A 72,089-nucleotide genomic window follows, 5' to 3' on the forward strand; every position below is an offset into this window, starting at 1 on the left:
CAAACACTCATAAAACAAGCAATAAAAATTAAATTTCGTGTAAGTTGGGGAGGGTGGAGCACTTTCTGTCTCTCTTGACTCGTTCGAAGGTCTGTTGATGTCACTTTGTGGAGCTATAGTCCATTTCTGTTCAGCTTTCATGGACATTCTAATGCGCCCTGGGATAATAGAATATTTTAAATGTCTGGCACCATGGTTTCAATTTTATTAAGCTCACACCCATGAGCAATTCTCCCTCATATCCTGAGCAACAGTGGGCACTGCCACTTAAAATTGTGATCAGGTCTTGAGGAGGGTGCAGTAGGCAGTCCACTTACATAGGTTAATTGGGGAAGTCTGACTGTGTATCCCTGGCTGCCCCAGAACTCACCATGCTCAGAGGTCTGCTTACCTCCACCCTCGAGCGCTAAGGTAAAAAGGTGTGCGTGTGCCACCATGCCCAGCTCTAGAACCCTTTTGTGTTTACAGCTGTCCACTTACCTTTTCTCTTAGGTGAAGTGATCTTTACTGATACAATTCACTAACATGACTATTCATGTCCACTGGACGGCTTCGGTGCGCCCAGGACAGACAAACACTGAACCCGGCAGCTACCACTTCCCCAGGCCCACCCACAGCTTACCCACTCCATCTGTGCAGACTCATCGTACAGACTAACACGGGTGGACTCCTGTGACTGCTGTCTGTCTCTCAGCACACTTTCAAGACTCAGCCCAGTCTTTCCCATGTTACTTGGTTTCTTAACGCGAATAGACTACTTCATACATCCAGACCACACTTTAACACACTCTCACCCACGGTTAGGACGCTGGACCTTTGGATCCAATGAAAAATGAAACCTTTGGTGTCTGTGTGGTCATTTGGTTGTTATTTTTCTCTCTCTTAGATGTATAGCCAGGGTAGGAAGCACAGGTTTTTACTGTTTGAGGGCTGGTGTGTGAGTGCCCTCTCTCTACTCCTTGCCAATCCTCACCAGACTCTAACCATCCCCCATGGTGAGGCGGTTCCTGTAGCTCTCTCTTCCTTCCTCCCTCAGCTCTGGCCCTTCTCCCTGGCCCATCACCCAATTACTTTGGAAAGATATATGTTCAGGTCTTTTGACACAGGGTCTCACTACATAGACCAGGCTAGCCTCCTCCGTACTGGGATCAAAGGTGAGTGCTACCCCACTAGGCTATTTTTTTAAATTATGTACTGTGTGTGTGCAGATCCAAGGCGTCTGTTTTGACATTCGTTATCTGTACAAGGTCTACAGGTAAATGTTAGAGTAAATGTATACAAAAGTCATAATGCAAGAAATGCAAGGTACCCCAAATCTAGAAACTACATGATTTTATTTATAAAATTCAGCATAGTGCTCAAAGTTGTCCATGCCCATTTAAACGGTACTCAGCTACAGACCGTCATGTTTCAAGTATCACTAAATACTTCAGCACACTGCTCCCCGGGTTCTGGTGTTGAGTACTACAGGAAACAGCAGGGTAAGGGCGAGCTCTCCGTACTGGCTTCGCCCCACTGTCCTCTCACGGAGCCTTTACCCGGGAGATGATTTCATTTACAAAGCTGTTGTTCTTCGCCAGCACCTCAGCTTTCAGTTGCTTCAGCTTCACTGAGATACTCTCCTCCGACAAGTCAGTGAAGGGCACTTGCTTGACCTTGGACAGGAACTCCAGAATAATCTTCTCACCTTGCTGAAAAACACATGTTCCAAAGTCATTACAGTGTATTCATGTGTGTGTGTGTGTGTGTGACACGAGTCCATGGGGGCCTTGGATGCCAGGGTTGGATCTCCTGGCGCTGGATTTACAGATGATCATAGCCCCCTGACGTGGGTGGCTGGGAACCAAACCCCGGGCTTCTGGGAAAGCGGTAAGTGCTCTTTCCCACTGGGCCACCTCTCCAGCGCAAGCAATGAGCTATTTCTCTAATTTTAATCTAAACGTGCTTTAGATGTTTAACAAACATTTTTATCACGGGCAAGCAATTTTGAGAATCTCAAAGTCCTTGGTTGCTATGAACTTTTCCAGAGCAAGCTATTAATAAGACATTTCTATTGTAATTTCAGATGACAAGGGATTGAGTAGCTCTTAAGTGATTTACTGACACAGAATTTAATCTTGGGGAAAAAATTTTAGGGAAGAAACAGTGACATTCTCTTCCATGCACACAAATGGCATATGCGCATGGAACGGTCCCATTTTTATTTCCTGCTCAATGCTGTACCAAGGAACACGGTTACAACTTTTGGGGAAGATTCCTAACTCACAGTCTTCATCTAAAAATGAGGATACCAATATTAGCAGCTTCACACACTTGTTGCAGGGATTCAAAGACTTAGAGCATGTCTAAGCACACGTCAGGACTATGTAGTTTATTACAGCACGTGAAGAACTAAATGGCCCATTTCACACAGGAGAACCACCTGGCACCCACATGTCGTGTAGACAACAGGCAGGAAGCACATAAGATCCAACAGGAAAAGCAAATACTTCTCCACTTAAAATCACATGAGCTGGCAAGACGACTCGGCATGTGAAGGCAAGCCTAGCCACCTAAATCTGATCCCCGAGACCTACATGGTGGACAGCAACAGAGAACTGACCCCTGAAAACTGTCCTCTGACATGTGCTTCTAGGCAAGCAAACAAACCAAGGAAACACAAACCTTCTCTTCCCTCACCCGTCACTCAGGGAAAGTCAAGCTCCAGCACTGTAAGGATAAAAATGTACTGTCTGAAAGACAGAAGACCAGAAGCCTATACTAGTGACAGTAAGAGTGCATGGTCTCCTTTAGCGAACTTTTCACACATGTCTTATACTAACACAAGTGTACAGTTTCCGTTTTCTTGGAAACCAGGACTCCCGTAACACAGTCCTGCTGAATTCCAGTCATCAGGACCTGTGAGTTTGACATATGAAGGGAAGTAAGGATACAAAACCATTCTATGCCCAGGAGGGCAACCTTCCACATCTAAAATTATGAGCAAGTTAGGATAGTTTTCCTTTTTGTATAACAACTATCTGTCCTTTCAGAAAGAAAAAAAAAGCCCACTGAGTAAAAGCTACAAACATGCCAAGTAAAAGTCTGTCACAATGTGTGCCCACTGTAAGGCCTGTCACAATGTATGCCCCTGTAAGGTCTGTCACAATGTGTGCCTCTGTAAGGTCTGTCACAGTGTGTGCCCCTGTATGGTCTGTCACAGTGTATGCCCCTGTAAGGTCTGTCACAATGTGTGCCCCTGTAAGGTCTGTCACAATGTGTGCCCCTGTAAGGTCTGTCACAATGTATGCCCCTGTAAGGTCTGTCACAATGTGTGCCCCTGTAAGGTCTGTCACAATGTATGCCCCTGTAAGGTCTGTCACAATGTGTGCCCCTGTAAGGTCTGTCACCATGTGTGCCCACTGTAAGGTCTGTCACAATGTGTGCCCCTGTATGGTCTGTCACAATGTGTGCCCCTGTAAGGTCTGTCACAGTGTGTGCCCCTGTATGGTCTGTCACAATGTATGCCCACTGTAAGGCCTGTCACAGTGTATGCCCCTGTATGGTCTGTCACAATGTATGCCCTGGTAAGGTCTGTCACAATGTATGCCCCTGTAAGGTCTGTCACAGTGTGTGCCCCTGTAAGGTCTGTCACAATGTATGCCCTGGTAAGGTCTGTCACAATGTATGGCACTGTGAAGCTGCCAGGACCAGGCAGCAGTGAAGTCTTTATTACTGTGCAAGCCTGTGTTGTTAAAAAGAAACAAGTTAGAGGTACGCTGCAGCACTGTGTGAACATCTAAACTGACCCCTTACCTACAGAGAAGGCTCAACAGAAGATCCAGTTCTGGTAACAAACACTGCCCACCCACGATCAGCTCTCCTCAGAAAGACACACACTGCTCACACATTCTAAATAGCATGGAGCTCGAACCGTGTTTGCTGCTGGTGTCATACTTATCAAATGACATCTATAGCTTTAAGAATTAAATCTAGATGCACACTTGTTTACATTATTCACTCTTTACTCCCATTACCATATCTAGAACTTTCGGTGGTGTTCTGGGAGTGTGTGTGTGTGTGTGTGTGTGTGTGTGTGTGTGTGTGTGTGTATGTGTGTGACAGAAACTAGACCCGCAGATCCCTGCATGCTAAGCAGGTGCTCTACACAGGAATATACTCCAGCTCCAACCTTCCTTCATAGGAAGAATGGTACAGATATGGAAAAGGGAGAAGGAGAGGGAGGGACATAGGAAGGGAGGGAAAGGAAGAGGTTTGGTGGTTTCCATGTTTAATCCCAGCATTCTGGAGGCAAAGGCAGGCAGATTTCTACAAGTTCAGGGTCATCGAGGTCTCAACAGTGAGTTGTAGATCAGCCAGAGCTATATGGTGAGACCTTACCTCAAACAACAACCACCCAGGGATGGAGTTTTGGTTATGCTGAGAAACACAGAGGCAGTAAGAATGACCGGAAAGTGAATACTGCAGTCCTACGGGGAAAGTGTGACCCGCGAGGACACAGAGGTCCTGTGACTCACGGCCCCACCCACCTCTCTTTCCAGGCAGCGCCTCTTTGCAGCAGGCTGGGTTTCATCGCGTCCCTGGGAGGTCCCAATGCTCTGAAACTCCTCAAGCTCCAGAGCCTTCTGCTTGGCGCACTCTATCACATGCCTAGGGAAATTAGCGAGCTCAGCCACATGAATCCCGAAACTCTGATCACAGACACCTACAGAGACAGGGGTGCAGTGGGGGGAGGAGGAAAGAAACAGCACTTATGTAAATAGAATATCCTGCTTATCGCCTCATTGGAAAATGTAATAACTTTATATCTCAAATACGTTAGCCAAACGGTTCAGAGCACCTCAGATAAACCTTTTAACCAACCACCAACAATGAGACTCACACCCTCACCTGTTCTGCCTTACTGCAAACCAGCAGTGGGGAAAGGACCTGAGTAACACCTGCACCTCGGCTGTGCCCCAACTGTTTAGAGCAAACTAGTTCACTTGCTCACCCCATGCTTTCCATCAGAGCCGGAATTTGGAGCAAACAAGAGTAAACCACGGTCAACCCACGTCAAGTCCCACAGTGGGCGGGCCGGTGAACGTACTCTTTTCTATCCAGGCCAGACTCACGTAGCCCATAAGTATTCGGAAACCACTTCTGTAGTACACAACACACAAATAACATACAGGCAGAACAGTGTCAGGCTGAAGGCCAGATCTACTACAGTATCAATAATGCGGACATAGTGACTCTAACTCCCGCTGAGGCAACAGTAAGGACAGCATCAAGACATGTGGACAGTAATAAAACAGAAGCACTGTCATGGGACTCAAGATAGACACGTGAAAACCCCTATCTGAACCAAGCATCCCCGATACAGAAACTCCTGATGGAGGGTAGCACCCCTGATTCAGTAATCTGAGCGGTGTTAGACCCATGGTCACCAGCCTTTCTGAAAGGACGCCACACCAGAGGATGGCAGACTCCAGAGCCACTGGACTCATCAGGTCTAAAGGCCACAAAAGGCCAGAAAGATGGCTGCCTCAGGTTAAATCGTAGAGTCGTCTAGGACACTGGTTCAGTTCTCAGCACCTGGACTGGGTGGTCACAACTCCAGTTTGAGGAGGGTCCATACCCTCTTCTAGACTCCGTGTACGTGTGCACCGACCTCCACACAAGGCACAATACACTAATTAAAAAGAAAATAGACCCTTTGAAAGATTATGCCAGTATAGTCCCCTACAATCAGAGCTATAATAAACCAAGCTCCCTGTACCCCCTTTATTATTTTGATAAAGATAATGTATATTGCTTGTCTCTAGACTTGAAAGCCAGAGGTGAACTATGTTCTTAAAAACCTAAGACCATAAAGACGATTAATGCCACCAGAGAGTAAAGGATGCACCAACACTGTTTCAGACCCACGTCCCACGCCGAGCTGAGCAGCCCACCTGTTTTCACTTGGTAAAGCATAGTCAGGGTCTCTTCGGTAGTCAGCGCTGTGACGTGAAGATTGTTAACGGTTGGTATCTGACTGGCCAAAGCGGTAAGTTCATGAAAATGGGTGGCAAACATGCAAAAGGCACCAATCTTCGTTGCGATGTACTCCGATATGGCCCATGCTAACCCAAAGCCGTCGTACGTAGAGGTTCCTCTTCCCAGCTCATCAATGATTATTAAGGAATCTTTGGTTGCCGACCTGAAATGCATAATCACATGACAGAGAGTGTAGTCCAGGGGTCACCATGGCAGAGGGGACAGAGACGAAAAGAGCCAGAGGTTGTAGATATCTGTAGCACAGTACTATTTGTTAAACTCAAAGCAGTAGAACATACAAATCACACTAGTGGGTTTGGTAGCCTTTCATGTGTGAAGCACCCCCCTGTTCCTCCCTCTCCCTCCCCCCCTCTTTGAGATAGGGTCTGTCTTTGTGGTCCTAGCTATCCTAGAGGTTCATTACACAGACCAGGCTGGCCTCGAACTCACAAATATTCACCTTCATCTGCCTCTGCTTCTGCCTCTGCCTCCCAGGTGCTGAGATTAAAGGCAAGCAACCATCCCCCCCGGGTGGGTTCCAATCAGCTTTTTAAGATAAGACAGAATACGTCAGTTCACAGGCAAACAAACACTGAACTAAGAACGCCTGTGCTTATTACAGACAAATCTGCAAATGTGTTTCATACAAAACAGGGCCACACTTCCAGGGGACTAGGACACATACCTGAGGATAGAAGCAGTTTCCAGCATTTCAGCCATGAACGTGGAGACGCCTTTCAGTTGACTGTCACCAGCCCCGACTCGAGCCAAGATGCAGTCCACAATGGACACCTCTGCTGACTCACACGGCACAAAACACCCAATTTGGGCCATGAGCACAATCACCCCCGTCTGACGGATGTATGTTGACTTTCCTCCCATATTGGGACCTAGAATGGTGTATATGCAAGGTCACTGATTTCTTCTACTAACAATTAAGCTACTACTAGTCCAAAACTACAACTGACAATTACTTAAGTCGTAATGATATACAAATCAGAACCCACACACAGGCCATCAAAAAACATGCATGAACACTGTCCACACAGCACCAAATGCAGTTTTCTTACCATCTCATCAGACAAGCCCACACAGAGCCCTCTAACAGGACAGTAGTCATAAAGCACACAGCTGAGTTCAGCTTCGCCGTGGGCTACCACAGACATATGGTCCCTGGCTCACAGGCACCTACAGGCTCATTGAATGATGTTGAGCAGACCCAACTGACCACTCAGCGACTGTACTCATCAATAAATGGCTAGTTATCAGTAACCGGTCTGGGCAAACTCCTCTAATCACTTAAAAACTCATGCTACACGACCCTTCTTTTGGCAAATGTACAATTTACTCATGTGGGTTGGGTTAACATTTAAATACCCACTTAGGAAAATGACAGGATGCGACCGTAATTCCCACAATGTGACTCCCTATTGTTTTCTGGTCTCTGGTCCTAAGCCACCGTTCAAGAGGAAGAACACGTGCCTGTCTTACATGCTGGCCCACTTAAGCTTTCCCACAAAACCAATCCTACCATACCTCCAAGGACTGGCTCTGGAGAGCCAGTGCCTGAGTTCTATATCCATACAATATTATCTCCTAAACTTTAGCCACCCCCAAAAGTCTGCCTTCCAATCAGGATCTGAATGTATGACCACCCAGAGCAATACATTTTTTTTTTTTTTTTTTTTTTTTTTTGAGCTGGGGGCCGAACCCAGGGCCTTGTGCTTCCTAGGCAAGCGCTCTACCACTGAGCTAAATCCCCAACCCCAGCAATACATTCTTTAATGCCAGAGAGAGAGACTTTCCACATCAACTTAAAGCATACTTCCACTCCATCATTAGGAAGAGAAAAAAAAAAATTTTTTTTTTACCAGTAATGATGTGGAACATCTGTTTATCTTTTTCAAAGTGCACATCGTTTGGAATAAATGCAACGTCATCTTGAACTTCAACACAAGCATGCCTGGAGGCTTTCAATATAATTCTTCCTTTTCCTTTCTCCAAGATGACCGGTCGCACGTAGGGGACAGGAGCTGCGTTTGACACGTGAGCAAAGCTAACAACGGCATCTAAGTGAGCTAGCACGTCATTGAGCGTCTGCATTGGCTCCACGTAGCCTGAAGAAACACAACACAGTAAAATAGACCCTTATAATAGACCAGCTCAAGGCCATTTAAAAAACTAACAAGTTTGCTATAACAATCTGAAAAGCCCTGAAACTCAACATCACCGGTGTTAAATGTTTCACTATATCCGTCCAAGCTTGGTAAACAGACAGCAAGGTCTTTCCTTACAGAAATCCCAATTAACTAGTGCAAAGCACGTTCCCTAAAGTTGGGAAGGTTAGGAAAGCATGACAACACAGTTAAGATCACAGGAGAGCTGTGGTGGCCATGTTACCTTCAATCCCAGCACTCAGGAGGCAGAGGCAGGTGGATCTTGAAGTTCAAGGCCAGCCTGGTCTACAGAGTAAGTTCCAAGACAGTCAAGGAACCAAGGGTGTACAGAGAAACCATGTCTTGAAAATCCACAAAACCATTAAAAAAAAAAACTATCATAAGCAACAGGCAAGCACAGATTCCAAGAATATAGGCAGTTTCACTGTCGGGTCAGCATGCACAGCAGGATTTCAGTGAGGGGATCCCTGTGCCCACTCAGCACATTCAAGACTCCACTGTGTCACAGCGTTGGAGCCAAAGCTACCACACAAACCTACCTGATTCTAAGGCTGCATAAACCGTGTGACGGCAACAAGGGTCAGAGTCAAAGAACGGTCTCTGTGCTAATGGAGTGCAGTGCTGCCCGCCTGCCTCCTATTTCTGGATTACCCATGGCTTTGTGTTTAAACGGCTGGAATCTTGACTTTGCAGTTTTGTCTTTTTAGACACAGTGGGTGACTGTGTCAGAGAGGTCTCCTGCTGCTGCCTCCCGAGTGATGAGATTAAGGGTGTGTGTACCATGCCCACACTACTTATTGTTCATTCCCTTTCCACATAAAAGTAATGTCCTGTTGATAACAACTAACTTTTAAATGCCCACATAAAATAATCATCTCATCATATTATAAAACCATGTTTTGTCCTGTTTTGTGACCTAACAGCGATCCACCTGTCTCTGCCTCCACAGTGCTGGGATCAGAGCGTGCGCTGCTAGGATTTGCGGTGGACACGTTCTTTACAGCTGGGCTGTCCTCCCACTCCTTATTACAACTTTTACACTTGTTAAGATCCCAACCACACCAGGGCTGCAGAGACGGCTCAGTGGTTAAAAAGACTGGCTGTCCCTGCGGAAGACCTGAGCTCAGTTCCTGGCAGCCACACCAGGTAGCGCACGATTGCCTGCATCTCCAATGCCCTCTTCTGGCCTCTGCAGACACTTGCACGTATGTGGTGCGTACGACTGCAGTCTCAACACTTAGGAGTTGGAAGCACGAGGGTTATGAACTCAAAGCTAGCCTGCAATGTTTAAGGCTGTCTCAAACAAAACAGAAATGAAACAAAATAAAATTTTTAAAATTAAAAAAATTAGGCATTTAGGTATTGTGACGTGGGCTCACCTTTAGGGGCAGTCGGATCTTTCCTTCCACCATGCGGGGGCTGGGATGAAACCCCAGGTCACACAGTCTAAAGCAACCACCTCTACCCACTATGCCATTTCATAAGCCCTAGAATATTTTTAAAGCATATTTTTTTCAACTTTGAGACTAGCCTGGGCCAAAATCTGAGCCCATGGAGAGGGACAGAAGGAGAAAAGAAGGAAAATCTAATTTTATAAGAAGTTTGCATAAAAATCAGTTGATCTCAAGTATAAAGCTCTTGATTCAAAGGTTAAAACCCAGAGCCTTAACTACCCGGTGATGAACAGTTTTTGTTTTGTTTTTCTGAGGAAGACTCATCATTGAAACAAACAGTATTTTATTAGCAGGGCTCTTTAAAATGCAAATTAGATTCAAGTGCACAAATCAACTCAATTATTGTGCTTCAGTTACTTGCATCCCAGAGCGGAAGCTCAGCCCTCACAGAGCGCCCATTCATCTCCGCATCTACACACACGGGTGTTAAAACGGAACCTAAGTTCTGTCCTTCGGACTTAGCAGAACTAAAGCGTGCACACAGCTTTCTAAAGGATCCACCGCGCCCAGACAACAGTTCACAGACCACAGAGAAGCCGCCTCCCGCCTTTTCCTAGGACATGATGGGGTGTCACAGCCCCATTCTCAGCCACTCCTCTGCCTTGGAGTCAGTCAGTGGCTAGGCCTTTGACTTGGTTGTTTGTCCCTGTGAGTCTTCCTTAATCTTGGACAGAGGCTGTCCTTTATGCTTCTTGAAAGGAACATTTGTAAAGAGTCCATGCATGAAGAAGAACACCCCTCAGTCCATATTTGTCTAATGCTTTCCTGTTCTCACGGCAGGTTAATGTTTGGGGCTGGAACACTCCAGCATGCTGTGGCTGAGTCACCTGGGCGCGTGGCATCTGTCCCAGTCACTGCTGTAGCTTCCGTCTGGATGTAAGGTCATGTCTAGGTCCCCAGCCTAACACACTACTACCTACCCCGAGCTAAACATATTCACCCATTCTACAGGCAAGTAATGCACACCGCCAAGTCACACGCTTGCCCTTGAAGCACAAAAACAGCACCTCCAGGGCTGGGCCGAGAACAGACTGAAAGCCTGTAAAGCAGACACAGATCACCGTCAGCTTTACACACAGATCATCATCAGCTTTGCACACAGATCACCATCAGCTTTGCACACAGACACCATCAGCTTTGCACACAGATCACCGTCAGCTTTGCACACAGATCACCGTCAGCTTTGCACACAGATCACCGTCAGCTTTGCACACAGATCACCGTCAGCTTTGCACACAGATCACCATCAGCTTTGCACACAGACACCATCAGCTTTGCACACAGATCACCGTCAGCTTTGCACACAGATCACCATCAGCTTTGCACACAGATCACCATCAGCTTTGCACACAGATCACCATCAGCTTTGCACACAGATCACCATCAGCTTTGCACACAGATCACCATCAGCTCTGCGTGTGTGCTCCGCACCTGCTTTACAGCGACACTTACTTCCAAACCCTACAGTGTGACCCAGGCAATGACCTAAAACAAACACTGAACGGTGGCTCACACCTTCAGTCTCCGTACTTGAGAGGATGAAAAGCAAGGGAGGACTTCGGGTAAGAATTAGAGACTATGTTGGGGATTTAGCTCAGTGGTAGAGCGCTTGCCTAGGAAGCAAAGGCCCTGGGTTGGGTCCCCAGCTCAAAAAAAAAAAAAAAAAAAAAAAAAAAAAAAAAGAATTAGAGACTAGGGCTGGAGAGATGGCTCAGCGGTTAAGAGCACCCAACTACTCTTCCAGAGGTCCTGAGTTCAATTCCCAGCAACCACATGGTGGCTCACAACCATCTGTAAAGAGATCCGATGCCCTCTTCTGGTGTATCTGAAGACAGCTACAGTGTACTTATATAATAAATGAATAAATCTTAAAAAAAAAAAAAAAAAAAAGAATTAGAGACTAGCTACAGAACAGAAAGGGCCTTCCTTTAAAAAAAAAAAAAAAGATGGGCTGGAGAGACGGTTAGAGTCAGCGGTTAGGAGCACTGACTGCTCTTCCAGGGTTCCGAGTTCAATTTCCAGCAACCACATGGTGGCTCACAACCATCTGTGATGAGGTCCAGTGCCTCTCCTGGTGTCTGAGGAGAGCGACAGTGTACTCACATACATGAAATAAATAACTCTTAAAAAAGAAAGATAAGAAAAAGCCCTAAAAGCCAGTGAGATGGCCGAGCAGACAGGCCTGCCACTTGAGTACTTCAGTTCACTCCCAGGACCCACGAGGGATGTGAAGAGAGAACCCAGGTTAAACAGAAGAAAACTATCCTCACACATGCGACGCTTTTCCATTAGGAAAACCAGGACACAGTCAAACATTGTATGCACTACCAAGTTTACCTGAGGAAATATTGACGATTTCTTTAACAATGGCATCCTGGGCCTCCTCATACTCTCCTTTGTTCTTAGTGTATTCTTCATTTAAAGAGGACAATTCACTGCAAGCAAATCAAATCATTATTAAAAGTATCAAAGTGCCTGCCAGAAGTCACATGCATTACATAAATATATCCAGATTTGTCTTATAAAGCATAGGAACAATGAAAATTACAGGTTAAAATAAAAAGTGCTTTAGAAAACTGAAAGCAGACTTAGCAAAAAATGCTGACATCAAAGAAAAGGGATGACCATGGCTTGTGAGGCTCACGCCAAGTTCAATCTCAGGGCACACAGGACAGGAGAAGACGGCCATCCTCTGGCCTCCACATGCACAGTGCATGTGTCCCCCTACACACACTCACACAACATAACTAAATGTAGACCTTTTCAAAGAGAAAAGTAACTAAGAGGAAAACATGGGACTCAGGGAAGTAGACCAAACTAGCTGGTCAAGGCGACAATTTTGAACCTGGCCATGGGCCTAAAACAGCACAGAAAGATTGCTATGAAATACGCAAATAAAGGAATTGAAGAAACGGCATGAGCATGTCACAGACCGAGACTCCTGCAGAAGAGGCAGGCCAGGTCACATGCGCTCCTTCAGAGAGATCCTACCCCAAGCAACAGACACAGAGACTGTCTTCCCCGGCTGGGCCGTCTCCTTTAAATAACGTGAAATAGATCAAAATAATGACCATCTCTGTCCGTTAGAGGCACTTCCCCCTGGGTTCTGCTTTAATTATTTTTTTGTCTGTTTATTTTTCTTAAAAGATTTATTTCTATTATTTTAAACTGTTTAAAAAGTATTTGTGTCTGCAGAAGAGTGTGTAAATAAGTGTGCAGATGTTTGCAGAGGCCAGAGACCGTGGATCTCCTGGAGCTGGGGTTAGAGGTGGCCATGAGCTGCCTGATGTAGGTGCTGGGACTTGAACTCTGGACCTGGTAGAGCAGTTAGCATTCTTAAATGCTGAGCCATCTCTCCGGCCCCTCCTTCCTATTTCTAGGAAAATTTTGGTACCATCTATCACGTAGAAAGAAAGCCCTGCTGTTTGAATTAAGCGTATGGTAGGTCAGTTTAAGGAGATATTTCACAGCCTTCCTGAGGCCGTTACTGTGCTGCAGCTACTTCATGTTCGTACTGAAAACCTTTTCCTGGGTCAGGGGTCAACTGAGGCCAGGAGGTTTTTGACAGAACTTATTCATAGGAAGGAAAGGTTATTTCTAAAAGTCCCACGGGAAGAGCCTTACCTTCCTTCTGTACTGTTCTGGGACCTGTGGCCTCCTCGCTTTAACTCTTTAGTATTCCCATACAGAAAACACATATATGGGGTCCACTCTTAGCTGTGTACTTTTTTTGAGTGTATGGGTGTTTTGTCGTGTGTGTGTGTGTGTGTGTGTGTGTGTATGCATGCGTGCTCTGTGTGTGCCTGTTGCCCTTGGCAGCCAGAGTGCCTGTCAGACCCACTGGGACTGGAGTTAGCAGACAATTGTGGGATAGCACGTGGGTGAACCTGGTCTTCTAGAGCAGCTCTTAGCACTGAGCCGTCTGTCTCTCCAGCTTCTGGCAGTGCTCGAAGTCACTGAAATCCTCCAGCCTCCTTGGAACTGGGCCCACAGGAACAAGTACCCGTCCTGGCTAACAGTGCTGAAAAATCTACTAGCTTCTTGGAAGAAAGCAAAACATGGCTCTCGGTTGATGCTTTTCAAACAGTGAACAATAAAATAAAGTAAAACCTCTTTGTCAATTAAAGCCATGAAGCTTAAGAGAATAGCAGGCTCCGGACCTGTTGGTGAATTTAACGCCATTCTTCTGGATATCCACGGTGCTGAAGTTCTTGTTGTTGCGGAGGACTTTCTCTTCCTTGCAGGTTACACGAAAGTAATACCCAAACTGTGCACTGGAGTCCAATTTAATCTGTTTGCCAGGGTCCAATCCTTTATGATAAAAAGAAAAAACTTAGGTAATAAATACATGAAGCCACTTTTCAGTGTAAATGATCAAAAACCATCTAATTAGTACAACATACTTCTTACAAGACAACATACTAGAAATTAGGATTAGCTCACTGGGAAAGGTTCAAATCCCACGTCACTGGGAAACTGTATATATTCCTATGGAAACCTTAACCTCTCATATACATGCTGGCTCCTGACAGGGGAGAAGCTGCTTTTCATATGCGTGAACCCACCCAAGATGGCGGTGGTGGGGAGCGCCGGTGGTGGGGAGCGCATGCTGTTTCAGATGCTGGAGGTCTATGAAAATGGGTATAGAAGGCCCTTGCTTATGGAGTTTTGCCTAAGATTTCTGATCTATTTTTCCTCACTTTATCCTATTTGTGTATGGAGTGTGTGGAATCGTGTGCCATGACTCAGTGGCTCAACATGGAGCTCAGAGGAGAAATTATGTGAGCCAGGTCCCTTTCCCCCAAGCGATTCCCCATTCAGGAGTTGGGCTGCTCACCACCCAGGCCAAACTCCTCTTTTTAACCAAAGCATGTCTGAAACCTAGGGTAAAACTAAAAGCGGACAAACGCAGTTTCTAAACCAAAATCTGACTCTGACAAGAATTTCACAGAGAGAGTAATGATTTGCTAGCTAAACTTTCTATACCTAAGATCTGTCAAACTTTCTATCACAGCCTCTGCTCATAATTTTACTCAAAGTAATTATTACACCACACTAAAAAAAAAAAAAAAATACTAGATACAGGACTAGTCTGAGCAAAGCTCGTGCCCTCTCGGGGTGAAAAGAGAAAGAACTGGGGGACATGGGGACAGAAGCACAGTCTCACCAAGACCCCGCGCTGCACTTATTAAGGTGGACTGCATCTTCTTCTCCAGACCGTCCATGACTTCTCTTAGCTCACTCAGGTTAGGATCAAATGAAGGTTTTACAAGGAACTCGTGGTTCTCCACCTACAAGAGGAACAAACAAACGGTTGAAGATAGACCTCACGAAGCTATTTCTTCTACTTGTGTCCATCTGGCTAACGCTGGCAGGAACGACCTCCCTAACACATTCAGCCAACACTGAGGAGCCTTCTACGTGGTGACAGATTTCAATAGGAACTAAGAGATACACAGGACTTGCCCATAGGAAGCAGACCCACAGACCATGACGCGGCTGTCCAGTTACCTTGTTTACAGTTCCTCAGGTAGTGCTAAAGAAAGGCCAGTAGTCAGAGCCATCTCCACACTGTGCTTTCTCCAAACCAAAGATCTGCCTGAAGAGCCTCAAAAGCCCCAACTCAGCACAGCACTCCACGCCCAGCACCTCCTCCAAAACACCTCTTAGAAATCTGTATCTAGGGGGCTGGAGAGATGGCTCAGCGGTTAAGAGCACTGACTACTCTTCCTGAGGTCCTGAGTTCAATTCCCAGCAACCACATGGTGGCTCACACCTATCTGTAATGAGATCTGATGCCCTCTTCTGGTGTGTCTGAAGACAGCTACATGTACTCACATACATAAAAATCAATAAATCTGTATCTAGCTAGTGCAGGCAAGGTGGCTCATGGGTAAAAGAACTCATGACTGCCAAGTGTGGCGATCTGAGTCCCATCCCTGGAGCCCATGAGGTACAGGGTGAAAAATGACGCACCAGAGTTGTCCTCCATCTCCGTAGCTGTGCCATGAATGGCACGAATGGTATACTTGCCCCACCCTTCCACAAATAAACACGTGTGTGTACACACACACACACACACACACACACACACACCATTCAAAATCTGTGGTGGCATTTGTCCTTAATCCTAACACTTAGAAGGCAGAGGCACGAGAATCTCTCTGTGATTCAAAGTCAGCCTAGTCTACTCAGTAGGTTCCAGACCAGCCAAGGTTACATAGGAACACGATAACTAAACATGAACGAATGAACGAACCAACGACCTGAAAATTTTTCTTCAAACTGAAGTTCATCTGAGGCCCCAGTTTACAAGATAGATAACTTGTGAGCACTTTCTAAGCCCAAAGCCGCAGTGACCAAATAAAAACCAGACATGGCTTTGCGCTCCTGTAACTCCCAGAAGCAGGAGGACAGATAGATCCCTAGAGCTCATACATATATACCACACCCACACAGCAAAATCAGTAAACACAATTCAGCTGGGCATGGCAGTGCACACCTTCATCTCACCGCCTGGGAGGGAGAGGCAGGGAGAACCGGAGTTCTGGGTCATCCAGGACTGTATACAAAGTTGGAGCACAGTTGTGTGTACATGAGACCCTGTCTCAAACCCCTAAAGCTCATCAACATTTCATGACTTGTTTGTTTGTTTGTTTTTGAGACAGGATTTTTTCTGTGTAGCCCAGGCTGTCCTGAAACTCATTTTTTCGACCAGGCTGGCTTCGAACTCACAGAGACCTGCCTGCCTCCACCTCTCCAGTGCACATCAACATCCAGCTCAGAATGTCATGACTTAATGACACATTTTAGAGGAGAGTGAATGCTAGGGTCAGCCATGACACTCTTAGACGCTGTCTCTGTAAGCTGCTCCAACGCTACTACTGCTGTGGGGACAGCGCTCACAGTCTGGTTGCAGACGGGCACTGAACCTGGAACTGCTGAGCTCTGCTGCCGGAATACTTGGGAGTCGAGGTGTGTGGCACCATGCCTGCCTATTTTATTATTAACCAGCAAGAGAGTGTAATGAAAACTGGATCTCATTTTTAAAAGCACATACATGGAATTTAAGTCTTTATTATGCAGACTTTTAAAAAGACAACTGATTTGAGCATTAAGGGAATTGGTCCCTAGTCAAGGAGCAAACCATGGAGACAGAGAGACTCAAATGTTCATGGCTCTTCAAGCCTAGTGACTGCTCTTTTATTTTTTTTTAAAGCAAATGACTAAAATTTAAACAAATAAAGTTACAAAAGAACATTTTAAAAAGAAGTCTATCTGTACCAGGCATTAAAAGTTATTAAATAGACAATTATACATAAAAGCTTAATATGAGAGTGAGTCAGTTTTCTAAAACAGGATGACAGAAACACATTCACTAAATAAGGCTGAGATAAACTGCTCCTAATTATCATCCACTTAATCAGAGCACATCTTCACATTCCCAAAGTGAACTACACAGGAGAAAAAAATCAAATTACAGAAAGCTAGCGGAAAGTGAGTCAAATATTTAAAATAAAGCATGTTCCAGATATATGAAATATTAAAAGCTAAAATTCTGAATAGATGTTTTTAAAGATGAAAGGTATTCCATAGCTTAACCAAAAATATAAACACATAAAAGCTTTTTGTCGGGGCACTTCTCTGCATATCAGGAAAGTATTAGGGTCATCAGAGAGCAGGCATAAGCACCTAAAATGAGCAGTAGAGGAACAGAGGAAAATGCTGTAATAAAGGACATGAATATTTAAACAGCCTTGAGCTCTCCCCATGCAGGCAGCCATTCCAGCAGCTTTTCTCCTGCTTCCTGCCCCCGCCAAGAAAAGAAACTGCAGACACTAGGGAGGCTTCCTGAACTACATAGGCACAGCCACGCGTGCGGAGAGTGAAGTCGGTAGATGCTTAAAAAGAGCGGTGGCTAGACACAGCGACACACCTCACTAATATCGACACACACCTCACTAATATCGACACACGCCTCACTAATATCGACACACGCCTCACTAATATCGACACACACCTCACTAATATCGACACACGCCTCACTAATCCCACTCTTCAGAGGACAGGGACAGGCAGGTCTCTGGGCTCACGGCCAGCCTTGTCTACAGGGAGAGTTCCAAGGCAGCCAAAGCTACCGACAAACCCTGTCTTGAAACACAAAACACACAAAAAAGGTAGGGGCAGGGCAAAATGCAATGAGACTTGGATGTGTTTACTCTGACACAGCTCTTCTACCAGAAATTTATGGAAACGATGAAACAGAAGCAAAATAAACATACAGTTTCCTGATAAAGCCTCCAGACAGTTCTCTTTACATAACTCATCGATAGAACAGAGTACTAATACTCGGTTAAACATATAATGAAGATTATCCAGAAATAAGGATCAAGACTTACAACAATTGCAGGGGAGAAGAAATCCCAGTGCTGTCAAGAAAGACTGGAAGTGTGCTATATTATGTAAGTTGCTTTTCCCAGGGCAGAGGCAAAGCAGGGGCCAGGCCAAGTTCCCCTCCTCAACCCCACCGTATAGAAAAGTGATGCTGAGGCAAAGCCTCGCATCCTTCTCCAGATGAGAAAAGGCCGTCCAAAGGCTACTGGAAGACTGGAGACGGAGCTGGGCAGCTAACAGCCCTCACGGAGGACCCAAGTTCAGCTCCTGCGCTCACGGCACCCACACGGAGGATCACATGGGGCTCAGACCACCTGTAACTATAGTTCTAGAGGACGCCATGTTTCTTCTGACCTTCTCTGGCCCCTGCACCTGCATGCTGTACATACGCACTGAGGCGCACATAAATAAAGTATGTAGAATACATGTTTAAAACAAAAATAGAGGAAGAGCTGCAGGGGGAAATGACCTGGCCTTTCATGTGGCTGAAGTAAATGTGGCTAAAGGATCCCATAGGCATCCTCGGCGAGCAGCCTGCCACTCGCCCACATGGGCTCGGAACTTTAGTCACTGTTTTTCAAACAGTGCCACCTACCTTGGCACTAAAACGAGCCGCTGGATCAGCAAAGGTGGCAGGCAGGCAGGCAGGCAGGCAGACAGACAGACAGACAGACAGACAGACAAGCAAGGAGCTCATAGTGGGATAAAAAGACTGAGAAAGGTAAGGCTGGACCTTAGCCAAGTCACTAAAGGACTCACCAATACACCAGAGACGGTCTGAAATCACATTACCAATTCTGAAAGAGTAGAAAACCTTTATAGAGGACGCACAGCAAAAGATGGAGAAATTACAAACAAATAAATATAAAAGATACTAAGACTTTCTAGGTTTTATATGTTTTCACATTTTATGATGTGAGTGATCTGCCTGGTGGTACCTACCGTGTGTGCTCTGGTGACCTTGGAGGCCAGAAGAGTACATGGGGTCCCCTGGGACTGGATATGAGCTGCCATGCCTTGTGGGTGCCGGAGACCAAAGCTGGGTCCTTACAAGCACAAGTACACGATCTGCTGAGCCAACTCTCTAGCCCAGGGTATTTTTTAGATAATTACGTTATAAAAGCCCCACTACCCCAGAAGTATTAGATAAAATATTATAAGCAAGCTTTTCCAAACGTCAGTTGGACAAAAATTCCATCTAACGAACGCCAAGTGAAGACTTTCCAACATAAAACCAGGGAGACTATTTCAATGTCTACTTCATGCCAGACATGGTTCCCAAGCCTGTAATCCCAGCACTCTGGAGGCCAAGGCAGTAACTCTCTGTGCATGAGGCCAAACTTGCCTCTCTATACATAGCCAGTTCCATACATAATAGGTCTGGTGAGACCTATTAATTAGCGATTGATGAGGGAGGGCCCAGTCCATTGTGGGCAGTGCCATCCCTAGGCTGGTGGTCCTGTGTTCTATAAAAAAGCAGGCTGAGCAAGCCATGACTGGCCAGCTAGTAAGGCCTCTATGGCCTCTGCATCCGCTCCTCCTCCAGGTTCCTGCCCTGTTTGAGTTCCTGCTCTGACTTCCCTCAAAGATGTGAAGTGTAAGCCACATGAGCCTGTCGCTCCCAAGTGTTCTGGTCCCGGTGCCTTGTACAGCAACAGTAACTCTCACTGTGCCTCAGCAACAAGGAGGCCTTGCATCTATCTGTCCCCCCCTGGAGGAGGAGGAGGAGGAGGAGCAGCGAAGGCAGAACGCCCTCCACCCTGACCAGGGAGTCTGGATGCTAGGCGCTGGCTTTTTATGGCCCTTGTTTCTACTGTGATCAAAACTATTGAGTTTCTTTTTGTTTTGTTTTGTTTTTAGCAAAGCAACCTTTCCTAGCTTCCCTCAGAACCAGACATGGGGTTCTAAATTAATCCAAGCCAAGAGAATGGGAACAAAAGTTATGTGTACCACTTCCAAAATAAATGACACATTTCAGCTGGCTGGAAAGAGTCACCTTCATCTGAAGATGAAAATGGGACAGTGGTGAAGCAGCCCAGAGCCACATCCCCGCCACAGGAGCTGCTCGCCCGTCCTACTCCTGGTACTGACCCCCAGGCTGTCGTGGTGAAAACTTCTAATCTCAGTAAAAACAACCACAGGACACTTCCATTCTTGTCTGCTTTTCTTCTTTAAGCCACCAGCATTCACTTGTGCATCTTGTTTTAAGTTCATTCATCCCGATAGATCTGGAAAGCCCCAGGCTGAGCTGAGAAGGAGTCCAGAAAGCTTCCCTGCAGCTGGAGGGGTGCACACGCCTTTAATCCCAACACTAAGTGGGCCGGTGACTCTGGGAGCTAAGCTGGTCAAGGACGAGGAAGAAGCACACGATTCACACAAAGTTCAGCTAAGTGAGAACTGACTATCCACACATGTAAAGTGCACAAGGAAACAAGCCACCAGACATACATGCACATGCATGTACAAATACAAAGGTTCAACAAGACACAGTGCACAACCAAGGACCCAAGAGAAAACGTGAGGCCAAGCCCAGAGGCAGAGCATACAGACCACACCATGCACAACAGAGGCAGAGCCCAGAGGCAGAGCATACAGACCACCATGCACAGCGGCTGAGGTTCCTTCCCCAGCACCAAACAAACTTCAATTAATTAACTTTAGATATGGAAATTTAAATATTTAAGACATTTAGGGAAATATTAAAAAATACCTACTACTTAAGATAGTAGGAAGCTAAAATTGAACTGACTGAGTGAATGAATGAGTGAGTGAATGAATGAGTGAGTGAATGAATATGCACATACAATCCCTGGAAGAGATGCTGACTGACAAGAGGGGGCATTGACAATGGCAGAAGGCCCAGCCTGTGTTCAACTGTAGTCCAGGAAAGAGAAAGGAGGAACAAGAGCAGGATTCAACACGTTTTGGCGGCTGCTTGTCACCTGTGCTTGTCACCAGAGAAGAGGGAACCCCAGCAGTGAGAACCTGCCCCTAAGGGCTGACCACGGGAGGATGGCGATTGTGTGAGGGCCCTGCCCACTGTGGGTGGTGCCATCCCTAGACAGTAGCCTGAGGTATATAAGAAAGTAAACTGAGCTGGTGAGAAGGAGCACGTCAGTAAAGTCCACTCCTCCACAGCCTACAGTTATCTGTGAGGTGAAGCAGACCCTTGGTCATGGTCTTTATCACAGCAGCAGGGGGCATGCGCTAAGACATTGCTATACTCCAGAGTTAAGCAGAGATATGAACTGGCTGTAGAGACGCAGCCAGCAGGCTCAGCTGGAGAAAGCCACGCAAGCACAGTGACTCAGATTAACTCCCATGATGCAGTGGGAAAAACTGACTCCTGGGGAATCCCAACCACCTCTAACGCTAGTTCTAGGGGACATAAAGCCCTCTTCCGGTTTCCTCAAATACCTGCATGCACATAGAAAACACACACACACACACACCCTAAATTAAGTGAATAAGATTTTAGAAATAAGATTTCTGTAAATTGTCCTCTGATTGGAATTTGGCATTCATTCATTCATATTCTCTCTCTCTCTCTCTCTCTCTCTCTCTCTCTCTCTCTCTCTCTCTCTCTCCTTCTCCTCTTCTCTTTCAATAAATACAAAGAAAGAGTGAAACAAACCTTTATGTATATAGCAGTAACTCTGGAATGGACGCATCCTAATATCAGCAAGACAGACTACAATTTTATGACAAACCTGGAATCAAGCATCTTAAATAGAAAACCTGACTAGGGCAGTCTAATAAATGAATTTCAAACTTAAACTCAACAATTTCTGCTGACACACACACACACACACACACACACACACACACACACACACACACACACATCTTCCAGAGGATCCAGGTTCAATTCCCAGCACCCACAGGACAGCTCACAACTGCTTGTAATTCTAGTCCTAGAGGATCTGACACCTTCACACAGGCAAAACACCAATGCACATGAAATAAAAATAATTAAAAGATAAAGAAAAAAGAAAACAAGGAAGTGAAGGGCCCTAGGGGCTTCTACCAGCCTTATACCCACCGCCTCAGGCCAAGGCTAGGCCCAGTTCCATTCTCCACCCACAGGTCTCAGGAGGAGTAGGGACATTCTTGAAAAACTGCAGAATGTACTGATAATCACCTGACCCTCTGGTCCCAGATAGAGTTCGAATGCATGTCATATGCTTGCTAGCCAATAGATTCAAAGGTCAATATGCTTAGCCAACAAGTTTAAATTGTAACCTTGCTGATGTTACCTGTACCCCTAAAAAGTATAAAAACTGCTTGTTATAGACATTCGGGGTTTCCTTCTAGTCACTCCCTACGAGGGGCTGATGAAGAGTAAACCCTAGAAAATCCCGTGGGGAAGAGAGCTGACCATCCAGGAGTGCAGACATCCTGAGACCGCAGGACAGACTGCCACCTCTGCACACCTCTGCCAACATCCTTGGTCCAAGGGGAAACTGCAGAGTGCCTCTGGACACAGGGAATAGGAACCAACAGCCGCCGGTACCCACAGTTCTGGTGTGCACCCAGGACCGAACTGAACCAGCCAAACAGCAACCTGCACCCAAATCCCATGGGGGAGAGAGCTGGACCCTCAGAAGTGGACACTCCTGAGAAGTCAGAGGAGAATACCCTCTGCCCACAGCCCAGACCCAAGAGGGAATCGCATAGTGCCAACTGTACCCGCTGGGTGCAAGGACCTACGAGCAATCCTTGATTCCTGCCCACGCCTAGAGCTGGAAGAGAGTCTTCAGGAGCATCCACACCTGAAATCAGAACACCTGTTCTCAGGAAAGGCTGAAAGAAAACAGGAAAGCAGTTCTACAGGAGTGCTGACACAGAGGCCTACAGCAGGGCCAAGTCACTCCCAGAAACAGCAAGACAAGCAAACACCAGAGACAACCCAATGGCTAGAGGCAAGCACTGGAACCTAAGCACCAGAAACCAAGACTAATTGGCATCATCAGAGCCCAGTACTCCCACCAAAGAAAATACTGGATATCCAAACACACCGGAAAAGCAAGATTTAGATTTAAAATCACATTTTTTGATAATGATGGAGAACTTTAAGAAACACATAAAGAATTCCCTTAAAAAAATGCAGGAAAACACAAGTAAACAAGTAGAAGCCCTTAGAAAGGAAACACAAAAATCCCAACACAACCAAACAGGTGAACGAATTGAAAATGGAAATAGAAGCAATAAAGAATGCACAAAGGTAAACAACCCTGGATATAGAAAACCAAAGGAAGAGACAAGGAGCCGTAGATACAAGCATCACCGACAGAATACAAGAGATAGAAGAGAGAATCTCAGGGGCAGAAGATACCATAGACATCATTGACACAACCGTCAAAGATAATGTAAAACACAAAAAGTTCCTAGCCCAAAACATACAGAAAATCCAGGACACAATGAGACGATCAAACCTAAGGATAATTAATAGGTATAGAAGAGAGTAAAGACTCCCAACTCAAAGGACCAGTAAATATCATCAACAAAATCATAGAAGAAAACTTCCCTAACCTAAAAAAAGAGATGCCCATAAACATACAAGAAGACTACAGAACTCCAAATAGATTGGGCCAGAAAAGAAACTCCTCCCATCATATAATAGTCAAAATACCAAATGCACAAAACAAAGAAAGAACATTAAAAGCAGTAAGGGTCAAGTGACTATAAAGGCAGACCTATAAGAATTACACCAGAGACTATGAAAGCCAGAAGATTCTAATGTCATACAGACCCTAAGAGAACACAAATGCCAGCCCAGGTTACTGTATCCAGCAAAACTCTCAATTAACATAGATGGAGAAACCAAGATATTCCAGGACAAAACCAAATTTACACAATATCTTTCTACGAATCCAGTCCTACAAAGGATAATAGATGGAAAACTCCAATACAAGGAAGGAAACTACACCGTACAGAAACCAAGAATATAATTTCCTTGCGATGAAACCAAAAGAGAGACAAACAAGCATAATTCCACGTCTAACAACGAAAATAACAGGAAGCAATAATCACTATTCCTTAATATCTCTCAACATCAACGGACTCAATACCCCAATAAAAAGGCATAGACTAACAGACCGGATACGTAAAGAGGACCCAGCATTTTGCTGCATGCAGGAAACACACCTCAGAGACAAAGACAGACACTACCTCAGAGTAAATGGCTGGAAAACAACTTTCCAAGCAAATGGTCCAAAGAAACAAGTTTGAGTTGCCATTCTAATATCAAATAAAATCGACTTTCAACCAAAAGTCATTAAAAAAGATAAGAACACTTCATATTCATCAAAGGAAAAATCCACCAAGATGAACTCTCGATTCTAAATATCTATGCTCCAAATGCAAGGGCACCTACAATCATAAAAGAAATCTTACTAAAGCTCAAAGCACACATTGCACCTCACACGAGATTTCAACACCCCACTCTCATCAATGGACAGATCATGGAAACAAAAATTGAACAGAGACTACAGAAACTAAGAGAAGTTATGAACCAAATGGATTTAACAGATATTTATAGAACATTCCATCCTAAATCAAAAGGATATAACTTCTTCTCAGCACCTCAAGGAACCTTCTCCAAAATTGACCCATATAATCGGTCACACAACAGGCCTCAACAGATACAGGAAGATAGAAATAATCCCATGCATCCTATCAGATCACCACGCACTAAGACTGGTCTTCAATAACAACAATAATGACAGAAAGCCCACATATACATGGAAGTGAACAATGCTCTACAATGACAACTTGGTCAAGTAAGAAATAAAGAAACTAAAGACTTCTTAGAATTTAATGAAAATGAAGGTACAACATACCCAAACTTATGGGACACAATGAGAGCAGTACTAAGAGGAAAACTCATAGCTCTGAGTGCCTGCAGAAAGCAACAGGAGAGAGCATATGTCAGCAGCTCGACAGCATACCTAAAAGCTCTAGAACAAAAAGAAATAAATAAACCCAAGAGAAGTAGAAGGCAGGAAATAATCAAACTCAAGGCTGAAATCAACCAAGTAGAAACTAAAAGAACTATACAAAGAATCAACAGAACCAGGAGCTGGTTCTTTGAGAAAAATCAACAAGATAGATAAACCCTTAGCCAGACTAAACAGAGGACACAGAGAGTGTATCCAAATTAACAAAATCAGAAATGAAAAGGGAGACATAACTACAGAATCAGAGGAAATTCAAAAAATCATCAGATCCTACTACAAAAGCCTATATTCAACAAAACTTGAAAATCTGGAGGAAATGGACAATTTCCTAGACAGATACCAGGTACTAAAGTTAAATCAGGAACAAATAAACCATCAGAACAACCCCATAACTCCTAAAGAAATAGAAGCAGTTATTAAAAGTCTCCCAACCAAAAAGAGCCCAGGTCCAGATGGGTTCAGTGCAGAATTCTATCAGACCTTCATAGAAGACCAATACTGTCCAAATTAATCCACAAAATTGAAACAGACGGAGCACTACCAAAATCCTTCTATGAAGCCACAATTACTCTTATACCTAAACCACACAAAGACCCAACAAAGAAAGAGAACTTCACATATAACAGCCATTCAGAGCCTGGCCAACCTGTGGCCCATATATATACAGCCACCAAAACTAGATAAGATTGATGAAGCTAAAAAATGCATGCTGAAAGGGACCAGATATAGATCTCTCCTGAGAGACACATCCAGAGCATGTCCAATACAGAGGTCAATGCTAGCAGCAAACCACCGAACTGAGAACAGGACCCCCTTGGGGGGAATTAGAGGAAGGACTGAAAGAGGTGAAGGAGCTTGCAACCCCATAAAAACAGCAATGCCAACCAAGCAGAGCTGCCAGGGACTCAACCACTACCAAACACTATACATGGACTGACCCAGGGCTCCAACTGCATATGTAGCAGAGAATAGCCTTGTTGGGGCACCAGTGGAAGGGGGAAGCCCTTGGTCCTGCTAAGGTTGGACCCCCCATGCAGGGGAATATGGGGATTGGGGGTGGGAGTAAAGGGGGATGTATGGAGGAATACCAAGGAGGGAGGGAGATGGGAGGGAGCTTATGGACAGGAAACCGGGAAGGAGAATAACATTTGAAATATAAGTAAAGAAATATATCTAATAAAAAATTTAAAAAAAAAGAGTAGACCCCAACACCCCAGGAAAATAAATCTCTTGTGTTTGCATCGAACTCTGCTCTAGTGTCTCACTTGGGGGGGTCTCCCAATAATTAAGACTCACTTCGAGCCTTACAGAAGACATGACATTGACATCCAAGGTTGTCTTAGAGTTCCACTGCTGTGAACAGATGCCATGACCTCTTATAATGACAAACACTGAACTGGGGATGGCTGACAGCTTCAGAGGTTCAGTCCATTATCATCTTGGCAAGAAGTATGGCAGTGTGCAGGTAGATAAGGTGCTAGAGAAGGAGCTGAGAGGTCTGCATCTTGATCTGAAGACAGTCAGGAGGGGACCAGGAGAGCACTGATTTCTTCCACAATGAGCATCAGGAGGCCTCAAAGCCCACCTGCACATTGACACACTTCCTCTAACACAGCCACAGCTCCTAATAGTGCCAATTCCTAGGGACCGAGCATATTCAAACCACCACAGAGGGGAAGTGGAAAGATCTGCACTGGATATGCTCAAAATAAACTGTATACATTGTAAAAAAAAATCTTAAAAAATTAATATGATTCACTGAAACACCAAGGAAACTGTTCAGTTTTGTAAAAATCAACACCTTCTTGAATTTTGGCTTAGGATAGTTTGGATCTACATTTATTTCTAAAACAGGAAAAAAAAAAAAAAAAGAGGACTTATGGAAAGCAGCCACAGAAATACTTACTGAGGGGTGGGGTGGGGTGTGGTGGGGTGGGGGAAGTGCACAGGAAGCAAGTCATTGTGTAAATGAGACCCTTCATTACATGAACTCCTAAGCACAGCTGGGGCACAGCGAGACTTTCAGAGATCAGACATGAACAATTGAGAGTCTCTGGAGAATTTCTGAAAGTTGTTCTAAAAATGTAATCTGAATGCCTAAATTCATTACAAATATCTGTGCTGATGGTGATTTGAACTTGCCTTACAACCTGAGATACGGTTAGAGGCGGGTCTAGGTCAGCTCCCAGGAGTGTGGCCTTTCATTAGGACTGAGTTCCACATATTAAACTGTAAGCGCCTCCATTACAGTGACTAAGGGGTAACTGCTACTGGCCACAGCAGCCCTGCCAGGCCCTGCAGTGCTCACACTTAAATGTCCCTCCTGCAGGAAGCTGATATGTGAGTGTTACAGCTTGGATGGAAAGGATCCCGGCTGCACACTTCACAACAGACCTCACACAGATTTACTGAGAGGGAAACCCGGGAGGGCGGCTGCCCAGAGAAACCAGCAGAGTGCAGGGTTTAAAGAGTAAAGGGTATCCGTGGGCAGGAGTGGAGCTGTCCAAGGTGGTCTAGGATTGGGGACTATGTGGCCTGATTTGGGGGCAAGGATTTGTTTCCTTCAGGGCAGGGCCCCAGCAGAGGGGGGTGGCACAGCCTGGCCTCAAGAGGTCAGGACCTACTGTAGTCTAGAAGGCTGTCGATGACGGTCTCTAGAGATAAGCTTACGAGCCATCCCTTCCCACACACCAGGTTAGTATCAACAGCCAACAGCTAACCAGTCCTAACCGTTCTGCTCTAGAATGGCACCCAGCAGCAGCTGAGCCAACTTCCTGTGCCTGCCATTGCCACTGAGAGGTTTTCTTTCTCCACTGAAGAGATAAGCCAACCAGCAAGACTGGACAACGGGCATTGCCAGGTCTAAACGTAAACCCCCAATGCCCCAGGCTGACTGCTGTGAGATTTATCCAACTGGGTCCCTCTCAAAACTCGTCTAACACACTGGTTCTTTCTGCTCTGTGCTCCGTGGCCTGACCTCAGCATATTCTAGAAAACCAATCTAAATGGCCACCAGGAGGCACTCTACAAACTGACCTCGAAAATGTCTGCACAGGGCAAGTAGACTGAACTCCCTCATGTTCAAGTTTTTAGGAACTGCACTTCTGTACCTAGTGCTTGACAGCCCCTCTTGTTGGCCAGGGTCACAGCGCCCCAAACAACCTTTTATGACTTGGATTGAGTCACTGGCTCCCCAACCCCTTCCCTTCCCCCTACCCACCACCCTCCTCCTGTTTCTTCTCCCACTGCTCCCCTTCTAATTTACCTCTCCCTTTATGAACCTCCTCCCATCCTGCTCTGCCCCTCCCCCTATGACCCTGTAACCCACACCCTAGTCTGCCCTGCCTGGACAGACACACACACGAACACACACGAACACACACGAACACACACACACACACACACACACACACACACACACACACACACACGGCTTCTTACAACACAGTCTGGTTGACCTCTGCTGTCTGCTGCTCTCCAAGAGGTGGCAAGAGCTGAGGGCCTTGTTCCAACTCACGTTCCTTTCTCCCTACACAACCTCCCCCAGACTGAAATGTGGTGAGGCTCCTCCTCAGCCAACCTATCCACCTACATTTGAAAGAGTTCCACTACCTTCGCCAGGCCTATGACCTATGACCTGTATGTCATACAGGGTTCCACTCTCACTCCTGAGGAACACGGGTGGGTTCGCGCAGCCACCAGAAAGTACACAGACTAGACCCACCTAGTGGACAATACAGTTCCTGTGAGTGACAAGTTAGTGCCAGCTGCAGAACCCAGCTGGGATTACCAGCCAGGTCAGGATGGCCACCAGGAGGGACCTTATGGTCTGTTGCCTCCTTCAGGGAATGGAGTTAGAGTCAACTAATGATGACTTTAATAAATTCCATGAAAATCCCACCATGATTCAATATACTCGCCTGGACCCAACCTCCCGAGGAGAAACCATGGTCCTCACTATCCATTTTACTTCTCAGTCATTGTAGAGGGAATATTTTCTGTACTGTATAGATGCATTGCCTGTCAATTTAAAAGACTATGGCCTATGGCTTGGGCAGGAAATGGAAAGTGGGACATCGGGGAGGCACAGAGAATTCTGGGACAAGCCAGGCATGGGAAGATTCACCAGAGGAAGATAGAACAAGACGGACGCATAGTACCTGAGCACAGGTAATTAGCCACGTGACAGAATGTAGGTTAAAATAACTGGGTTGTCTAAGCTATGATCTAGTCAGAAGAGCACAGCTATATGGCCAAAATATTTGTAAACATATTTCGAGTCTGAGTCTTATTTCTGGGAGCATGGAACCATGAGGTAGAAGACCAGACCTAACTTCTCCAAATCCCATCACATAGTTGGAAACTAGAAGGCAGAGAGAGGAGGGTTCTCAAACCCCCTGACAGAAGCTGGTGAAAATGGCTTTTAAAGTCTTCAAAAGCATGAGAGGAGGTGGCAGAGAGAGCTCCCAACAGGCTTGGCTACGGCAGAAGGCTACCCTCTGCCAGGGGCCTGTTTCAAATGTGGCAACTGCCACAAGCCTCAGTAGCCCATGAAGCCACCCCGCCTACTGGCGGCCAGCAACTACAGATCAGAATGCCCCCACGTGGGCCCGCCTTCCATGCCCAGCCACAGAGGCCCAGCCCCACTAGCACAGACACTGCAGACCCTTAGAGCTCCTTGGCCACAGGACTGATGGCTCCATGGCCTCGCCAAGCCAACAATGCTACAGGCAGCAACAGATGAGCCTACCTGTTCCTGATGGACACGGCCTACCTTCTTTGTTTTAACTTCAACTTGGGTCACACAGCATCACCAATCTGTCCCGAGGATGTAACCCCCTCCCATACTAAGGCCCTGCACTTCCCTGCACTCTTGCAAGGTGATTCTTCTTGAGCCTTTCTGGTCATGCCTGTCTGCCTGGGTTCCTTTACTCCGCCATGAAATCCTTAGCTGCTTTGGAGCCTCCCTGGCCCCCAAAAATAACCTTTCCTGAGTCTTATCTTCTTTCCCTAGTTGCCTCACAGATCTACGCCACGCTCACCTGTCCCTACCCTACAGATCCAGTCAACCCTCCTCTTCCTCCTCCTTTCCCTCCAACCCCAGTTTCCTGAAACCCAGTGCTGCGGTCTCAAGCCATTACCCACCTACTATCCCAGGGACTCTAGACTCGCCTCGCAACACTCCCATTCTCCCAGTGCACGAGCCTTCCGGTGCCTACCACATAGTACACCAATAAGGTAGATATCCAACCCACCCTGTGGTTACCAACCCTTCCACCCTCCTGTCTAACACTCCTCCTCAATCTCCTACTTTACCATAGAGGACCCAAAGGATCCCTTCTTTTTTTTTTTTTTGGTTCTTTTTTTCGGAGCTGGGGACCGAACCCAGGGCCTTGCGCTTCCTAGGCAAGCGCTCTACCACTGAGCTAAATCCCCAACCCCTCAAAGGATCCCTTCTTTACTGTCCCCCTGAGCCCTGATTCTTATTGCCTCTTTGCCTTCACCTGGGAGGACCCTGATACACGCACTGGCTTCAAGGCAGCTCACAGGGACAGTTCTCACTCAAGGCTCCCAGGACAGTCCTCATTCTTCTTGCCAAGCTTTGACTCTGGACCTCTCCTCAGGACCTTAATCCTAGCACACTTCTCATTATATAGATGACATTTTACTCCGCAGCCCTTCCCTGTCTGTCCCAAAAAACCAGTGACTCACTACTCAGCTCTCTTGGTTCCCTGGTTACCTCTCCATCTAAAGCCCAGCTGTGCTCTCCCACTGCTGTGTACATGGGCCCAGGCTGTACGACCCTCACCTCTGATCGAGTCCACGTCTTTCAGGCAGACCAGATTCTTCCATTTTTTGTCCCTGGTGGGGTTCTTCAGATACTGGATCCCCAATTTTGCTCTTACAGCTAAGCCACTACACCAAGAAGCCAGAGAGAGTTCCCAAGTCTCCCACTCCCCCCGAAGCCAACCACAGTCTGCTGTCACTTCTCTTTACTGGACGACACCCTCTTAGCAGCCTGCCCTGGCCCTCCAGACCCCACCCACCCCTACTGCCTCTTTACAGGGGAATGACTGCAGGTGTTTTAGCTCAGCCAACTGGGCCCTCCCATCTGCCAGAACTTTTGCCCTCCATCTGTGGATGGCAGCCATGTTTGAGGACCTTTGCCATGGTGGCAGAACTTACCCAGGAGACCCAAGCTCACCCTGATCCAGTTCATCATGGCAGACTCCACCCCTCACCTCTCAATCCTTGAGTCATTTCCCTCTTTCCCTCCCTGGGTCCTCTGGGGTCTAAGCCTTTCATCTGTTTCTAGAAAAACCCCAAATTACCTTGACCCCCAGTCCTGCCCTAAATCCTGCAACCCTCTGTAACCCTCCTCCCTGTCCCATCCCCTATACCTCCTCTCACTCATAGCCTAAAGACTATGGAGACTCTATGCTCACCCTGCTCACCCTGGCCTGGGCTTTTAACCAACCCCTCAGAGCCCCAGCTCATCCTCTTTGTGGATGGGAGCTCTCACTGACAGACTGGTACACCTCCAAGCGGCTTGTGCTGTGGTCACCTCCACTGAAACAGTCGGAGCAAACCACCTCCCAGTGGGGACCTCTTCACAGTAGGCTGAGGTAACTGCTTAACCATGGACTGCAAATAGCCAAGGGCCAACATCTCCACCAATTCTGCCTCATTAAAAGCCCATACCCACTCCTCCTTTTGGACGGAAAGGAGCTTTTTCTCACCACCAAGGGTATGTTCATTGTGACCAACCTTATGTAGCCCCTTAGGGCCACACTTTTGGATGCTCTCCAATTCCCAGCAGAGGTGGCCATCATTCACTGCCAGGGACAGCAGACTCCACTGACCCAGTGGCTCTGAGTAATGCCAGAGCTGATTCAGTGGCCTAGAGCTTGGCTTCCAGCTCTCCAGACCCGTGGGGCAGGCACAGCCTCTTTCTGCCTCCTACAAACCTCAGGGCCAGCTGAGCTGGAGCGAACAACAAGTCCCTTGTCAACAGGACCACACATCCCGACATCTCTGACAGCAGTCCCAAGTCCCGCCCCACCCCGCCCCGCCCAGCCCCACCCAGTAGGTAACCACCCAGGGGTGCACGCCCAGCATGCGGCAGTCAGCCATTCTCCTTTACCTACAAACTGTGAAGCGCTTCCCTACCACAGTCTGCCCTCGACTGCTTCAGTCTCATCCCCTGAGGCCCGGTAGCTCACTCCCAAATAAACTTGCCTGTTTTCTTTTAATTCAGCTCAAATTGGCTTATTTCTTTGGCAGAAAAAAACCTATTCATGGCAAATAATAGGGTTCAGAATGTTGGCTCAACTGCTACTGGTAGCTACTCTAAGGCCAAAGGGACTGGTTTTGATTAAATCAAACTCAGAGTTCAAGAAACCAGGCCTTCCAGAGGGTTCCACTGAACCTAGCAATTCTAAATAAAACCTACCCTATTCTAGACTTCTTAAACTTTGTCTTATTCTTTCCAGAGCATACTGACTAACACCAGTACTCGTGCACAAACACACATACGTCTAATACAACCAAAATAAATCAAGATCACAAATTATCAACTCAAATAGATCTACAGGTACTAAGAACCCAACCAAACTGTTACCTTGATGCCAATAATGTGAGTGTATATCCTGGCATAGTCTTTTCATGGGAAATTCAGCTTAGATTTTTATCTTTTTAAGTTTAGGAAAAATTTAAGCAGGATATTGTGGTGCATGCCTGTAATCCCAGCATTTGATATATAGGCCTTGAGCTGGAGGCCAGCCTCAGTCAGAGAGACTCAGAGAGAGGCTGGCGAGATGGCTTGGAGGCTAAGAGCACTCGATGTTCTTCTAGAGGATCCAGGTTCGGTTCCCAGCACCATGTGGTAACTCACAATCATCTGACCTAGTTACAGGCAGTCGGACGGTTCCCAGCACCATGTGGTAACTCACAATCATCTGACCTAGTTACAGGCAGTCGGACGCCCTTTTCTAGCTTCCACCAGCACCAGATACACACACAATATAGTTTTGTATACAGGCAGAAGAACACATACACAGAAAATGAAAATAAATAAATAAAAAACAAAAAGTGAACACCTATGCCTATTTTATGCACAAACTAACTACCTTACCTCCCCAAAACAACTTTCTACAGGACAAAAAATGACGCTTCCTTGTATCCTGTTCTGAGATTTACACTGTAGTCTACACTGAGCTTGAACTCATACAAGCTGTGACCCAGTCTCCTGCCAGCTGAGATTACATGAGCCCCCGCAGTTCAGTAACTAGAATTCCTCTGCCTTGATGAAAATGTGTCCAACTTGAACATTCGGAATCATTTATGATGTCATTTTCTCTCAACCCGGAACAGCCGCACACCCTTCCTTGTACTCCTTGCACTAACATTCGGGAGGCTGAGGCAGGTGGATACCATGTTCCAGGATAAACAGCAGGAAGCATCCCGCTCCCAGTCTCTGCACTCAATGACTCTTATCCTCACTGAAAAGGACTGGGGCTGGATGGAGCAGTGGTCAGACACTCACCACCACATTCAAGGCCATGGGTTCAGTCCCCAGCATCCCCTAGCAAGTCCATTCCTCCTTGTCTGTCACTTAAGTTTACACCAATTAGCCACAAAGTGCCACACAAAGTGCCAAAAATACAAACTCAAAACAAAATATTTTTAAATATGATTTTTCTGTTTTGTTTCTCGTTACTTTTTCCTTTCCAAAACTACTTTGCTGTAGGAATTAAATGTAAATTGCATACCTGATCCATATCTAAAGTCGTTTCTATCATTTCTTGAAATTTTGAAAAATCAGAACGAAGATCAGTAAGAGGAGTCACAAAAACTGCCAACAACAATGCCTGGTGTCTTCCTAAAACAAAGCAGAAACAGAAATAAAAACAACAGCTCGTAACAATTAAAATAATGAACATCCTTTGAACCAGGAAGCACGACCTATATAGGTCTCTGAACTCAGTTCTACCTTTCTGCTTTAACTCAAAAGTTATCTACAAACAGGGAACTGCTGTGGGGTCTGCACCCAATGCCCCACTACTGGACACTGCCCTCCCTGGATGTCTGTCGTCTCCTTCAGAGCGACGTGGAAACATTAACTATGACTAAATGATAAAGCCATGGAAATAAGACCTCTAATTTACACTCTAATTTCCATTAACAACCCAGTGCTCCAATCAGCAGGGGCTGGGTCAAGTCTTTAAACTGGGAACTTGGCTGTTAAGAGCCACCCTGAGGAATAACCCGTGAGGAGAGGATCAGGAACCAACAAGGTACAAGGAAAGCAGAGTTGGGGCTGGCGCCAGCCCAGCCATGCTGCTCAGTGGCTTTCTCATCTGCAACCTGGCATCCTGAGCCCTGTCCTTGTCAGCACAATACACTGACAATGGCGACGACCCAGAAGACAGGTATGCACCTGAGACGACAGCACATGGCAGTGTGCTCCACATGAGCAGTCACTTCACCCTACACCACTAGTCACTACTACTTGGGACACAAGGATTACTTCTTTCTCCTCATTGCCAATGAATGCTTAAAGGCATCCTGCAGGTGACCACTAGCACATGGAATTTTAATCCAAAGTAATTAATTCCCATTCTGATGGCTCTTCAGTGAGAATGATGAAAAGCACTGGGAGTCACACTGTATTATTAACCACCACTGCCTCTAACACCCTGAGGAGACTACATATGTGAGAACAGACAGGCTGTAAACAACACTTTGCCTACATGATGTCTGCTGTGTTACAATGCCTGGCTCTTTATCTCTATTTGGCTTCAGAACTCCTGGTAAAGGATGAATGGCAGCCAATCAAAACAGTGATGCTGGGTCATAGAAAGCCCTAGCCCCACTGTCTCCAGTAACATTTTCAAAGGGGTATGGCAGTGAGACCCTGTAATCCCAGGCCTTTGGAGAAACCACAGGTATTGAGGACAGACTAGACCATACTATAAGGTCCTGTCTTTAAAAGCTAAAATCACTTCCAAGAATGAACCTTAGCAAGGACAACCACTTTGCTTTCCACTGTGTTAAGATATACAAAGGGCACAAAAACATTTGCTAATACTTAACAACAACAAATACTGAACCTCAGTGTTAATTTGTAATTTTGCTGAAACTGCACTCTATTTAAAGCAGATACCCTGCAGCAGCTGAGTGCTGGTGGTGCACACCTTTAAACACAGCACTCGGGAGGCAGAGGCAGGTGGATCTGTGTGTTCGAGACCAGCCTGGTCCTCAGAGGGAATTTCAGGACAGGAGAGAAGAGAGAGAGAGAGAGAGAGAGAGAGAGAGAGAGAGAGAGAGAGAGAGAGAGAGAGAGAGAAACGAGCTAAGCTGAACTCTACAGATAACTTGTTTCTATCTAATACTTTGTCAGTTCAGTATTTTGCAATTTTTGTGTAAGAACTTGTTTTCCATAAACATTGTCTTTCTATCTCATGACTTAGAAGGATTTCCAAGAATTCTCATGATGGGGCTGGTGAAGACAGCTCAGAAATTAAGAGCGCAGGCTACTCTTGTAGCCAGAGGACCTAAACTGACTTTCCAGCCACCCTATGGAGGCAGCTCAGTTCTCTTTAACTTCAGTTCCAGGGTTTAAGATTCCCAGAGGGCACACACACACACACACACACACACACACACACACACACACACACACACACACACACAAATACACACACACCCCACGGTATCAGAATACCTGTTACATAAAGAAAACAGAACAAAAATAGCTGTTGCACTGCAGATGTGTGGCTTGTCACCCTCGGTGACCCCATCCTCTCCAACAGACTCCTGGAACCTTTGCCACCTCATCAGGCAAAGGTTGGGTTTTAACCCACACCGAGCCATTTTACATTAACGGCCACAGTCAGGAAAGCCCTGCACAAGTTAAGACAAGGTCCACAGGCCCCTGCACATCAAGGTAGAGCATGAACACAGTTCATCCTTTCATCTCCTCTCTCATTCCCAATACAGGTAATAAAGCTGCACGACATTGTTACCAATCAAAACATCAACCACGCTCTCAAATCAGATAACAGAGTTTGGAGTTATCCAAAGTTTCATTGAAATTCATCATTTCAGGAGGTTGGGGAGATGGCTCAATGGTTAGGAGCATACACTGCTCAATGTTCAGACCCACACTGGGCAGCTCACGATTATCCATAACTCCAGCTCCAGGGGTTTCAGACTGTGGCCTCCATGGGCACCTATATTCATTCACATGTATACGGACCCACATACACATAATTAAAATTAAAAATAAAGATGTATTACTTTGAAATTGAAGGCACAGGCCTGTCATTTCTTTCTTAGAAACAAGGCTATAACTATGCTGCATAAGCTGGTATAAACCCTTGCGTATAAGCAGTGTGCCTGCCCCGGCCTCCCCACAGCTGGGATACAGAATTAAACCACCACACCCAATCTGTCAGCATGTCCTCCAACCCTTTTTAGACTTATTCATCTTTAATTTTATATAAAATGCATCCTTGATGCCCACAGAAATCAGAAGAGGTCACCAGATACCCTAGAACTGGAGTTTGGAATGGCCGTGATAGCCACAGAAGTGCCGGAAATCAAACCTGTCCTCTGCAAAAGCAACAAGCGCTCTTAAGCACTCAGCTGTCTCTCCAGTCCCTTAGACTCTTCTCAATGGCATTAACTAAGGGCTGGAGAGGTAGAACTGAGTGCTGCTCCCAGAGGACCAGTTTAGTTCCAGGATCCCACACCAGGCAGTAAACAACTACATTCGCTCCCGGAGACCTGTCTTCCTGTCCCTTCCAAAAGGAAGGGAGGAGAGAGGGACGGACAGATGGACACACACACGCACACACAATTTAGATTCATCAATTACAAGTCCACTGCTCTGTATCAAGGGTTTGCACCTTTTTTTTTTTTTTCTTTTTTTCAGAGCTGAGAACCGAACCCAGGGCCTTGCGCTTACTAGGCAAGCGCTCTACCACTGAGCTAAATCCCCAACCCCAAGGGTTTGCATCTTGATAACTATACTTCAATAGGATTATTTTTCTTTTGCGCTTGTTTTATTTCATATGTTTAAAACCATTACTCTAAAAATAATTTTTATTAGAAGCCAAAATAGCTGGTAGTACAAAACAAAAACGAAATTACAAACACGAGATACTGGGCTGAAGAAGTGGCCCAGAGGTAAAGAGGACTGGCTGCTCTTCCAGAGGGCCCTGCACCACACGCCGGCTCCTAATCACCTGTACTCAATTACAGAGTTCTGGACACCCTCTCAACTCTGCGGGCTCAGGCCACTTGGCTTTGTTTTTAATTTTAAAGAGAGAGGACACAGACACTAGACAGGCCTCAATTCCAGCCTTAATTCCCACCACTCTTCCCGTATTTTCTAGCACTGTGACTAAAACGTCACCTTACTTCACAACATGTCCAATCCCTGCTAGCCTGAAATGCGGCACTGGCTGATGGTACAGTAGGCTCCCTAGCCCCTCGCATCCTAGAAGCTGGCTCTGTTTCATCATTCAAATCTCATGCTGGAAAGTAATTTCTTTGACTTTCCTTTCTTCTTGTTTGTTTTGGTTTTCGAGACAAGGTTTCACTCTGCAGCCCAGGCTGCTCTGAATTTATGGCAATCCTCCTGCCTCAGCATATCAAATTTGGGGATTACAGGTATCAGCACTATATACAACAGCAACTTCTCTTTCCTCGTAAGTGCACGGGTGCTTTGCCTGCATGTAGGTCTGCGTCACTTACATGCCTGGTACCCAAGGAAGCCAGAAGACAGCTTCAGATGTCCTGGAACTGGATTTACAAATGGCTATGAACCATGTGGTGCTCGGAATGAAACCCAGCTCCTCTGGAAGAGCAACCAGTGCTATCCTAAGTGCTGAGCCATCACTCAGCCCAAACAGCAATTCTCAGAGGCCTTCTTAGACCACACCCAGTATCACCTAGGCCGCAGTCTCCCCCATTACACTGCTTACTAAGTATCTGAGATTTACTTATTCTCTTAGTGTCTTTCTCTTCCACCCTTCCATTCTCATGGAGCTGCCACAAAACGAAGAACCACACCTGTCACTGCCACTTAGTCCTGTGGAAGACGGAAGGCACAAGCGGACAGCACAACAACAATTAAGAGGATGGTGTTCTAAAGGAAGAGAGCGCAGGAGAGGAAGCAAGCAACGTGGCCATCGACCCGGACACTTATGTTCACCAAATCAGGACCCTGGATTTCACAGACCACCCAAGGAATTGTGAACGTCTTAAATTAACCGAAGGATGAAGTGTCAGGGCTGGAGAGAAACAAACTGAAGACATCCCTGCTATAGAGTGGCAGAACACTGTGAAAACAGCTACACTAAGCAACTTAAGACTCAGTATATTCTATCAAAATCCCATCTGCATGGGGCCGGAGAGATGGCTCGGTGGTCAAGAGCACTGGTTGCTCTTCCAGAGGGCCAAGGTCCAATTCCTAGCACAGACAGACATGCAAGCAAAACACTCATACGCATAAAATAATAACTTCAAAGTACCTGAGTGGATAAGTTGACCATGAAGTATGTCTGAATGAGTTATTTTAATCTGCTGGAAATTCGTTCAAGTGCAGAAGAGTTATTTTACATTGTACTCTGGCATTTTTGAGCTAGAAATAAAGGCCAATCTCATCTTGTCAATTCCCTATTTCTGGATGTGAGCGTGATCTGACTGGACAGGTATCACCCCACTCTATCACTCAGTGGGACCAACTAAAGCCATGCAGTCCCGTTCCCTCAGAAGGACAAATGCCTTGTCGAGGAGTCTGTGTGGCTGCATTACCCAGTTAGAACCGCCAGCAAGTACCTATGTCTTACAGAGAAAAACTTAATCAATGCTAATGTACTTCCCATGCTGTGGCTGCCCCCTGCTGTCTGGAACACACCTTACTTTCGGTGTTTCTCTGGACTAAAAGCAAGCCTAGAATGAATCAAAGCCAAAAATGTCACAGGATGACAAATTACCTGTGATTTCTCAAAATAATGTGTGTTAATGTACTTTTTAAAGCATGGTTTTGCTCTCAAAAAATATTGTACCTGCTTGCTTTCTTTCTTTGTAGATTAGTCTGTTTTGGCTTTTTCGGTAAATTCAATACACTAAAAAACTGTGATGAACTCTTCAAAAGTAATGGGGATGGGAGGAAATCAGGAAAACAAAATACGAAACAAGATGTCTGCGTAAAGTCTATGAGCCCAGGCTACATGCGTTTGCTACAGCTGGCAACACAGGTAACTTAGCAACTGCCAGCTCAGCCCTGCCATCCAGCAGGTGAGCAGAGGATGAAGGGAAACTCGGGCTTTTAAAAGGGGTTGGGGGGGCTGGAGAGATGGCTCAGCCGTTAAAGGCTAGGCTCACAACCAAAAATAGAAGGGGTTGGGGATTTAGCTCAGTAGTAGAGTGCTTGCCTAGCAAGCACAAGGCCCTGGGTTCGGTCCCCAGCTCCGAAAAAAAGAAAAAAGAAAAAAAAAAAAGAAACGGGAGCAGAGAGAGGATAATACAGACTGACACCAAAAAGGATTCAGACCAGAACTTGTCCTTTAGTTAGTTAGCTTTGCTTTTTGAGAAAGTGTCTCTCTATGCAACACTGTCTTAGAACTTCTATGTAAACCAGGCTGGCCTCAAACTCAGAGATGTGATGCCTCATGACCAAATCCGGGGGTGACGGAAAGGGCAAACAAGAACATTTAAATGTGCTAAGCCACAGAAAGAGATGATTTTAAGACAAAGGTCGCACAAGCTGGGCACACTGGTACACCGCCTGTATCTGAGCACTTCAGAGGCAGAGCCAGGCAGATCCTTGTGGGCTTGAGACCGCCTTACTTATACAGAATTCCAGGCCACCCAGGGCTTCATACGACACTGACTCAATCAATCAGTGAGTAAATAAGAAAATAATAAGTAATTAAATCTGTATGGGCCACTTATCAGGAAACAAAAGGACACCTGCTCACTGTACAAGGTGGGAGATACAGAAAACAGAAAAGTCCAAAACAGCTGCCATGGGGTGAGGCTCTGAGCCATGGTCTGTTAAGACTCACTCAAGTCCCCAGGCTTGGTGACGAGCCTGCACCTCTGAGCCATCTCACTGACAAGAGGAGAAATACTTCTGTAAGGCACTTTGAAAAAATGAGAACACTTTAGTATCATCTTTTCCATGTGTGGTGTTTATCTGTACGCTCTGGTGTGTGTGGGTGCACATCCAAGTAAAGGCTGTTGTCAGGAAGTTTCCAGATTACTCTTCCCCACTGCAGTCTCTTGATGGAACTCTCTGTCTCTGTTTTAAAGATGTATTTATTCTATGTATGTGAGTACACTGTCGCTGTCTTCAGACACACCAGAAGAGGACATCAGATCCCACCTATTACAGATGGTTATGAGCCACCACGTGGTTGCTAGGAATTGAACTCAGGACCTCTGGAAGAGCAGTCAGTGCTCTAAAAACTGCTGAGCCATCTCTCCAGCCCCCCAACCTCCGACCCCCCCTCCCCCCACAAGGTCTCTTAATTGAAGCTAGAGCTCACTGATATGAGTCTTGCTAGCCAGGTTGGTGCTTCAAGGACCCCGTCTCGACCTGGAACTATGAACATCCCCACCCGACATAAATAATACATGGGTTCTAGAGATCCCAACTGCAGTCCCTGGGCCTGTGTACCAAGTGCTTAAAGTCTCTAGCCATTGGTTACCTTTTATAAAACAGTGCCTTAGGCCAACGAAATGGCTTACTGGGTAAGGGGCTTGCTGCCAAGCATGACTGTCTGATTTCGATTCCTGTGACCCACACATTGGAAGGAGAGAACTAACTCCCAAAAGCGGCTCTTCTGTTTCTGTACTCATTCTGGCAGATAACACAAAATAAATTATTGTCACAACAAAATTTAATTTGTATTCTGTCATCAAGAAGCTGAAGTTAAATTTGTCTGGAAAAAAACCCCAAAATTTCCCATAATACTGAAAGATCTATTTTGAGACACAGAACTCAACCGTCTTCAGTCACATAAGCACTCCACCGTCAAACCCCTAAGGGGTATGTTTTAATAGATTTAAGAGTTGTTGATATTTGGTTCAAACTGAAAATGCTTTACACGTTAGATATTTAGTAACTATACAAACTAAAACTGGTGTTGTAGAAATTTACACTCAGTCCGAGGAAGCTGCAGTGGGACACTGCAAAGATGGAGGACTCAATGGCTAAGACACTTTCTTAGGACAGGTGGAACGACGTCCAATCTGCAGCACCCAGACAAAGACATGGCCCCTACTATAACCTCACCCTGAGGAGGAGCAGCAGATCCAAGAAACATGATGAATGCACACGTCACTGGCCATCAGCAACTAGGAAAGCAAGCGTCTGAATAGGCGAGGTCTGAATAGGTGCTGCTCTGGGCACACGTATGCACGGGCACACGTATGCACAGGCACACACGCTCCATCTACAGGCATGAAGCCCCACAGTGCCCATGCAGACACTTTGTCAAGGACATGACTTCGCTCACATACACTCTATTACATAACTATATGGACTGTGTATGACAGCACCTTTCTATGGAGACGTGGTGTTGTGCAGTCTAGGCTGACCTTGAACTGCTGAAGGGCTCTGGCAGGCCCAGGCACAGGGAACATGGCAAACACGGTGCTGGGTTAGATCACACTCCTAAGGCTGGCCCCAAGGTCTGGTCCCTTAGTAGAGCACTGTCTATGCCAGACTCAGTGTGAACCTATTAGAAAACGTAGCCATCGTCACGGAGAGGGACTAAACCTAACTTCTGGAAGGACGGCACCTTCCATGCTAGGCATGGTAAGTAAAACAGAGGTGAGGAGAAAATAAAAAGGTGGGGACTAAGTAAAACAAAGCTGCCGATACCTTGGTATTTCTCCAGAGCCTGAATGACGTTGGGAAGCTGGTTCACACCCTGATACAGTCGATAACAATCTTGTAAATTCGCTGCTTGTCTCTGAAATTTCTTGGCAAGCCGGTTAAGATCTGGAAATCGGCGAAGTAAATCCTCCTGTAGACTCTGCCTCAATTCTGAATCTTCAACAAAAGCTTCCACTAAATTTAATCTGGAGAAAAAAGTAAAGTAAAATTAGAGTGGTAAGAGCTCAAATAGGAAGGCACTGGCCACTAAGCTGGACAACCTGAGTTCAGTTCCCAGGAGGTCCACACTGTAGGAGGGAACTGATCCCCTCAAAGTGTCCTTGACTTCCACAGTGTGGCAACACCCCACAACACACACAAATCACTATCCTGACTGCCTCAATCTCTTCAGGGCTGGAATTTCATTACATGTAGGCTTCACCATGGTTAGCTTAAAAAAAAACAAACAAACAAAAAAAAAAAACAGAAAAAAATTAACTTTAAAAAGTAAAGACCAGAGCTGGGGAGATGGCTCAGTGGTTAAGAGCACTGACTATGGGGTTGGGATTTAGCTCAGTGGTAGAGCACTTGCCTAGCAAGCGCAAGGCCCTGGGTCCGGTCCCCAGCTCCAAAAAAAAAAAAAAAAAAAGAGCACTGACTGCTCTTCCAGAGGTCCTGAGTTCAGTTCCCAGCAATTACAACCATCTGTAATAAGATCTGATGCCCTCTTCTGGTGTGTCTGAAGACAGCTACAGTGTACTCACAAACATTAAATAAATAAATAAATAAATAAATAAATAAATAAATAAATAAAATCTGAAGAAGAAGAAAAGGAGGAAGGAGATTGAAGAAGAGGAAGAGGAGCAGCAGCAGCAACAACGTCAGGCAATGGAGGCAGATAGATCCCTTTAATCCCAGTGTTCAGGAACAGAGGCAGAGAAATCTCTGAGCTCAAGGCCAGCCTGGTTCATAGAGTGAGTTCCAGAATAGTCAGGGCTATACAGAGAAACTGTCTCAGAGAGAGAAAGAGAAAGGGGCGGGGGGGGGGGAACACAGACGACCAGAGAACACCAAACACAGAGACAGATACAACTGATCTTCTACAGAACTCTGGCACAAGAGGCAAGCCATGCCTGTAAGCTAGCACCTGGGAGATGAGACGGGAGCAGGAAGAACAGGAGGTCCTTACGGCAGTCTATGCCTAACGAAATGGGTATGAGGCCAACCCGGGCCATGCAACACCCGGACTCGAAGCAAAATACGCAAAGCACTAGCACAAAGCAAATCACAATGCTCCAGTGTCTGGCCCAGGTATCCTGGAAAGCCTAGCAAATTGCTAGTTTCACAAGTCTATTCAGTAAACCACTTCAGAGTAATTACAGTGTCAGTTTATATCTCTAGATAACAGACATGTAAAAGGAAGACTTCTGTCTCCTTGACAATGCCACTTTAACATCCCAATTTTAGAACATTAACAGAGTATACCTATCAGTCATACTAAACTCGATTTCCCAGCTGCACAAAATTTGATACAGAATTAATTCACAGTTCAACTGGAATGCAAGATAAATCTTTTTTTCTTTTTTTTCGGAGCTGGGGACTGAACCCAGGGCCTTGCGCTTGCTAGGCAAGCGCTCTACCACTGAGCTAAATCCCCAACCCCTGCAAGATAAATTTTTAAGAGCCAGTTAATCCCTAAAATCACAAAGGGCTCTTTGGAAATTAATCATAAAATATCTGGTATTTTAAAAAGTTATTACAGGGGTTGGGGATTTAGCTCAGTGGTAGAGCGCTTGCCTAGCAAGTGCAAGGCCCTGGGTTCGGTCCGAAGCTCCGAAAAAAAAAAGTTATTACATTTACTTCTCTGTGTGTGTGTTTACAGATGTGTCACAGCACCCACACGAAGGTCACAGGGCAAAGTCAAGAGTCTTCTCCCTCTACCATGTGGTCCCTCAGATGAACTAGCTCATTAGGTTTGGAAGTAGCCATCTTTAACCCCCGAGCTTTCACCAACCCGATGTCTGGTTTTGATAACCTGCATGCTTGGGAGCTGGAGCGATGCCTCGGTGGTCGAGAGCACCGGCTGCTTTCCAAAGATCGCAGTTTGGATTCCCAGCACCCAGGCACCGGGTCACAGCTGCTGGGAACTAGTTCCAGGTACCCAACAGCGTCTTCTGATGTTCCCAGGCTCCTACACACACGTGATATAACATACATACACTCAGATAAACCTGGATCAGCAGGTCACTTAGTGACAGGACCCTGCAGGGGAAGATCAGGGCTGAGAACATAAAAGATATGCAAGTTGGGGGCTGGAGAGACGGCTCAGCGGTAAGAGCACTGACTACTTTTCCAGAGATCCTGAGTTCAATCCCCAGCAACCACATGGTGGCTCACAACCATCTGTAATGAGAGCCGATGCCCTCTTCTGGTGTGTCTGAGGATGGCAACGGTGTATTCACATACGTAAAATAAATACATCTTTAAAAAAAAGGACAGTGTCATCAGACAGCAGCAGCACACCCCTTTAATCCCAGCACTCAGGAGGCAGAGGCAGCATCTGAGTTTGAGGCCAGCCAGGTCTACTGAATGAGTTCTAGGATGGCCAGGGCTGCAGAGAAACCCTGTCTTGAAACCCCCAAGCCCCCCAAAAGTATGGCATCTCCTGATATCATCAAGCAATGCTGCACAGAGGAAACACAGGACATCTCAAGTGCACAGAGGCCCTGAGACTGAAAACAATGGCCCTTTAGAGGGCAGCGAGTGGCTTCTCAGAATCCAAGGCAGAAGCTTCCTCTACGCCCCAGGCCATTACTGGCCTTGCCAGCATGTTCCTGGTTTTAGATAAAGAACTAGGTCCCTTCTCCATAACATCAGGGCTTCCAGGAAAGCCCTAACATCAGCCTTGTTCCCAATACAGACATGCATAAACAGACAGATGTTATTAAAAACAAACAGGGACAGGCTTGGCGCACACCTCTGCTCCCAGCGCTCGCTCGGAGACAAAGGCAACTGGGTCTCTGTCAGCCTGGTCTAAAGCCTGATCTCTGTCTCAAGGAGAAGCAACAGAGCAAGGCCATGTGATGACGCCCACCTCTGCTCCCAGCTCTGAGGCAGAGGAATGAAGATATCTAAGGAATTTAAGGTCAGCCTGGTCTTACAAATCAAGTTCCATTCCTGCCACGGCTACATAGTGAGAACCTGTCTCAAAAATCAACAGCAATCTGTCATTTCTTTAAAACCAGTAAAGGATGGAAGGTTGAACCAACAGTTAAAAGCACTTGGCTGTTCTTGCAGAAGAACCAGGTAAGGTTCCTACCACCCACATGGCAGCTCAAAAACAATCTGTAACTGCAGTCCAGGGGTCTGATGTGCACTTCTGACCTCCTCAGACACCAGACACACCTACACTACACACACACACACACACACACACACACACACACACACACACACACACGGGAAAACATTCATACACATAAAGTAGATAAACCTAAAAGCACAAGTCTTATCTTTAAAGTTGTTGGCCGGTAAGAAAGTTCCTTAGGTAAAAGCCTTAGGCCCTGACTCCAACACCCAGAACCCACGGTGAAGGGAAAGAACTGAAGCTCCCCACCCCCACTGCCCATGCTCCCCCAACAAGTAATAAATAAAAATAACTGTTAAAAAACAAGGAAAATAAACTGGGCTAGGGACGGAGCTCAGCACAACATCCTGAACGAGTTTCCATCCTGATCGATTCAAGCTCCAGGCAACACATAAACTGGGGGAGGTGGCCCAGCACCTGGGAGGTGAAAGCAAAAGGATCACAAGTTCAAAGTTAGGCAAGAGAGGCTCAGAGGACAAAAGCCCTCACTGAGAAACCTGTCTATTTGAGGAGTTTGATCCTAGAGCCTACATGAAGCTGGAAGAATGGATGCCACGAATTTATGGTAAACACTGTACGTGCTCACGCTTCTGCCTGCCTTGTGCTCGTTCTCTCTCTCTCTCTCTCTCTCTCTCTCTCTCTCTCTCTCTCACACACACACACACACACACACACACACACACACCCCACATACACCACACACATAATAATTTGTTTTATTTTCTCATTCTCAAGTAATATCGAGTTCAGGGTCAACCAGGACTCTAAAACAAAACTAAGTAAAAGTAAAATAAAAGGAGTGTGAAATTGTGTATGAGAGTAAGTGGCATTGATTCCCACACAGAGCAAGAACAAATTGCTCAGGGGCAGGGGCAGGAAAGCACACACTAAACGCTGTACCTCTCTTCAATCCTGTTTTTATCCATGAGCGGCTGTTTGATCCACTGGCTAACCAGCCTTTGTCCTTGAGCAGTTTTGCATTTATTCAATAATGCAGCCAGAGACTGAGAGCCTGTGGTGTCTTCAACAGAACCCTAGAACACAAAAGTAAATACGTACGTACGTACATACATACATACATACATACATACATACATATATACATACAATAAAAACAGTCATCAGCAAAGACTAATATGCCATGAAATACAATTTGGGCAAAAAGAATAAATATTATTCTCCAAATATAAACTGAGAACTGTTCACAAAAATTTCAAGTGAAAACCAAATTTCAGTCTGTTCATCTGTATTACAGACACTTTGCCCTCAACTAAACTCATAATTCTGTCTTTTTTCTCATCCTCACCCGTCTTCCCTCCCCTCCCCCTCGCCCCGTCCCCAGTTACTGCAGTTTTAAACCGAACTCAAAGAAGAACTTTAAAGCACTGCTACAATAACACAAAATTAGTCAAAAACTAGGACAAGGTGACATACATCACTTGAAGTTAGAAAAATGAAATAGTTAACAACTTACTTATTCTAAGTACAGTAATGTTATAAAATACAGATCCCTTGAATAAGTCATTGTTTGCAAAAGAAAAAATATTTTTAATATGATTCAGCATTTTTAACCCATGTTGTGCTTTTTACCTGGAAAAGGTTGAGGGCTCTAACTGCAGCCATGTCTAACTTCATGTACTGGCTGAAGTCAAAAGTCGCCAGTTCAAACTGCCCAAAATTTGAATCATCTGACAAGAGTTCTAGGAACTTGATCACTGCAGACAATGATGAAACAGCAACCTAGAAGTAGAAATGTAATGAACAGGTTCCTCCAGCATCGAGACTAGGTGCTAGAAATGCAAACACAAGGAAAAGCCCAGCTGGGCACAGAGGCATGTGCCTGGAAGTGGGTGCAAGACCAACGCAGGAAAATCGAGAGTGCAGCCAGCCTGGAACGCACAGCAGTCTACATAGTGTACAATGCCCAGTGCAACCTGTCTCTCGTGTGCCTCTCGTGTGTCTCTCATGCTGGTGAGACAGCTCGGTAGCCAAAGCACCTGCTCCCTGAGCCTCGTGACTTCATACCCCTAAACCCACAGAGGGCAAAAAGGGCTCCCCAAAGTGTCCTGGCCTCATGACATGGAGCCCCTGGGACCTCATATATAGGCTGGAGTAACTTCATGACAATACACACACTCACACGATAATTAATATATACATATACGTGTATAATCAAAGTGAAACCCACCACACATGGCGGTACAAGCCTTTATTTCCAGCAATTAAGAGGCAAAGGCATGAAGGATCTGTGAGTTCAAAGCCAGCCTAGACTACAGTGTGGGTTCCAGGCCAGACAGGAACAGTCATATCCTGTCTCAAAAAGATAGAAAAACCCAGTTGCTTAGAAGTGGGAGAGCCAGAGGGAAGATGGTTTACATCTCAGTAGACAAGTATTGGAAAGCTGGAATCTGTCCCCATGGAGACTGTCTTTTGGGTTTTGAGACAGGGCTTCTCTGTGTAACCCTGGCTATCCTGGAACTCATTTATGTAGACAAGGCTGGCCCTGAACTCACAGAGATCTGCCTCCCAGCATGAGTCATCACTACCCAGACTGTCTTTTCTAAGAGATGTCTCCTGGGAAATAGTAGAATTGTGGCTGTTTTTCCTTCCCCTTCCTTTCCTTTTCTTTTCAAAACTCGGCTTCAGCAAGATATGAAAGAAAGAAGAGGCTATGAGAGCTCATCTGATTCCACCCATGATGCAAGAGGTCACCAGGAACTCTCCACAAAGACCAGGTCTGATCCACCAGCTCCCACGGCTGGGGGATGAGGACAGTCCATGCCGGTCTGACATGCTGACAGACATGCACACGCATAGAAGGAAACCACCAAGAAGTGACAAGATGACAGGGTCTGTCTGAACAAGGACTGCTGTGTACAAAACTTGATCCTTCGACTTTAGATAAGTAAGCCCCAAATCTCTGGTCTGGAAGAAATAAAGGTCATATACTCAGTCCTGCTAAAGTCTTTTAACAACTTCTTTTTCTTTTTGGATTTTGGAGACAGGGTTTCTCTGTGTACAACCCTGGCTGTACTGAGATGTGTTCTGTAGTCCCGACTGGACTCCAACTCCAGAGATCAGCCTACCTATGCCTCCCACGTACTGGGCTTAAAGGTGTGTGCCACCGCCACCGCCACTGCCATCGCCACCGGCTGCCCTTTTTATACCTCCTAAAATACTGCTCATTGGTATTTACTTTCATTTATAAATAAACCACAGCACATTTATTTCAATGGTATACATGAACAAGTAGAAAACCTATCTCCAAATACAAAATAGAAAAAAAAGACCAAAAAATCGTCCTATAATTCTTTTATATATACAAACAAACAAACAAACAAACTCATCTACGCTGTCAGAAGTCAGAACCAGAATCCTGCCGTGGTGCAGATGAAGACAGAAAGAAAATCTCAAAGTGGATCTCTGAGTTTGAAGCCAGCCTGGTCTACAGAGTTCCAGGACAACCAGAGCTACACAGCAAAACCCTGCCTCAAATAATACATTATCTATATTCTACATTATTCATATAAAATAGTAAAAATTAAAACAGTAAGAAGTTCAAACATCAAACAATAGTAAACACTGATTTAATATATACTTAAGAACCAAGATGTTTTAGTGTCTTACAGTCAGTAAAGAAGTGTTCTTGCTTTAGCACACGGCTGATGACTAAGTCAAGGGAACTCTCAGTGTAGGACAGTTGTCTTCCAACCTCCACTCTGTCAGCAATCACACACACAAAGTAATAATATATAAAATCTGTTTGACAAGCAGACATGGTAGCCTATACAAACCCAGGACTCAGGATAGGAAGGCAAGATCAAAAGTTCATGGTCTACAGCACCAACTCAGGGCCAGCCTGGGCTACATGAAACCCTGTTTCAGTTAAAACATGCTGGTTCATTTTAACAGACCTACTTTTTCCTAAATGGTAACTACATTCTAATTGCCTATGTCAAAATTATTAACATGTAAGACTGTCCACATGATCTCCCAGTACATCACCAGGAAGGAGGCAGGCATCAACATTCTTTGTTTTGGTTATAAGACACACTCTGTGGCCCAGGCTTGTTCTTACTAGTAATTCTCCTGCCCCAGCTTGCTCAGTAAGTACTTGGACTACCGAAGTAAGCCACCATATCCAGCCATAAGAACTTATTAACTGACAAGCAAGGGGCACATGCTTTTGATCCCAGAACTCGGGAGACAGGTAATCTCTGTATGTTTAAGGCCAGCCTGGGTTACACAGTGTGTTCCTGGCCAGCAGAGTTATAGAATAAAACCTTGTCTCAAATAATAATAAATAAATAGCCAAATCTCTACCAGCTTATTTATTTACAATGCCCTTATCCCATTTTTATTTGCCTTTCTGAGGTGGTTTCATTTAGCCAAAGATGTCCTCCAACTCAACATACATTTGAGACTGCCTCATCTCCTGCCACGCTATTCTGTTCTCATTTAAAAAAAAAAAAAAGTAGGGGCTGGAGAGATGGCTCAGGGGTTAAGAGCACTGACTGCTCTTCCAGAGGTCCTGAGTTCAATTCCCAGCAACCACATGGTGGCTCACAACCACCTGTAATGGGGACTGATGCCCTCTTTCTGGTGTGTCTGAAGACAGCTACAGTGTACTCATATACATCAAATAAATCTTTTTTTAAGAAGGTAAACATACTTTCAGTTTTAGTACTTGCTAATCTCCAATAACAATCCTTCAATTCAATCATATTTATACTTACTTAACAAAACATTAAATTCTCTCTCAAAAACATTATTGCACAGCAAAGTTGGGACAAGCAAGACTATGCTATGTCCCCTACATAACTGACACAAATCGAGTTCTTTCAAAATGACTTTTTTCCTCCTCTTTGTAGAAACATGGTCTCAATGACCCAGGCTAGCCTCAAGTTTGCAACATTTACAAGGATGATCTTGAACTTCTGATCCAATTTCCAACTGCCAGAATTTCAGGCTTGCATATCAAGCTCATGTGTAAATATTAAACCCCTTCCATGGGGTTGGGGATTTAGCTCAGCGGTAGAGCGCTTGCCTAGGAAGTGCAAGGCCCTGGGTTCGGTCCCCCCCAAAAAAAAACAAAAAAAACAAAAACAAAACAAACAAACAAACAAAAAAAAAAACCCCTTCCACATATACTCTACAGATATGAACCACAAAAGTACGACTATAGGGGTGGAGAAACAGTCAGCCTGCACTGCTCTTCCAGAGAATCCAAGTTCGTTCTCAGCGCCTACATATAAGATGGATTACGTCCATCTATAACTCCAGCCCTAGGGGAGTCTCACGTCTCTGTCCACCGAGGGCAGCATACTTCCCCTACATACATAAATTAAAATAACAGTAAATATTTAAATATAAGGCTATAAGGTTATGTTTAAAATTTCCTAGTCACAGTCATTTTCTTGATTTTTTTCCACAAACTTTATTGTATATAAAACAATATCACAGATGCAGCTCAGATTTCAAAATGAGTATGACATAGGTATGGGCCAGTGAGATGGTTCAGCAGAAGCCCCTCCCGCCAGGCCTGACCGTGACCCCAGAGTTCACATGGTAGTAGTAGAAAACCTCTCTGTAAGTTATTCCCTGACTTCCACACACACGCTGTGGTATGCGCTCATCCGTGTACACGAGCACGGGCACGCACACAAACAAATAAATTCAAGTTTACAGTGACTGAATTAGCTTTAAAACCACCGCTGGTGTGATTTAAGCACACACTTCTGACCACAGACCTGATTCTCCATCTCCGGTAAGACAGCGCTGTTCATCTGCTCTCCTTTTCTGCCTTTCAGTAACCGGTTGAGATCCTGGTAGATGTCTTTCGTGGAAAAGTCGATTCTCTTTCTTTCTGTGATCAGAATCCCTCCTCTCTGTATAACCTGTTCATAGGAAAGATTTCAAGTTACTTTGACGAAATCAATGAGCAAAGGAAATGTCTAACATCAGAGAGCCTAAAAGGACAACAGCCTAGAGGGTTATTATAGGCACCAAATTTTGTTCACCGTCCAAGTTCTTAGAACAACCTCTAAATCTAAGAACTAACTCGGGAGGGAAAGCTAAGTGGGTCTCACATCTTGAGTTCAAGGTCAGCCTGGTCTTCGCAGTTCCCGAGCGCCAGGCAAGCCAGAGATACACAGTGAGACCCTGCCATTCAGTTAAACAACTGTGAATGCTGAACTCCACTTTAAAGTTATGACAAAATAAAAGTTTCTTGCTTGGTGTGATTTTAAACCCTAGCAGCTAAGAAGCCGAAACAGAACAGGACATTAGAAGCCTCCTTGAATGCCATGTTGAAACCCTTTTGTATTTTGTTGGGCACCTGATCTTAGACAAGAGTGTGCTGATCAGGTACTGTACCGCTGAGCTCCAACCCAAACCTAGAATTCTTCAAGTTTCTAGGTTTGTTGAGTCATGGCCTTACTTGACAGCCCAGGTTGGCTTAGAACTCAGAGCCATCCTGCCTCAGCAGCCTGAGTTCTAGGATTACTTGAGCGCTAACACAGATATTTAGCCTTAAAAACACTATTTGTATATATGTCTGCATGACAGACAGAAGAGAGCATCAGATCCCCCAATGTGGCTGCTGGGAATTGAACTCAGGACCTCTGGAAGAGCAGCCAGTGCTCTTACTGCTGAGCCATCTCTTCCCGTAGAACAAGTCTTATATAAACACTTGTCAGGATGACTTAAGAATGCCAAGTGTCTTTCAAAGTTAGAAATCAAGATTGTCCTTCAATTAGGATTAAAACTGTTTCCCCACAAATGAGAAGCAGGAGCCACAGCTCAGCGGCAGAGCACTTGCCCAGCTCTCGAGAGGTTCAGGTCAACACAGGGAAGGGGATTTTTTTAATTAAAGATGTTCCTGGACTGAACTCCCTTACCTGCCTCAGTTTCCCCATGTCTCCAGCAGTCTCTCCTCCTGGTAAAATGCATTCCTTTGGTCCAATCTGAATCAGAAGAGCCTCGAGATTGGAGAACTGATCGTTGTCAGGGAACTCACACAATCCTAGCTTTCTCTGGATGGAATCCACGTACCCAACTCCAACCTGTCTCTGCCCATCAACCGTAGACAGTTTAATACCCATAATGCCAATGGAAGCGGACATGTCATTGTTACCAAACAGGATGTCTTCAAACTGAGAAAGATTGCCAGGAGAAGCCTAAGCAAAAACAAAAACAGTTTTTAAGAAACACTGAACATATTTAAACTTTCCAAGTGAACACTTATCCAAACTTGACCAATTTTGTATTTTCCTACAGAAAAATGCCAGTCAGTATATTTTCAATTATTATTACTTGTGCTATAAAGACCTCTCTTCCTTTCGCAGTTACCGATTTCTACAGAGACAGGCTTCCCTGGAAGCTTGGCCAGACAGAATGACACTGTGCTCCTGTAGCTTCCTGAGCGATAGGACTGCAGGCACACATCACCATGCCTGGCTATGGCTGCTTTTGTAACACTTACGCACATCTAAGGGTCGTTCTGCCACCTCTAATCCCAGCACTCGGGAGGCAGAGGGAGGCAGGTCTCTGTGAGTTTGAGGCCAGCCTGGTCCACAGAATGAGTTCCAGGACAGTCAGGACCATACAGAGAAACTATTCTGCCAAAGTGACTGTCAAGCCTCCTAGCCCAGGAGAGACTGAGACAGAATGAGTCCAGTCAAGGCCAGCCCAGGCCGCAGGAAGACATTATGTCCAACACCAAAGCATCCTCCAGGCTTGTGACTCTACACTCATTAAAGATGTGGACTGAGAAATGTGCACAGTCACAAACTTATAAAGGCGACATTAGGGACTAGAGAACCTGTCTGGTGGGGCTGGAGAGATGGCACTATGGTTCAGAGCACTGACTGCTCTTCCAGAGGTCCTGAGTTCAATTCCCAGCAACCACATGGTGGCTCACAACCATATGTAATGGGATACAGTGCCCTCTTCTGGTACATCTGAAGACAGCTACAGTGTACTCACATAAAATAAATTAATTAAAAAAGAGAAAGCGAGGGGTTGGGGATTTTAGCTCAGTGGTAGAGCGCGTGCCTAGGAAGCGCAAGGCCCTGGGTTCGGTCCCCAGCTCCAAAAAAAAAAAAAAAAAGAGAACCAAAAAAGAGAAAGCGAGAGATAGAAAAGTCAAAGGCAGGTTGGCAGAGCATGTCTGTAACCACACCAGCGCTGGAGAAGCGAGGCAGGATGATGGATGACACCAGACTGAGCTTGTTCTAAGAAAATTAAAAAAAAAAAAAAAAAGACTTCATTAATCCCTCAACTTGGGAAGCTGAGTTAGGCATTTTTCTTTGTTTTCGTTGTTTGCTTTTGGCTTTCAAAAACAGGGTTTCTCTGCTGGGATCAAAGTCGTGCACCACTTGCACATCAAGACAGCCATTATCCAAGGACTGCAAGAACCCTAGGCTGCCCTGCACTGAGGACACAGTGAGACCTTGGAGGCTGGAAAGACATCTCAGAGATCAAGGACACTGGGTACTCTCCTAGAACTAGCTCACGATTCTAACTCCAATCCCAGGGATCCAAGGCCTCTCCTCTGGCCTCCTCCCTCAGCAACAGACAGGAAAGTGGTGCACACACAGACGTGCAGACCTAATACACATAAAAATAAGTAATTTTTTAATTAAAAAGATGAATAAAACCAATCTTTTTAATGATAATATTTATGTCCAGGTTATCATCCCGGTTATTTTTTATTTTAGGAACAGAACAGCGAGAGACAAGGATCAGTGTGTTCAGAAACATTATATAAAGTCTACTGAATTTCTAAATTGTGATTAAACTGTAACTTTTAAAAACCCAGCACTATATCAAAATTTCTCAAAGCATTTTTGCTATCACAGCCTAGTTTATATAGTAAAACATGCACTGAATTTAATTTTCTAAAACAAACATTCAAAAGAAAGAAAATTACCTTATATGCCAAATACCAGTCGTTCTCCTTAGACGCCTTATTTCCAGCTTTATTCTTATAAACTTCAACTCTATAGTGACGAACCAGAAGAAGATCTTTCACGAAAGACTCAAAATTCATCTTACTCAGCACAACACTCTGCAGTGTCTTTGCCCCTAGAATAAATAACAAGTAAACGAAGCTAAACGTTACAGATGAGGGTTTGAGGTAAATAACAAGTAAACGAAGCTAAACGTTACAGATGAGGGTTTGAGGTAACGCATGTCTGAGCACCTCACAAGTGAGCCCAACCCTGTACCCCCCAAGCAAGCCAACCTTTCAGCAAACTGCTCAACGAACAAACACTGTGCATGCACAAGGAAGCATATCCGCAGCTCTGGCCTTTGGAAGTCTGAGGCAGGGGGATCAGGAGTTGGAGGGCAGCCTGGACTACACAGCAAGATACAGTCTCAAAACAACTAAGCACAAGGTTATCAAGGTCTCCGTGAGTTAACGCTTGCTGACCTGAGTTCAAGGCTCCCGTAGAGGGAAAGACCTGACTCCTGCATGCCGATTGCATCCTGTTCCCCAGATATATAACACCCAAAGGAGATGAATAAAAATAAATTAATTCACTGGATGGGTGTGGAGGCCCTCCAGAGGCAGAGGCAGGGGAACCTCTGTTCTAGAACAGTCAGGGATGTTACAAAGAGAAACTGTCTCAGAAAAAAACAAAAAGCGGGGCTGGAGAGATGGCTCAGCGGTTAAGAGCACCCGACTGCTCTTCCAGAGGTCATGAGTTCAATTCCCAGCAACCACATGGTGGCTCACAACCATCTTTAAAGAGATCCGATGCCCTCTTCTGGTGTGTCTGAAGACAGCTACAGTGTACTCATATATAATAAATGAATAAACCTTTAAAAAAAAAAAAAAAAGCAAATGCCTTCGCTGGGCGGTGCTCTGCTTTAATCCCAGCACTCACGAGGCAGAGGCAGTCGAATGTCTGAGTTCAAGGCCAGCCTGGTCTACAGATTGAGTCCCAGGATAGTCAGGGCTATGCAGAGAAATCCTGTCTCAAAAAAACAAAAGCAAGGGGCTAGAGAGATGGCCCAGTGGTTACGAACACTGGCTGCTCTTACAGAGGTCCTAAGCTCAATTCCCAGCACCCACAGGGTGGCTGCTCACAACCATCTGTAGCTCTGGTCTCAGGGGATCAAACGCCCTCTTCTGGCCTCTGTGGGCACCAGGCACATACACGATACACACACATACATACATACATGCAGACAAAACACCCATACACACGCTTTTTTAAAAAAAAATTTGAACTGTCTCATCCATATCTCAAGTAGGAGTGATTCTGCTCCTCTTGGGGAGCCTATAACTCGGGAGACACGTAAGTGGTCACAAGGGGACAACGCACTTTGGAATCTAGTGGACAGGAGAGGCAGGGGGAGCTGTTAACATGATCACAACAGAACTGCTTCTCACGATAAACGAATCATTTATTCTTCAAAATGTAAATGGTGCCAAGGATGAGACCCTGTCTTAGAGGAAACTAAGTCATTCCAGCTGCAAGGAAGCCAGATTCTAGATTCGTAAGCATGGTGCACAGTGAAGCATGCACACAGGATAGCCATAACAAAGTAAAATAACTTTCTACACACAAACACATACACGCACACGCGCACACACGTATGCACACACATGCATATACACATGCACACGCACACATGTATGCACACACATGCACACAAATAAAATTACCACACCATCCATGGGAATAAAACTCAATTTTCCCAGCACCCACATGGCTACTCACAACTATTTTTACCTCTAATTCTGAGGGGCTCTGAGGCTCTCTTCTGGTCTCCTCTGGCACCAGGCATACACAGGATGCAGACAGACACGCAGACCAAACACATACATATAAAACTCAGTATGTAAATGTCTACGAGGCTAGTCTGAGGGAGAATGCCCTAACACTGGGAAGACAGAGAGGCAGGTGGATCTCTGTGAGTCATGTTAAGTTCCAAGCCAGCCAAGGCTACACACTAAGACACTGTCTGAAAAGCAAAAGATAAAAATAAAATAAAATGCATCAGCTCTCAATTTAGAAACTAAAATGCAGGGGTTGGGGATTTAGCTCAGTGGTAGAGCGCTTGCCTAGGAAGCGCAAAGGCCCTGGGTTCGGTCCCCAGCTCGAAAAAAAAAAAAGAACCAAAAAAAAAAAAAAAAAAAAAGAAACTAAAATGCAGTCTTATTTGGCAAATATATTGTGGTGAGGGAAGATGGTCTGGCCTAATTCGGGGACAGCGGCTAAACCAACGTACAGCATGTGACAGAACCATCTGGTCAGGGCAGAACTGCTGAGGCTGCATTATAGCTCATCACTTCACCATGGAGACCACATCCGGAAAAAGTTCACCGGTTATCCTCTGAGAAGCCACTGCTCTAGAAGGCAGAGTAACTAAGTGTGACACACTGAGAGGCAGTACACACTTGATGACAAGCGTCTGCAGGCCTTGTCTGTGTATACTCTAAGTTCCTGAAGAACCAACAGATAGAGAGAACAGGATTTTTCTGCTGTGAAACAACTGATCAGAACTGAAACCTACCCATGCTTCCCCAGAAGGAATATACTCCCGTTTGTACAAGGTTCCTGAGAATGACATATAGCCCCTATGGGCATTCAACCGTGCCAGATGGTGGGACACAAAAGGACTTGTAATGTGATAATGCATTCCAGGATCTGAACCTGGGAAGCTGAGGCAGGAGGCACTCCCTGATCACAGGGCCTTAGAAGAACAGATCATTTATTACATGAGCACAATCAAGCGGGTAAAATGTCAGTAAAGGGATACCAGAGGCCAGCTCCAGAGAACTATGAAAAAAGTCAACAAAATTCTACCCAAGCCCATGGCATGGGATCCAGAAAGCTGCAAAGCGCTTACTGTTCACTACACTGGTGGGAAGAATGGGTACGAATGCAAACAAACGTGTAGGTTCCTGTATAAAGCTCAACTGCGCGCTCGCGGTGGTGAAAGCTTGGAGTCCCAGGAGACAGAGGCAATATGAGGCTCTAAGACAATGTAGGTAAACCTACTGAGTTCCCAGTGGGCCAAGGCTAAGCTAAACAGAGACCTCGTCTCAAAAAAAAATAAAATAAAATAAAACCAAGCCAATACGAAGTCCACCAACAAAGAGCTAAGTGAAATGTGGGAAATCCATACAATTATTTAGCAACCAAAGGGAATGAAATGCTGAGAGTACAAGTAAGCCTTGAAACAAAGAACAAATATGACTTCATTTACATGTCACATCCCAAAATATCTAGAGAAGAAACATAACCTAGTGGCAAGGGCTGGGAAGATTGTGAGGTAAGAGTAATAATAGACACAAACTTTCATGTGAGTGCCTGCCTGTCTTTCTCACTCTTTACTCAAGGTGAGGAACAACTGTCGAACAAAACCAAATACTACAGGATGTGGAGGCAGCAGATGATCACCTCGCATAGGGAGAAACAGGTAACCCTATCTCTTGCCTGTAACATCCCATTTGCATGTAACAGCATAAGAATTACAACTGGCAACTCCAAAGTACGATAGAATGGGCATTCATTGAATTTGAAAGAAAAAGCAAAGGGGGATGGGTTTATTATGGTGATCAAATTAATCTACCTAGGCCACAAATGAGATCTGAAGCCTTTTAGGGAGAGATGATGCTGGGTGAGTAGAACCAAGTGGCAGGGGAAAAAAACAAAAACAAAAACAAAAAAACAAAAAACGAATGCTGAGCACGGCTTTCCAACTAGCTCAACCGCAGTCAGTTGCATTAGGGGGCTGCAACTGAAATCCGGGCAGTACAGCTCCAGGTCAGATCCCAGGTCCTGCCCACTTGGCGATACTGCCCTTCCACAATGGTCCATCACTGGTTCTCAAGCAGAACGGTGTAAAAACAAAAACAAACCTTATATTGGCAAATGAGGGTGCCCTAAAGGAATCTCCCAACGCACCCTCCACTCCTCACTCCTAGGCTGCGGGCTGTTATAGATTTGGAGCTAGGCATGGTGGCAATGACTTTAATCCTATCAAGAAGCTGAAACTTGAGGATCAGACGTTCCAGGACAGCCTGGAGTGGGCGGCGAATTGTCGTGAGCTCTACGGTGCACACACAAGCATGGCCCGCTGTGCGGAGGCGAACCAAAACAATATGCTAAACACATAGCCCCAGGAGGCACCTCTCCTGCACAGGGGAGCAGGGCCGCTGCTCCACCGCTGACGCGCCCAAGTTTCCTGCCCCGGCGCGGCAAAGCTGCCCGCCGCGCTCAGGCCCCCAGCGGGTCCCGCTCCCGCGGCTGCCCTCACCTGCCGGCCCCATGTACTTGATCACGCCTTGGGTCTTGAACACCTCGCGGGCCGCCAGCAGCGCGTCCTCGCCGTGCGCGGTGTAAAAGTCGCCGCGGTCGAAGAGGCGCACCGTGGTGCTCGGCTTCTCCGGCATGCCCTCAAAGAAGCGTACGAAGCCCACCTCGGCCGCGCCCTCCAACTGCAGCGTCTCCTTAGGCTGCACCGCCATTTCCGAAACGCGCCACACAACCCAAGAGAGTACAGCGCGACCCTGCGCTCGCCGGGTCCTTTCCCGCCTCCCCAACCTCGCCCCTAAACCGCGTCAGGCCTAGGTGGGCTCGCCCAATCAGCATGCAGCGCTGCTCCTCGGTGGGTGGGAGTCTACCACAATAGCCAATCATAACCGAGCAAGGCCCCAGCTTCCCGCGAACTCTAGGACTCTAGCTACTGCGCATGCGTTCGACTTGCCTGCACGCTGACCTGCAGATGCGCAACCCCTTCAGAGGCTACGCTTTCAGGTCCGCACTCCGGAGAGTCAGGTGGGTGGGTAGCTAGGATAGGCGGGTCAGCTAGGAATTAGTTTCTCAAATGACCGGAAACCTAAAAGTGAAATCACAAAGAACTTGTAAACAAAGAACTATTCTTTTTCCTCCACCCAGCCTGGAGTGCGTGACATACGTTTGTAGTGCAAATGCCTGGTAAGATTTCAGGTTTTTTGTGCCCAGGCTCCTACTGACTCAGTTTCGCTATTTGCTCATCGGTTGACTAATTCATTCCAAAGACTTTTTGCAAGCCGAATGTGGTGGCTGAATCGCAGCATTCGGGAGGCCTTTGAGGCCAGCCTGGTCTACCAATCGAGTTCCAGGATAGTAAGGACTACACAGAGAAACCCTGTCTGGAAAAAATAAACAGAAAAGGACACATTGGGGGCTGAAGAGTTGGCGCGCAGTTTCTTCCTAATGTTTTCACACTTGCCTACCTTGAGTTCAGTCCCCAGCACCGGTGCAGCTCAGCATAACTGGTAACTCCAGATTCTCTTGTGGGTAGAGGAGGTCGGCGTCAGACACTTGCACTCACGAAGGCAAACAAATAAACAATAGTTTTTTTTTCTTAATCTAAATAAAAAGTTGTAATTTGTAAACGAGTGTGGTGGCACACACTTGAAACTCCAGCTCTCAGGAGGTTGGATCAGGAGAACCAAGTGGCAGGAAACTCAATACAATATTATCCTTGGCTATGCAGTTGGAGGCCAGTTTGTGCTACATGAGTTGTATGTGGAGGTATAAACTGACAGGAAAACCTGCAGGGTTATAAATATTCTTTAGGGCAATTAACTGATTAAGATGTGATCAGGGCTTCCTGTTGGCCGCCATCGGAAAGCTGCAGCCATGGCCCTGCGCTACCCCATAGCCATGGGCCTCAACAAAGGCCACAAAGTGACAAAAAAACGTCAGCAAGCCAAGACACAGAGGCCGCCGCGGGCGCCTCACCAAGCACACCAAGTTCGTGCTAGATATGATCCGGGAGGTGTGCGGCTTCGCGCCCTACGAGCGGCGTGCCATGGAGCTGCTCAAGGTGTCCAAGGACAAGCGAGCACTCAAGTTTATCAAGAAGAGGGTGGGCACGCACATCCGCGCCAAGAGAAAGAGGGAGGAGCTGAGCAACGTGCTGGCAGCCATGCAGAAGGCGGCAGCCAAAAAGGATTGATGACCCCTCCCCAATAAAAGAAGGTTCAAAAAAAAAAAAAAAAAAAAAAAAAAATGTGATCAGGGAGAGGGCAAATATTGCAAGTCCTGAGCCGTTACCTCGAGCTAACTTTAGTTCTCCAAAAAACTGCTAACAGCCCACCTCTGTGTTGACCTCAACAGCCTTGTGTTTACCAAGTAAAGTCTTTGTACAGACCCCTTAGTTTCTACAGACAGAAAGACTAAAAATGTCATCAAATAAGATCTAAGGCCTCCAAAAGTCCCTCCCCCCTGTGCTGTAACCTGCCTGCCTGACTATAACTTTCTTTGTTCTTTTACTATAAAATGTCTAGAGGGCCATTGAGATGGCTCTGGGTAAAAGCACTTGTACCAAACCTGATAATCTGAATCCCATGCCTGTACCTATTGTGTAGTATCGGTCAGAGAAAAAAAACTTGTACACAGGTTTAAGCCAATAGGGCGACTTTGTTAGTTAACCAGTAACTACCCTGAGTATTCAGGATCCCAGTGTAGCACTGAACTTTTCTTGGGGTGAGCTTTTAAAAACACACACACACACGCACATGCACACGCACACACACGAAATGTTCTGGGCTGTCATTCTTCAGTTAACAAGAACAGTTAGTCAGAAGTGGAACTACCTAAGCCAAAGGCAGGGCTAGTACATTTAGAGACTGTCCCAGAACTGTGGACTTGGGTGGAGTAGGTCTTTGTTTTGGTTTTGGCAGGTGGTGTTGTCTGTGTGCTGAGTTTTACAGCCTGAATGACACTTCCATGATGCGGTCAGTTGTGCTAAGGTCTGGGGGCCTACTACAGACCCACAAGTAGAGAGAACCAACTCCCACAAGTCATCCTCAGACTTCCACACCCTCCTGCTATAGTTACTCGTGTACTTATGGATGTGAGCACAAACACACAAAACACAATAATTAATTTAATCAATAACAAAACAACTTCATGGGGCTGGAGAGATGGCTCAGCAGTTAAGAGCACTGACTGCTCTTCCAAAGGTCCTGAGTTCAATTCCCAGCAACCACATGGTGGCTCACAACTATCTGCAACACAATCTGATTCCCTCTTCTGGTGTGTCTGAAGAGTGTGAAAGAACCTAGCTCGAGTCTCAGGATGGCGCGCCCCAGGAAACACCGATCCCGGACGAGCCCCCAAATGAAAGATCCCCCAAGAGAGACCCCAAACACAGAGAGACCATTTTGGATGTAATAAGCAAAGGCGAGGTTTATTACGGAGATCTCCAGGTCGATATGTATCCTGCGCAGGAGACAGAGGTGTCGACCGGGACTTTTAGAAGCAAGGGGTTTTTATAGGGTGAGGAACAGGGGGTTGGGGAGAGTCAGCTCGGCTATAAGTGATTGGCTCATTCAAACATAGCAGTGAGATTTCAGCACAGCAGAAGAGTACGTGCCGACTGGGGCATTCAGGATTTTAGAAGCTAGGGGCTTATCAGGGTTTGAAGGACATCTGGTTAAAGTGTGACTCTGAGTAAGCTGGGGGAGGTGCCCTCCTGCCAAATGGTTTATGAGTCAGTCTTGATAGCTTGGGCTGGTTCCTGCATTCCTTTTCTTTATCTTTATGGTCTGTTAGTCCGGGTGAGGCTGCCTGGACTTGCTTTTCACAGTGTTTAGCCCTGAGTCTGTGAATTTTGAAACTTACTCTTTTAATTTATATTTTTAAACCTTAAATCTGTATAATGTTCCTTTCAAGTGTAACAGGGTGCTCACTAATATAAAATAAATAAAATCTTTAAAAAAAAAACTTCATAAAACTTGTATCACATTGGAACATCACCATGTTGGAATAACGTAAACTGTGTTCCAGGCCATGGCCGCCTATATTTGATTCTGAAATAAACTATCTTTTAGTCCCTTTGAAGTGAGAGCTGTGTTTTGTATTGATATGTGGTTTAAATTCCATAGGATAATGACCTGAAGGGGGTCAGGGTCCATTGTGCTTAACACCCCCCACCCCATTCTGTAGAAAATTACTCTGTAGGTTGTGGGGTTTAACTGTTGTTGGTTTGGTTTGATTTGGACAAGGTGCAGCCCAGGTTGACCTCAAATTCAGTAAGTAGCTGAGAATGATCATATACTGGGATTACAGGCATGAACCACCATACCTGGCCTTTCCTGGCATCTTTTAAGGAGTTTCCAGGCTATTTCTCACAGCCAAGTTTAGACACCACTAACCCACAGGCTAATATCTACATACTTGGAAAACAGAACTGCAGACGATCTAACTGCAGACTACGCTCCCCGGCCACATCTCCTGAAGCTTGAACATGCCGGCCTATTTCCCTGACGCGGATCTGGGGCCATGAACTTAGTTTGTCTTGCGAGTTGACCTTCTGCTCTGGAATGGCCCTCTTGACCTCTCAGTCGGAAATGTCTGGTCAACTCCTCAGACCAAATCCCTTTGCAGGGAAGCCTGCTCAGTGCCCCCAGCTGTAACTGGTTGCATTTCTTCTGAGGTCCCGCCTCATATCACTTTTACAACTCTGGTTTCAGGAGTCTGGGCACTTTTTTACCACATACCCGACAAGGACTGGGACGAATACTCATGCATTTATTCATAATAATGTGGACAAACAAACACCGGTCTGTCTGACAGGTTTTTAACTTCACATACTGCTAGTTTGGGGACTTTCTATCACCATTTCTGAAGTTGACAGATATAAAATGAAGAGATGAGCCGCTGGCAGCCTTGGTGAAGAGGGGCCAGTCTTAAAGAATAGCATCCAGGCTGGCCTCAGACTCCATATGTAGCAGGCCTCACCTCCTGCCCTGTTGCCTCCTTCCTGAAGTGTTGGGATTGCAACCATGAACCTGTTTTGAGAGGTTGTTTTAACATTTTTCTCTGTCAATAGTATGTATATATTGATGGCTGATATACTCATCTACAAGTCCTTACCAATTTTAACTCCAGCCTGGGTTCTTTTTCCCCCATGAAATTGTGGATCACTAACACGATGGTGGCATTTGAACAGGAACAGTCTACCCTCATGTACTGTTGCTTATTCACACCAAGGCAAGCGAGCATGGTGACACGGGCAGTAATCACAGCACTTGGGAGGTGGGGGCAGCTGGAGCAGGAGTTCAAGGCTAACCTCAGCCACATATCAAACCTGTGCCCAGCCTGGGCAACAAGAGACCCTATCTCCAATAAAAAGTAAAACCAACAAATAGCAAGTGGCCCACATCTGTGACCTTATTGCAAAGACAGATGAATTATTCCAAGTTCAAGTCCAGGCAGAGCTACATAGGGAAACCTTATCTAAAACTAAGTTAAAATATGGGGTCAAAATAAAACTATGGGTGAAGGATAGGCTAACGAAGGTAAGACTATTTGTGTATTTTCTGGGGATGACAAGATTTTCTTGAAATGAACACCACCTCTTTTACACAGTTCTTCCTGGCCCTAGCCATGGCTGTCCTCAGCTGTCCCGGTACACTTGGGAACATGTCACTTAGCATGCAGGTAGGATTATAATGAATAGAAGGTTGCCTGCGGCAGTCACTTGGGCAGACACCTTAGTTAGATTCAACCATTTCCTGCCTGCAGACGTTCTGTGTCCCATCTCAAAACAAACCAACAAGAAAGAAGAGATACAGACTAGGCATTCAACTAGGCCAAGTATGAAGCCTGAGGTAGGATAAGCAAGTCAGGTCTGCTGGCAAACACCTCAGAGCCGAGGCGAGAGGACTGAAATCAGCCTGTGCAACTTAGTGAGATCCTGTCTCAAAGAGAGAAGGAAAAGATCAAAGACATAAACAGGTGATTGGCAACAGGAGGCAGAGGCAGGCACATCTGAGTCGGAGGCCAGCCTTGTCCACAGAGGTGATTTTAGGCCAGCCAGGGCTACACAGTCAGACCCTGTCTCAAAAGCAAAACAAAAACTAACTGACAAGAGGTGGGGACGTAGTGCGATGGTAGACTATTCACCTAGCACTCGTGAAACTCTGGTGTCAACACCCAGCACTCCGACAGACAGTCTGATAAGCTTTAGACACATGATTTTGGTGTCAATGTGGAACTTGGGTGAGACAGAAAATAACCCATTGGTTGCAAAGTGATCCTGGTGAAGACAGATTAAAGGAGCACGCATTCCTGATGAAGACTGGATCTAGTGGCTGAAAATAATGTACGTCGTAGAGTATTTGGGGCTTGATTCCTGGCGAAGCTATCAATGTGTCTTTGATTCTGTTTTGCTAGGTTTTAGTGTTTGAGGTGAGAGGTAGCCCTGGAGCTCACAACATAGATCAAAGGGGCTGTAACTTCACAGGACCTTCTTGTGTCTATATCCTAAACGCCACCAAGCCCCGTTTGCCATCACGTGGTTGGGGTGAAATGGCTATAGCTCAGTGGTAGAACATCTAACACACACACACACACACACACACACACACACACACACACACACACACACACACACACACACACACACACACACGGCCTGAGTCAATCCCCAAACTGAAGACAGGAGATGGGGGTTTGTGGAGGAAGGCATAAGATCACTAAAGGCTAGTTATGTGAAATAATTTGGAACTCAGTATGAAGAGGAGACGTGGAGATTGTTCATCTGGTATCTAGGGTTAGATGGGCAGGTAACTAAGGCAAGACGGACAGAATCCTCCTGCAGGAGAAACAAAACAAATTCTGGAAACACTAGCATTTTAGGATTGGTACAAGTAGCAATTGACCAGGAGACACCAAAGATAACGTACAGATAGTGCGGCAGAAGCACTATCACCATGACAGGCTTTGGAGAGGGCATACTGGCCATGCAGAGGAACACACCTAAGCAGGGGGCGCTTCAGAGTAGAACTCAATCTGCCCTTTTGGCCTGGTTTGTGCATGTAGACACAAAGCAGTATCAGTAGAGGGCACTAGAGAGGCCCAGCAAGGGGAAGTCGTTCCCTAGTTCTGATAGAGGCTTGAGGCTACTGCACCATCTCAGGGAAGCCGGTTAGGGCCAACAGCACACCTGCGGCTGCAATCTACAATTTATAGAATCCTTTTTTCTTTTTGAAAGGATCTATGGGGAAAGGTAGCTCTCTGGCTGGCTGGAACTCAGTATGTAGATGGGGCTGGCCTCAAACTCTGAGATCCATCTGCCTGTTTCCCAAATACTGGGATCAAAGTATTGATCTGAAAAGAGCTGTTGGTACTTGTGGTTTGAATATGACTGCCATGCTCCCACACTGACGACAATGGACTGAACCTCTGAACCTGTAAGTCAGTCTCGATTAAATGTTGTCCTTTGTAAGAGTTGCCTTGGTCATGGTTTCCTCACAGCAATAGAAACCCTAAGACAGATGCTTCCTGTGAACAGCTTTCTCCCAGTACTTCAGAAGTCAGCCAACTTCCTGCTTTCACTTACACTGCAGCTGTACCTACCACACAGCATAAATGAACCACCGAGGCTGTGTTCCACAGCTCTGCCTGGACTTCATAGTTTTCACATGCCCAGTAGCATTCTCCTGAGAGTTTAAAAACATAAAAGTGTCAGCCACTTTCCTCACTGCTACAACGAAATCTGAGGAAAGCAACTTACAGAAGGAAGGGTCAAAAGTCCATCAGGAAGGAGGCAGCTGCTCAAATTGCAAGCCTCAGTAGTCAGTGGTGTTCCTGCTGGGCAGCCCGCCTTCTGTGTGCGTATTCACAGTAGTTCTCTGTGAAGTTCTACAGTAAGGGCTGTTTCACATCCTGTGGTCAGTACTCATGAAAAGCTCCAGGATTTTTTGTACTAAGAGTGCTATAGTGTGTTCGCCAGTAGTGCAAATTGATTCCAGGGCACTTACTACCACTGAACACCCCTCCCCAACCACCCCATGCTACCCCAACTCTCAGAATTCGTTGCGTTGCTGATGGTCAGGGTCTCACTGGGTAGCCTGGAACTCTGTGTCTACATAGCCTGGGCTGGCTTCAAAACCACAATCATGCCTTAGCCTCCCAAATGTCGAGGTCTTAGGCACGGGCCACAGTGTAAGACTTATCCAAGTTTAAGTTTGCTTTTTATTTCTTTCAGATAGGCTGTTAGATAGCCAAGGCCAGTCAGTGACTAACTACATACATAGTAGTATCCTGGCAAACTCTAATCCTCCTACATCTACCTCCCAAGTACAAGAACTACAGGTTTGCCCCACTTAGCATTGCCAGAGCATTTAAAGATCTATTATCTTACATGTGCATATGCTAGGAACTATGATTCAAACAAACTTAGAAACTCAGTTTAAAAATGTTTTATTTCATTAAAAAAAAGTTTATTATGTACAAGACTCAGTGTGTAGAAGGGCAGCTTTAATCACAAAAATGAGAGTAGTCATCGTATTCTACTGTGGGCTGTTTATGACACACACACACACACACACACACACACACACACACACACACACACTCTTCAACAGTAAGCATAAGCTCTCCTATCTTGGCAGGCTAAGTTCTGAGTTCCACACCAGACCTGCATGTATAAGACACTCGTCTAATTTTAAGATTGTTAATGCCAATGTCAAGCTGCTTGTATTTATGAGTACAAATTTCACTGTTACAAATGTGTGGGCTTAGCTAACAAAGCAGTGACCCTCGAAAGGTCTCCATCCTCCCCAGGTCTATCCGTTTGCAACCTGAGTTCTTCGCCATTTCCGTCCGGTGGGTCCCTCCTCAGTGCAGCACACGGCATGGTTGGTTAGGCATTGAGCTCTCTGTGTATCTCACCCATCTCCTTTATCTGCAACAGAGGAGGGGCATGCAAGGCAACTCAAGTGACGCTCCGTTCTTTGTCCCTTCAGGATTGTTAGGACAGGACTTCTCTGTGTAGCCCTGGCTGTCCTGGAACTCACTCAGTAGACCAGGCTGGCCTTGAACTCTCCTGCCCTCGGAAAGTTTTCTTAAGAGTTATTACAGGGGACAGAGAGATGACCCTCCTTCACATTTATACTTATTTAACGAAAAAAAGAAAAGTGGGGCTGGAGAGATGGCTCAGTGGTCCTGAGTCGACTTCAAGCACCCACGTGGCAGCCTCACAACTTTTTATGACCTGTTCAGGAGGGTCTGGTGCTTCCTCAGGTCTTCTACAGGCACCAGGCACACACGTATCTGACAGACATAGATACAGGCAAAACACCCATACATATAAAATGAAAGGAAATAAAATGTTATTCTTAAAACGCTGTATTATAAGGAAACTATATTGATTTTAGGGTCCAGTTTGTATTTGAAACAAGAAGGCCCCAGATTCTTTAAAGGTTTTTTTTTTTTTTTTTAAATATTTATTTATTATGTATACATCATACAGCTTTCTGCCTGCATGTATGCCTGCAGTCCAGAAGAGGGCATCAGATCTCAATACAGATGGTTGTGAGCCACCATGTGGTTGCTGGGAATTGAACTCAGGTCCTCTGGAAGAGCAGACAGTACTCTTAACCTCTGAGCCATCTCTCCAGCCCCTCTTTAAAGGTTTCTTAAGACTTATTTACTTATTTATTTTATATATGTCAATATACTGTCACTCTCTTCAGACACACCAGAAGAGGGCACCGGATCCCATCACAGATGGTTGTGAGCCACCATGTGATTGCTGGGAACTAAACTCAGGATTCCTGGAAGAGCAGTCAGTGCTCTTAACCACTGAGCTATCTCTCCAAATCCTTTTTTTCCTTTCTTTTCTTTGAAACAGTTTCTTTCTTGTATTGTCCTGGCTGTCCTGGAACTTGTTCTGTTCAAGTCAGGCTGGCCTTGAACTCACTGAGACCCTCCTATCTCTGCCTGAGTGAGTGTTGGGATTAAAGGTGAGCACCCGATGTTTTTGAGGTCTTCAAGTTGCTTTTTCAGCTGGATGTGGTGGCTAACACCTGAAATCTCAGCCCTGAGGGGGCAGAGGCAAGGTGGGTCTCTAAGTTCAAGGCCAGCCTGGTCTACAGAGTGAGTTCCAGGGCAGGCAGGGCTATGTAAAGGGACCCTGACTCTAAAAAGAAAAAACAATTTTTAAAAAAAAGTTTTTCAAACTAGGCTTTCTCATTTCTCTGTGTAGCCTGGCCGGCCTTTGCCTCACTAGTACCGAGGTTAAAGGTGTGTGTGCATCCTATTCCCAACTCAAACGGTTCTTATAAACTTGTAGAACCACAGGAAACCAGGTCAGCAGAGGCACTGGGTCTCTCTAATGCAGCCCCACTGGAGTACGCCTCCACAAGACTCCAAAAGCTAAAGCCAGAGGCTCCTGTACAGACAGCAGTATGAAGTGGCCTGTCACAGAACCTGTTAGGTAAGAGCTCATCCTAAGACAGGACTGTGGCGTCTACAGTGTGAAGGACTTTAGTGCCTTGAAAGGGTCACGGATTCCTCAGAAGAAGAAACTCAACATTCCCTGTCTCCGCTTACCTCAGCCTTCTCATATTTTGCTGATCTCTTCCTTGTAGATATAACCTGAAAGAAAAACCATGATGTTACTACTCAAACCAAAGTGACAAAATTAACATATGTGCCTTGAACACACATAAGCATGTGTGTGCGCATGTGTGTACAAGTTGGGGGGGGGTCTAAAAACAGGTCACATAGTACCAACTCTCTGAACAGCTACATCAACACCAGAGGTGCCTGGTTAACTGAATGTAAACCAAACACCGCACACATTCATTCACTTACCGCCCACTCCCAGATATGAACTCTCAGACTGATCTCTAGGTTACCCTCACAGGTAAGGTCAACACACAACCCTGACTGTGCTTGATTTGGGGTTGGTTGATTGGGTCTCATTGTGTATGTAGCCCTAGCTGGCCCGGGACTCACTATGGAGACCAGGCTGGCCCCGAGCTCTCCTCTGCCTCCTTGAGCATGGGAGTTGAGTGTGTTCACACTCAGTCGAGCTTCTTCCCTGAGCGTCTTCCCTGAGCGTCTATGTGACAATTAGACTTCTCTAGTTCTGTGTGTTTATTTGCCAGCTGAAGCTCCTCTATAAGCCATCTTTCCCAACCTACTACCAAGCTTTTACTGAGGGAAGGGTGTGCTGCTGTTTTAAGACAGGACCCTGCCTATATATACAGCTTAGGCCAGCCTTCAACCTTGGTGTCACAATCCTCCTGCCTCAGCCACCTTTGATATATGCCACTGTGTCTAGCTTTGCTGCATCTATTTCCATTTTGTGTGTGAGCGGTGTGCTCATGCCCTCGTGTGTGGAGGCAGAAGAACAACTCTCAGGAACGAGTTCTCACAGGCCACGTATGTGATCAGGATGTAACTGTCACCGGTGTAGGGAAAGGTGTCAGCTCAAGACCTCAAGACGAAGTTCTCAGGACGAAGGGGACAGAGGGCAGGGGTACAAGACAAAGACAGGAGATAGAGGACGGGGAAGGGAGAGGAGATGGCCCAGAGGGACAAAGGACTGCCTCTGGCAAATGGCAGTTTATAAAGGTATGGGGGAAACCCTGAGTTAGGATGAGGTGCTTAATTTCAATTGGACATGTTAATTAAATGAGCTAAAGAGGATTTTGATCGCTAGACTTCAACACTTTGATAGCTGTACCTAGTCAGCCGCAGGAGGAGGAAGTGGCCAAAGAAGGGGATAGGCCCTGGGGGCTGGCTGCAGGAGTGTGAACTAAGTTTGTAAACGAGCCAGGGGGGAAGTGAGAAGGGAAGGCCTGCGGGCTTGTCATGCTCACCTGGCATACCGAGAGACCCGATTAGCTGGCCAGGGTCCCTCAGCCAGGCCTGAGCACAAGGCCTCGGCCTGATAGCCACTGTCATTCTTCCTGTGGGTTTCCTCGTCGACTTGGAAGAATTTGTTCGATGTTATGTAGAGCATCCATCTTTATTTTACATCATAACTATTTTATTTCTATGTTTTGCTTTACATTAAATTTGCCACGAAGTAATTTTTTTCTTTTGGTAGGAGCCCCAGGCAACTTGAAACTCTCAGTCCCCTCGCTGAGCTCAGCCTGAGGGTTAGCACTGCAGGTGTGCACCACTAAGCCCAGCACCCAGTGTTAAAACGCAGAATCTGAGTTGGGCATATGTCATGTGCCTGGTGTCCCTGCAGAGTGAGGTGATCAGCTGAACCCAGGAATCAACACCAGCCTGGGTAAACTCCACAAGCAGGGGAAGACACACAGGAGTGCATCACGCATGCAGGCACTCAGGCATGCACGCACTCACTCACTCAAGGTTGGAGATGGCTTAGTGGGTAGAGTACCAGCCGCACAAAAATGGGGACCTGAGTTCCATCCCGGTGTCCCTGTAAAAAAGCCACCCATAGCCACGTGTGTCTGCAAGCCTAGTGCTGGGAGTAGACTTGACAGATGCCCCAGAGCTCAATGGCTGGTCAGCCAGCCTGACTGAAGAAATTATAAGCTCCAAGTTCAGTGAGAAATCTTATCTCACAAATAAAAAGGTAGCTCAAGGCCAGGCTGCTCTACAAGGTGAGTTCCAGGACAGCCAGGGCTTTGTAGGGAGACTCTGTCTCAACAAACTCAAATGAACAAACTAAAAAGATGGGGAGGCACAGAGAAGACTCACAGCGTTGACCCCTGACCTCATCCAAGACAACAACACACACAAAACCCTTTTACACACGTACACATCATGCACAAACCAAAAACTAGTCTGGGGCTGGGCCAGCACAAGCAATAGGCCTGGAGTTTGGATTCCCAGAAACTACAAAAATACTGGATGATTAAGTTGAAAACAGACCTGAAATTACATCTTTAGAAGGCAGAGATGAGATCCCAGCCTGAGAGCAAGCAGGCTGGCCAGCCTCACCCTATCAGTCTGCTCTGGGATTGATTGAGAGAGCCTGTCTTAAAGAGTAGAGTAGAGTAGAAAGCTACAGAGCAAGATTCCCACCATTACCCTTGGGCCTCCACGTGCACAGGCATACACATGCACATGCACAGGCATACACATGCACAGGCACTGGCAAACAAATGTATCCCGAACACACGTACTGAAGTGAACCACACACATACATGTGAGAAAATAAAGAAAACAAGGAAGTAGGGCTGGAGAGATGGCTCAGCGGTTAAGAGCACTGACTGCTCTTCCAGAGGTCCTGAGTTCAAATCCCAGCAACCACATGGTGGCTCACAACCATCTGTAATGGGATCTGATGCCCTCTTCTGGTGTGTCTGAAAACAGTGACAGTGTAATTATACATGAAATAAATAAATAAATAATGAATGAATGAATGAATGAATGAATGACACAAAGAAAAGGTCAGGTGTTATGGCTTACATCTGTAACTCCAATTCTTAGGAGGTTGAGTTGTTTTTTTTTTTTTTTTATTAAAGATTTATTTATTTTATTTATATGAGATAAATAACCTCCAGCCCCCGGGAGGTTGAGTTTTAAGAGTAGCATTTGAAGCTAATCATTGGACTACTTAATACAAGAAAGGGTGGCATGATGGTTCAATGAGAATGGCTCTCACAAGCGCAAACGTTTGAAGGCCTGGTCCTGGCTGGGAGTTGGTGGATTAGGAGACGTGGCCTCGCTGGAGGGAGTGTGTTCCTAGGCTTGGGATTTCAAGAAGTCCCTGCCATTCCCAGTTCTCTCTGCCTGGTGCTTATGGATCAGATGTAAGCTCTCAGCTACCACTCCTGCCTATCTCCCCGCCCGCCCTCCCCTCGCCCCACCCCCATTCTCCCCTCCATGGTGGTCATTGACTTTAACTGTCCAGAACTATAAGCAAGCGCTCCCAATAAACTCTTGCTTTCTAAAGTTAACTATGTCAGTGTTTTGTCACACCAATGGGAAAGTAAGTAAGGCAGTTGGGGATACCTGGATAGCTCAGTGGGAAAGCACTTGCCTAGCATGTTGGTCCCTAATATCTAATCCCTAGTGCCACAAAAAC

The 72,089-nt window shown here is 45.8% G+C and overlaps 2 protein-coding genes and 1 pseudogene across 2 annotated transcripts in view; 1 reads left to right on the forward strand and 2 right to left on the reverse strand.

Annotated features, from left to right (window-relative positions):
• Nucleotides 1–1,315: 1,315 nt before the first annotated feature.
• Msh2 (mutS homolog 2) lies at nucleotides 1,316–58,834 on the reverse strand. Its single transcript, XM_032908713.1, has 16 exons — nucleotides 58,548–58,834; nucleotides 54,202–54,356; nucleotides 52,169–52,447; nucleotides 51,020–51,166; nucleotides 46,860–47,009; nucleotides 46,170–46,303; nucleotides 41,909–42,108; nucleotides 33,777–33,886; nucleotides 14,820–14,943; nucleotides 13,813–13,963; nucleotides 11,990–12,087; nucleotides 7,893–8,138; nucleotides 6,707–6,911; nucleotides 5,937–6,184; nucleotides 4,530–4,705; nucleotides 1,316–1,691 (listed from the first exon to the last, which is right to left on the reverse strand). Exons 1-16 carry the CDS (start codon nucleotides 58,756–58,758, stop codon nucleotides 1,524–1,526), a joined length of 2,802 nt encoding a protein of 933 aa, XP_032764604.1. The 5' UTR covers nucleotides 58,759–58,834; the 3' UTR covers nucleotides 1,316–1,523.
• Nucleotides 58,835–59,917: 1,083 nt separating this feature from the next.
• On the forward strand, nucleotides 59,918–60,236 carry LOC116905542 (annotated as a pseudogene).
• A 6,241-nt stretch (nucleotides 60,237–66,477) lies between these two features.
• Nucleotides 66,478–72,089, reverse strand: part of Epcam (epithelial cell adhesion molecule) — a 16,343-nt gene continuing 10,731 nt past the window's right edge. Inside the window, exons 8-9 of the mRNA XM_032908714.1 lie at nucleotides 68,627–68,671; nucleotides 66,478–66,977 (exon numbers count right to left, since the gene is read on the reverse strand). Of these exons, the coding sequence (XP_032764605.1) occupies nucleotides 66,936–66,977; nucleotides 68,627–68,671 (87 nt within the window). The 3' untranslated portion in view covers nucleotides 66,478–66,935. The remainder of the gene's footprint in view (nucleotides 66,978–68,626; nucleotides 68,672–72,089) is intronic.

The sequence above is a fragment of the Rattus rattus genome, chromosome 7, assembly GCF_011064425.1.
Source record: "Rattus rattus isolate New Zealand chromosome 7, Rrattus_CSIRO_v1, whole genome shotgun sequence".
Taxonomy (NCBI): domain Eukaryota; kingdom Metazoa; phylum Chordata; class Mammalia; order Rodentia; family Muridae; genus Rattus; species Rattus rattus.

What these genes read in the sequence shown, in the direction of transcription:
- Msh2 (XM_032908713.1), bottom strand. Translation starts at nt 58,758, where the DNA reads ATGGCGGTGCAGCCTAAGGAGACGCTGCAGTTGGAGGGCGCGGCCGAG. An exon ending in GGCGTTAAATTCACCAACAG is followed by an intron (nt 12,088 to 13,812) that starts GTCCGGAGCCTG and finishes ATTTGCTTGCAG; the next exon opens with TGAATTGTCCTCTTTAAATG. An exon ending in GAAACTGCTTCTATCCTCAG is followed by an intron (nt 6,185 to 6,706) that starts GTATGTGTCCTA and finishes TATGCATTTCAG; the next exon opens with GTCGGCAACCAAAGATTCCT.